The 69,368-nt window shown below is 54.3% G+C and overlaps 2 protein-coding genes across 4 annotated transcripts; one reads left to right on the plus strand and one right to left on the minus strand.

The window, feature by feature from the left end:
• The first annotated feature begins 2,112 nt into the window (after positions 1-2,112).
• Positions 2,113-30,311, plus strand: BCL9L (BCL9 like). Of its 3 annotated transcripts, XM_039229344.1 has the most exons (10): positions 2,113-2,792; positions 9,129-9,186; positions 17,697-17,798; positions 19,041-19,426; positions 20,131-20,250; positions 23,019-23,229; positions 23,398-23,482; positions 23,566-25,849; positions 26,248-26,529; positions 26,964-30,311. In XM_039229344.1, exons 3-10 carry the CDS (start codon positions 17,773-17,775, stop codon positions 28,055-28,057), a joined length of 4,488 nt encoding a protein of 1,495 aa, XP_039085275.1. In that variant the 5' UTR covers positions 2,113-2,792; positions 9,129-9,186; positions 17,697-17,772; the 3' UTR covers positions 28,058-30,311. The 3 variants fall into 3 exon arrangements, with proteins under 3 accessions (XP_039085275.1, XP_039085274.1, XP_039085276.1); XM_039229343.1 differs by lacking the exon at positions 9,129-9,186; XM_039229345.1 differs by lacking the exons at positions 9,129-9,186; positions 17,697-17,798.
• Positions 30,312-30,681: 370 nt separating this feature from the next.
• On the minus strand, positions 30,682-43,257 carry CXCR5 (C-X-C motif chemokine receptor 5). The gene is made up of 2 exons (XM_039229371.1): positions 43,125-43,257; positions 30,682-32,866 (listed from the first exon to the last, which is right to left on the minus strand). Exons 1-2 carry the CDS (start codon positions 43,179-43,181, stop codon positions 31,799-31,801), a joined length of 1,125 nt encoding a protein of 374 aa, XP_039085302.1. The 5' UTR covers positions 43,182-43,257; the 3' UTR covers positions 30,682-31,798.
• Positions 43,258-69,368: the final 26,111 nt, after the last annotated feature.

Consider the following 69,368-nt stretch of genomic DNA (forward strand, 5'->3'; position numbering starts at 1 on the left):
CCTCGTGACACAGTGACACACAGATACACGGAAACACCCGGTGATTCCTCGACTTGGCCAGTAGAGGGAGCCGCTGGATTCCGGCACTGGGCCGCCGGCCCCTCTCCTCTCCTCGCTCACTCCAGGGTTCCACCCAGAACTCGTGGCTGCTCGGAGCTCAGCTCCGCATCCCGACCTGGAACCTACGCTGGGGAATGAGTCACAGCCCCACCCAGGGGAGCGCTCTCCATGGCTGCTCCACAGGACGTGCCGAATACGCTTGAACTTACCGTGTACCACGTTGAGCAGACCGCTTCCAACACAGCTCTCACTCACCCCGACTCACACTGTTTTCTGGACCTCCTGTGAACCGGGCATCGTGCCAAACAGGTCATAACAAGCCCGTGTGGTTTGTCATGTATGTAACGGGAGACTGATCCACCTAAACGGGGTGGGCCTTTCCTTCTAACAAGCAGACTGTTTGAGAAATGGCCCTTTTGCCATGTGGCTCATATATATCCACAGGATCCTGGAGAGAGGAGAGGAAATTAGCCCTACTTCCTAGGCTCTAGGATCTTTCACACCAGAGCTCAGTTCCTCTGGGCTTCTTATCCTTCAAGTGAAAATACCTACCTCATGAGGTTGCGATGATTCAATCCCTAACCCAGCTTGGTGTTTGGCACAGCGCTTAGTAGGCACTCGGGGAAGTTTTGTTGATTGGATCAAATCATGATCTAGAGATACTGTGCACGAAAATGATTTGTAAGCCGATGTGAGGCACACTCAGGGCTTATTATGTTATCTTTTTCTCAGGGCTTGTCCGCCATCTCCACCTGTGCTTCCTCAGACCTTGCCCAGGGCCTAGCTGCAGGCACTATCAATTCAAATTCCTAAGTGTTTAGGAAAGCCCTACTATGAACCGGGTGTTTGAGTGCTGTGAGCAGTATAGAGGCATAGGAAGCATAGTCTGGGCCTCCAGTCTTTTGGGGCAACCAAACATATATACAGGAGAAACAAAACATAAGTAGGCAGTCACTTGAGTGGCATAGATGTAGTAGGCAGTCAGGAGACAGGGCGGTTTGTAAGGGCTAGAGCCACCTGGGGACCATCTATTTGAAGGGGAGGGTGGAGAGGGCAGTGGAACCAAATATTAGGAGCCAACAGCTTGCTGGTCTTTTTTTCTGAACCAGTCCATGCTTGTTACTTGTTGGTATTAATTTTAGTAGGAGCAGTGGGATCCAGGGAAAGTGTCCTGGGGTAAGGAGACCCGAATTCCACTCCTGGGCTTCCCATGTTCTACCTGTCTAACCCTGAGGAGACCCTTAACCAATGCAAGGCTCAGTTTCCTCACCGGTATAATGGGGCCATAACCTCTCCCGGGCTTGTGGCAAACACTGAAATAATATTGGTGAAATGCTTTTTTAAAAAGTGCTTTACAATTTCTTTTTCGTTGCATCTATCCTCCTATAGGGTCTGTGTGTGTGTGTGTGTGAGTGTGTGCACGCGCAGCACTTTGAGATTAGGAGAGAGTTCTTTGCAAAGACAAAGATTTAACTTCCACAAACGTTTTCTTAGCATCCACTTTGTGCTAAGGACTGAGATGAAAAAATGCAGTCTATGTCCTCAAGGACCTCAAGATCTACTAGGAAAGAAAGATGAATAAAGAGATGCTCAGTGCATAATGAACGTGGGTGGGTACAGTGAAAAGGGGACCCAGTAGTGTGTGTGTGTGTGTGTGTGTGTGTGTGTGTGTGTGTGTGTGTTGGGGTTTGAGGGGAGTCCAGGCAACTCCCACTCCCTCCAATCAGTGTAGACAGGAGGGTAGGTTTGTCAAATCTCTCTCTTGCCTGGGATGTTGTTGGGGCGTCTCATGCCCAGTCCTCAGGAATGGGGAGGAGGAAAGGGTAGGAACCCCCTCCTCGCCCCCGGACCAACCTGCCTCCCGCCAGCCAGCCGGCCGGGCGCCTTACCGAGTCAGACCACTGGGAGGCTGGGGGAGCCGGGTTGGGCGAGGAGGCGAGCGAGATGGGGGAGCTCTTATTTTGACAGGGGCCTCTCCGGGCTCTGGTATGAAGGCAGAAGGAGGCAGCCAGAGAGCCCCGATGCTTATTCAGGCTGGGGAGAGGAGCCGAGTGGAGGGGCGAGCGAGGCTCCGGCAGCGCAGGGGAGCCGGGGGAAGCGGCGGCGCGCGGCGGAGCCAGTGGCCGGACATGCCCCGGACCCGGGGCCGCTGCACCACTGCCGCCGCCCGGAGCCAGCCGGACGGACGCCCGCACGCCTGGGTCCCCCGGCGCCGCGCCTCCCGGGGGCTGCGACCCGGACCCTCGGCGTCCGACCAACAATAAGCGCCCAGACAGCCCCCTCCCCGCCCCGCGCCCGCCGTCCCCGCGGGCCTCGGGGAAAGTGAAAGGAGGAGGCGAAGGAAGGGAGGAAGGAAGGAAGGAAGGAAGCAAGGAAGGAAGGAAGGAAGGAAGGGAGGAGAAGCAGGAGCCGGAGCCGTGAGGTTCGGGGCGGAGACCCCAGCCCCGAGCCCCGGGCCGGGCGGGTGCGCACGCTCTCCCGCCGCTGTCCGGCGCCCACGACCATGCTCGGCGGTTGGGAGGCAGGAACCCAGGCGCCCAGCGACCCCCGGCTACCCTCTCCCGGGCCGGGCTGGTATTGAGATCAAGGCGTCCAGCATCAAAAGATCACCGCCTGCCCGCCCCCCTCCGCACCTCCAACTGGCAAGCCGGAGGACCCAATCCAGTCACCGACCCTGACCTGGTCATGGTGTCAAGCTCCGGCCTGGCGTGAGGACCCCCGACCGGCGCGAGGTGAGGGGTGGGCTGGGGCCGAGGGCGAAAGTCATGCCTGGCAGGCAGAGGCGCGAGGAGGGAGATCCAGGTCGAACTGGGGAGGGGAACACAGTCTGATTGTCTGTTGCCCTCTGGCACGCACCCCCAGGCTGTTTGAGGGGCGGGGGACGCCCCCAGGGTTAGTGGTGGCTACTCTTGGGCCCCCAGTCCGGTTGGCAGCCCCAGAGCTCAGGGGGGAGGGCTTAGGGGCAGCCAGGGGACCCTGCCACCCTAGCGCAGAGAACAAGGCCGGCCTTGGGCCAGCTGGAGCAGCAACCCTGCCCTGGGGGCTTCTGGGAGATGTAGTCCCCCTCCCAGGCTCAGGAACCCCTTGAGTCTCAGCACCCCAGCACTCCTCCCCTGGCTAATGGGAGCCCCCGGAAGGAGGTGCATTGGGATTGGGGATTGCTGGGGTTACCCTCTGCCCCTAAGTAGTACCTAGCAGCAGCAGGGGCTGTGACTGGAGGAGTCTTCCCTGGCCAAGGATTCTCAGTGGTGTGGGCTTGGCTGGGGGTGGGGCAGTCACACAGTTCCTTGGAGGTGTCCCTGCCCTGCCTTGGTCCCGGGGAGACCTCGGGGGAGGAATATAGGGAAGAGAAGTGAGGCTTAGGGCTTCTGGCTTGTCTGGGGGTATGTCCGATCCCAGGGCTGCTGGAATTTGGTTTCAGGAGACACTAAGTCTACTCTCCCCTTCTCCCTCTTGGGAGCAGAGAAGGAGAGTGTCCCTCACAGCCTGGGAGTCTGGAGGGTGTCTCTCTGGCTCAGTGAAGCCAGGGTCTGCTTCTGTCTGTCTGTCCAGCCTCCTTCCTTCCGGGTTTTTCTGACACCCCTCCTCCCTCCTCTTTCAGTCTGTCTGCTGCTTGGGGTGTGTGTCTGTGTCTGGGTGTGTGTGTTGGGGGGGGGGGGCTCTGATGCCGAGAGAAAAAGTATTGCTCTGGGAGAGGTGAGCTGGGAATGTGCCTGAGCCAGGGAATAGGGGCTGGAGGCCCACTTGATCTTTGGCCTTGGTTTCCTGTTTTACCTAGAAAAGCTGTCTGCACATTCTATGTGCTGAATCCCACTGATGCCTCCAGGCCACTCTCTGAGTGAGACCTCCAGGGTGGGTGGGCGTTCACTGCCATGCTTCTCCCTACTCCTCAGCCTCTCCTGCAAGGAGCCACTTCGGTTGGGCCTGGCTTTTCTGCTGTGCCCCTAGCACCGTCTTGCCTTCTCTGGGTCAGGACCATGCTTTCATGGCCCCAGGGGAAGAACATGATCAGGCCCTGTCTTTCTGGTGTCATCTGTGAGGTGTCTGCTGATAGAAACCTCAGGACCCAGTGAGAATGGGCAAGGAAGGTGAGGGGCAAAGGAAGTCTGGTGAGGGAGGAAGGTGCTCCCTCTCCTAGGTGATCAAGCTCCTCGGCCTGGCCTTGGAGAACCCGGTCTGGTTCTGCCACTGCGCTCCAGAGGTTCTCTGCTTACCTGTGTTTCCTTGATTAGGGGAAGGGGAGCTTAATGTTTGCGAAGGAGCTGGCCAGGGGTGGAATAGCATAATCTTAGATCCAGAGTAACTCTTATGCTGGGGATAGCAGAGGCTCCATGACTGGAGATGGGTTCCAGAGGTCCATGTGGAGGTTCAGAAGGAGTCTCTGATTATTGGGGTTGAGGGTTAAGGCGGGAAGAGATTACGGAGTCCTGGAGAGGGGTTGGTGGGCCACAGAAATCTGGGACTAGCACAGCAGTGGTAATGTGCGACCCAGTGAACTTGCTGATTGAACCTATGCTGGGTGCCCATGCCTATCCAGGGAGCTCCCGCCCACCCCCCAGCGTCTGGGTACCTGGGTTAAGTGGGAGCCCTGGGCTGGGGACTCGAACTTCCATGAATGAGCAGGGCAGCAGCCTTCTGGGCTGAGGCCTAGTGGGTGGCAGTGTCGACTCAGCCAGGGCTGGAATGCCTGGCACCTGCTTTAGATTAAAGGAGATGCCTGCAAAGGGGGGATGCCTGCCTGGGGGGGAGTGGCTGGGATGGAGCTCCGTGGAGCCCAGGAGTGGGGTGGAAGCAAAGGACCAGCACTGTAGGTAGCTGCAGCTCTGGCGGGCGCGGAAGGAGCCAGAGGTCCCCCAGCTCTGCAGCCTCTCCTCCGGGGAGTCTGAGACAAGAGCCGGGGGCACCCCCACACCGCCTCTGGCGCCACAGGCTGACCTTCTGCCTCAGCGCCCAGGGGACGGGGCAGCTGCTGGGAGCCAGGGTGTCTGAGTGTCCGGTCTTCCCAGGACCGGGAAAAACCTGCAGGGAGGTGGGGAGGCACTTTGGGGTTCTTGTTGTCGTGATGCCATGCTATCTCTTCCTGGGGCTCCTTGGTTGCTGGGAGTGAGGTACCCCCAAGGGCCTGGGCACCCAGGGGTGATGGGGAAATGGCATCCCTTCCTTGTGCCGGGAGCCCTGGGCGCTGCCCCGGTGCTGACCCAGGGGGCGGGGGCAGAGGGGGATGGCACCGTGGGAAAGTGGGCAGCCGTGGGAGCCAAGTGGGTACAGGCTGGGTGCCGCGGGCAGGGAGCCTCTGCCAGGCCCGCTCTCCCTGGGGTGGGGCTGACTGTTCCAGGGACTGGCTCGACCTGTTGAGCGCCTGGCTCCCGCAGCTTGGTATCTGTGTCCCTGCCTGCCAGCTGCCCACCCATAGCGGCACAGTACGGGCTGCCCCCCGGGGGTCCGGGAGAAGGAGACCCTGAGCCCCAAGGGGCCGGGATGGGGCTGGTGGAGTCTAGGTTTCCCCAGGTCCTGTCCTTTATCTACTAGAGCTGGGGCTGTAGCCTGTTGCAGGGCTAGGAGCTGAGGGGCTCGGTGAAGGAGACCCCCATACTAGCGCTCTTGAGGTGCTGCCTGTCGCTTGGATGGGCGGCCCTAAAGGCAGCCTGGAGTTACAGCCTGGAATTTCCTCTGCCGGGTGCCAGGGCCAGGCCTCCAGAGCCCCACCCCCAGCCTGGCCTGACCTCCCCTCCCTGGGAGAGAACTGCCGACTTTCCCCAGAGGTTGGGGGAGGGGCAGGGAGGGCATTCTGCTGCCCTGGGAGGAGAGGGGTGACTTCCTGGGTGTGGGGGTATGTTGTACTGCCTCAGTCTCTCCGAAGCCTCCCCCTCCCCTGCCATGAAGAAGAGGGAAGAACCAGGAAGCTGTCTCTCACCCTGCTCTGAGTACAGGGAGTCCCGGATCCCAGGAAAGATGTCTGAGCCCTGCAGGCCCTAGCTGTTCCCCCACCTTCTCAGACCCCTTAGCTCTGGGCCCACCTTGGGGCTCTGCTAGCTGGTAGAGAAGGGCGCCAGGGTGCTACTCTGTAGGGGAGAAGGCGTTTACCACTGGCCGTAACTAGGGAAGCGGGCACAGGCGGCTTCCCTCTTCCTCTCCCTCCTCAGGGCAAGGGCGGCCTCCCCCGCTTTCTTACTTTTTCAGTCAGTGGCCAAAGCGGAGTCCTCTCCTTCTTTCCACCCCAGGCCCTTCGTGCTTGGCCCTGGACCACCTGCCCCTCCTAACCTTGGTGTCTCTTCTAGGCCCCCTACTCCCGGAGGAGGCTGGGATTCCCTCTGTCCAACCCCCTCCTCCAAAGCGCTGGTGGCCCTGCACTGGCCTGTCCTCCCCCCCCCCCCCCCCAGCCTCAACTGGGAATGGCCCTGAATCCAGCATTTCCAGCATTTCGAAACCAAGATTGTTTTGAAATCCCTGAGTACTTCTCCACCCCCCTCTGCCTCCCCTCCTCCCCACTAGCCCAGAACTTAGTCCTCTAATCTGACCTCACGCTGTGCACTGCCAGGGTACGTGTGTGAGTTGGAGTGCTAGCACTCAGCCACATATATACTACTCTGTGTGTGTGTCTGTATGTGCGCGTGCACGCCAGTGTGTGTGTGTGTGTGTGTGTGTGTCCCACTGTGGGTGTATCTTCCGTCAGCAGCTCTGTGCGACTGGCCCATGTCTTTTGTGATCCTTGAGATCTCATTCTCTATGAAGATGACAGCCTCCGGGTGCCTGGGTGGCTCAGTCGGTTAAGATGACAGCCTCTGTGGGTCTTGAGCCAGTCCTAGGGAGTTTGGGGTTCTTTCTAGGAGGTATCTGGGATGTGTATCTGTGGTAGTTGTGCCCGGGTCTTGGCTGCACCTATGGGGAGTATCTGTGAGGAATGGGTATGCCTGGGGTCGTGTCTCTTTGATGAGTGTACTACGTGTGTGTATGTGTGTGTGCGTGTGCACGTGTGCTCTGCTTCTGTTCTCGCTTCTTTCCTCCTCCCTTTGAACATGTCTGGGGTGTGTCGTCACAGGTCTCTCCTCAGTGACCTGGGACATGGAGTCCTCTGTCCCTTGACAGGGAGGTTTCCTGGAGTGGGGCCAAGGCCCTGGCAGTTCCGTGGTCCTTGGAGAGAAAGTGGCGGAGTGGGGAGACTTCGGGATAAACTGTCCCCAGGGCTGGGCTCTCTTCCTCTGCCCCTCGCGGATGCCCAGCATCTTGAGGGATCCCCAGACTACCAGTCCCCCCTCTTCTTGGCCTCATGATACAGCGGTGGCTGTCACGGGGAGGTCCGGTGCGCTAAAGGAAAGGGCTAGGAAAGGGAATTACCGCTCTGCCTCAGTCACTTGCTTCCCCCCCAGATGAGGATCATCCAGCCCCATCAGACCTGCGAACTCGGTGACTAATTTAAGATTCAGGAAAGTTGACTTCTCTAGCCAGGGGCAGACAGCAAAACAACAGAAGACGTCTGTGTTTCCCACCATTTGGGGGCGGGGGGGCTGGAATCCTAAGGGTGTGATGTTTTACCCCAGAAATATGAGGCATTTGGGGTGGGGCCAGCTGCCACTGGAGCCTGGGAAGTCCTTTCTGATGTTGAATCTTATCCTTCTTTTCTGCAGTTAGACAGTGCTGTGTGTGCGTGCGTATGTGTGTGCGCGTGTGTCAGAGGGGCTTTCTTTTTTGGCCAAAGCAAGGGTGGTGATAGCAGAGTTATGTTGTTATGTTAGCCTGGGATTCAGGCACTGGAAACCCTGATATCTCGCTATGACTCAGTGTCCCATCCTGGCATCTCAAGCTACAATTGAATGCTTCCCTCCAGAAGCAGTTGGGTCAAATCCGTGAGGAAGAAGAGGGCCAGGGCAGGCGCTGTTTATAGGAGTCAAGGGCCTGAGGAGAGAGCAGCGGGAGGTACGCAGAAGGCTAAGCTGTCCCTTCCCCCCACCCCCGTGGCCTCTGCTCCCAGGACACAGTGGGAGGAAGGGAGGGGTAGAGGCACAGGTTGGTACAGTGCTCAGTGACCCAGCAAGGGGAGGGCTTTGGCAAGGAATTTTCAGTTTGTTTCTCAATCTCTGTCTCTGAGACACGCACACACACGTCACTGCAGACACCTTCAGGAGATGAGCCTAGAGAAGTCACCCAGGTGGTGTGTAGGGCAGGGTGCTACGAGACGGGGCTGTGTGGGACCAGCTTCATTCTGGCGGAAACCCCCCACTTGCCTCCTTGAACTGGAGGTTGAGCTGCACTGGAAGTCTCCTACCCAACTCCCTTGCCCTGGGCCCGGGAACAACACAGGCTGGACAGGGTTAAGTCTGGTTGGCAGGGACACCCCCCTGCCCCCGGTGCAGAGAGAGAGAGGGAGGGGTGGTTAGCAGCTTGCTCTAGTTGGCGTCTCTCCCAGAATTCTTCGGAAAAGAACTCCCCTTTGACCCCCAGTACAAACTGAGCCCAGCCACCAGCCTCCCTCCCGCCTGCCTGTGGGAGTTTCACCCAGCCCCCCTCCTGCCGAACTGCTAAGCCTGATTCTCTCACCCTGGGCCCTCCCAGCCAGGCCGGTGGGGCCTTTGCATCTTCAGGGGACAAGGAGTGTAGCTACAGAGGCCACACAGGGACTCAGGAGAGGCACCCTTCTTTTCCCTGACAGACGATAGCTCTGGGGGACGGCGGGCACTGAAAGCCAGGGTCCTCAGGTCTCCCCATCCACCCCTTCCCCCAGAACCTCAGGCCAGGTCATGGGAGTCATCGGCCCCTCCTCTCTCTCTCTCTCTCTCTCTCTCTCAGGCATCTTCCAGTGCCTTCTCCTTTCCTGCTTCCAGGATAGGGAGGGGGAGCGGTGTGGTGCAGCAGCTGGGCCAGGCCTGGCTCCCAGCCAATCCACAGAAGTCCTGGAGTGGGGGGGGGGGGGTGGTGTCCGAGTCTCTCGGAGACTTCCTGGAGCTGCAGGCTGTGTGTCTGTGTGTACACGTTTATGTGGTGTGCGTGCTGGGGGAGGGGCTGGGGTTTATGGGAGGAGCAGGGGCCGAGATCGCCGCTTGGGGCTTCTGGCTCCGACCCTCTCTCCACAGGGAGCCCCCTTCCCAGACCACACCCTTGAGCCTGAGCCCGGCCCACATTGCTCCTGAGGTGAGAGTTCCCGTGCCTGCGCCTTGCCCTCCGCAGCCTCCTCGCCGCTCTCTCTCGTATCTGCCAGAGTCTCCCGCTTGGCTTTTTGTCTGGGGCGCCCTCCTCCTGGCCGTCTGCCCCCACTTCTCCTTTCCGTCTCTTGCACCCATTGGAGGGGAGCTGCCAGCCTTACTGCCTGGAACCTGGGGTGGGGAGGTGAGCCAGGAAGGGTTAAAGCGCTGCTCCGGCCGAGAGTCCCAGCCCTTTTCAGAGCTGGATCCTATCCCGGTGGGAGGTGGGGAGCTCCTGCCCAATCACCCCCAGAGGGCAAGGTACAGTTTCCTGGTCATCCCGAGTACTAGCCCCGCTCTGTCCCGGCTTTGGCCTCAGCTGGCTGAGTCAAAGCCAGGGTGGCTACCAGCCACCATAATGTGGTTTCTGCCCTGGCCTCTAGACACACACACACACACACACACACACACACACACACGCACGCACACGCACGCTGTCTCCCTACTACCACCCCCCTTCTTCCCTCCCCTCCTTCCTTACTTAGCAACAACTCCCTGAATTCACAACAAACACGCCTGTAGGCTCCTGGGCGCACTAGGGAAAGCTGGAGAAGGCTGATGACCGGGAGGAGGGCCTTCCCTCAGACTGTCCTCTGGAGGGAGGAGCTTCTAATCCCCCCCGCCCCCGCCCCCAGCTTCCCTGCTGGAGTCCACTACCCCTCAGGGATTGGGAAGACATGGTCCTGTTTCCAACTGGAGCACTGAAAAAAGGGGGGCGAAGCAGTGACAGGTGGGGCCGAGCAGGTGTGGGGGCAGGGTTTAGACTCCACCCCTCTCTACTGAGTCCCACTTGACCCTTGACCCCCACCTGGTGAGTGAGAGGGGCGGCAGACTCACCTCCAGCCATGGGGCCTCTCTCAGCTGGGGCCCTGTGCTGTTGTCATGGTAACTTGCCTGGCTCCCTTCCCACTATTAGGGACCAGGATGGGTGAGGAGTTAGCGGATTGGCGGTGGGTAGGACTGGCGGCCCTGGAGAACTTTACTCTCAAGGCACCTGTGCTGAAGGGGTGGGGGCTGCTGCCCTCTCTCTGATCTCGCCTGGGGCAAGGGGCAGGAACGGGCGGGGGGGGGGGGGGGGGGGGGGCTCTAGCCAGGACCTGGTGCACATCGGGGGTGGAGGGAGTTTGTGCGGAGTGAGTGAGGGGCACCCGTTCTCTCGTCAAAGCCGATCGGGGTGAATCTGTAGTGCAAAATGGTTATGAGCCCAATTGCCGGCATGTCCGGGTTCAAATCCTGATTCTTCCTAGTCTGGACCGTGTGCCTCAGGCAAGTTACTTAGCTTCCCTGTGGCTTAAAGGTGGGGATCCTGAAAGTACTTTCCTGTGGAGTTTCTGTGAGGAGTAAATTAGATCATGCACAGGAAGCATCGGGCAGCCTGCTGTTAGAGAGTAAGTGCTCAATAAATGTTAGAGTTGCCCCCCTTCATTAACCCAGCCCTTCCCCTCCCGCCCCTGCCAGTGAGGCTCTAGCAGGGAAGAACTGATGGCCAGTGGGAGGAGTGTGTGTGTGGGGGGGACAACCTTTCCAGCACTTCAGGCTCCTTGATTCCAATACCTGTCCAGACTCACTTTCTGGCTGCCTCAGTCTCCCTACTCTTGGAGCCCTGGGATATCTGGGTTGCAAGTTTGCCAAATAGCCAGAGGCCCAGAGAGGGGCCTGGGGGACTTAGGACATGTCCCTCCCTGTCCGCCAGCACTTCTCGGGCTGAGCTCTCCCTCCCCCGGGCTGCTTGGCTCAGATCAACTTTAGCACCCTCCCACCATCCCATCCGTGCTGCTCCGTCCTTCACCAGGCTGAAACGCTGCATTCTGTCCTTAAATGGCCTAACTGGTTGCCTCCCCTCCTTCCTGGCCTAAGGGGTCAGGGACCTTCCTTGGGGAGAACGGTGGCAGTGTGGAGCTGTGACGTGGATGGCCGCTGTTAGGCCTGCCGCAGGGTCCGGCGTCCCCTGGGTGCCCTGTACCCTGCCTGGACACTTTCCCCAAGTGTGGCAGAGCGGTGCCCAGGCCTGGGATATGTATAGAAGCCCAGACGGGCATGCCTGGCACACAGGCGGGCAGGGAGGAGGCATCCTGAAGCCCACCCCAGAGGTGGGGGTCATACTGGCATCCACAGTGGCCAGAGGACTCTTTTCCTGGGTTGCCTGAGTGTGGGCGGTGCTGGAAAGAGTCCTGCTTCAGTCCTGTGTGCCCCGGGACAGGGCGATGCTGAGGGCCCCTGGGTGCGCAGCGTCCTGTAGGCCTTGGGGTAGAAGTTGGATAGTGGAGGGGCTAGGCTCAGGGACATCTGAGTGGGGAGCCCAGGAGTAGGCCGCAGGCCTGGGGTGCCCACGACAAGGGGAGCTCTGCATACAGGTGGTTTGGATCTGCCAGGGAGCGAGTATTCAGATCTCAGGACGAAGTGGATGAAGATGTGGCTGGAGTGCCTAGGATGCCAGGGCTCCTGGGGCTGAGACCTGGGCTTGGCCAGCAGGTGCCTTGGCTGGCCTGGTACCAAGATGGCTCTGCTCCTCCCCTCCTTGTGGGACCAGAGAGGGCACCTCCCTTCTATGGGCCTGAAAGTAAGGGCTCAGAGTTGGCCTGGGCCATGCCTCACTGCTGGGCTGGCCATGCTGCCGATGCCCAGCCCCTGGGGCCTGTTCCTTGGGCAGGCTGGGGCTATTTTTGGGATCGGGCTGGGGCTCTGGGGCTGGTTTCAGATGTTCCAATGTGAACAGGAGAAAATGGGAACAGATGGCTGGAGGGTTCCAATCAGCGGGTCCTGCTGGGAGCAGGTTATTTTTAGGGCCTTGTTAACCCTTTGGGGGCCCGTGGAGCCACCCTGAGAGGGACAGCCCTCTCTAGTTGAGGAGAGGACAGGTCTTCTCCCTGGACCCCTGCTTTCCAGACCTGCCTGTGCCGATTGCTTTCCTTGCCCTCTCGCACCCTTCTGTCTTTAAGGATGTGCATGGCAGGAATGTAGGCCCCAACTCTGTCCGGCCCAAACCCTACAGGAGACTATCAAGGGGTCAGACAAGGAGAGGGATGCCTGGCTGGTGGGATGCAGGCCACCCCTGAAGGAACACTTTTCACTTGCCTCCTGAGGTTTTGAGACCCACACCGGAAGCTAAGAGAGTGGATAACCACTTTTGGGGGTCACATTCCGAGTTCAAGTGTATGTCAGTATATCTAGTGACGCCCAGTGGAGTGCTAGCTGAGGGAGCTGGCCTCTTCCAGAAGGGGAGAGGGAGAGCCAAGTCTTTTGTACTTGGTACCACTGATACGATGTCCATGGGCCCCATTCCCTTGGACGCTCCGAGGGCAAAGGCCCACCTTTACCAAATGCCCACATATCTGGGCGCCATGCAGGGGGTAAAGTCGGGGAAATCAGGGCCAAAGGCAGTTTCTTGAGGGCTGAGTGTGCCATATGCGTTCTGTTAGATATTTCCCTAATAGTCTCTCACCCTCTAAATGTATCCTCATTTTGCAGATGAGGAAAGGGGCTCAGAGGGACAAGTCCCATAGCTCAGAAAGGGCCGGATGTGACTGGCACCTTGCCTGCCTGGCTGCAAACCGTGTTCTCGTTGCCCTGCGTCACTCCCACTGCCTGCCAGTGTCCCGACCCCAGAAGGTGAGGCTGCCGGGGCAGGATCTCCTCAGGGAGCAGGTTTATGGAATGAGCGTGGGAAAGGAGGCCTGTGGGCAAGGGACCCTGCCGGTCACAGGTCTCACAATCCCCTAAGCCCTTCTGGCCTGAGGGTGCCAGGACTGACACCAGAAACCCCGTTTGGCCTTCCTGTCTTCCCTGCAGTAGGATCACAGGCATACATCCTGTCTCGTCGGCCCCCACCCCCACCCGTCCTGGCCCCCATGCCCCTGCTTCCTGTAGGGTCATGGCCGTCTGGATGTCAACGTGGGCAGAGCCCGAGGGCCCTCCAGGTGCTGCTGGTGCCAGGGGTCTGGGCCAGGCAGGCCGGGGGGTGGGGGGCGGGGGAGACAGCCGCGCCGCTGGCAGTACCTGGGGGAGAGAGCAGTGCGCGGCAGGCAGGCCCGACTGCCCCGCACTGGGTGAGGTCCCGCCCCGTGGTGGCTGGCTGGCTGTGCCAGCAAGTCTGCCCGCACTCCGGTCCTCCCACAATGGCCCCATTGTTCCTAGCCGCCAGGCAGTTTGGAGGAGGTTCCTAGGCCACCCCCCCCCCCCCCCCCCCAAACAAGGGCCAGATTAACCCCTTGGAGGACAGGCCAGGTGAGGGCCCTGCAGGGCAGATCGCTGCCCGTTCCTCCCTTCTGGGAATCAGAATCCAGGCTTTGGGAGGTCACCTCCCACCCACGTGTACCCAACAACAGGACAACTCCAGAGAACAGGGTCTCCCACTGGCCAGGGAGTAGCACCTAGACCCTCTCCCACCCCCACCGGGGTGCAGGTGCCAGGGGGCAGGAAGTGCCAGGGGTGGCAGGCGGAGACCAGATATATTTGGGCCGGTGGGGCTAATTCCAGCCACCACCGCCTGCCCTACTGGCTCCTGAGCTCCTTTCCTTCCTGTGAAACCAGAGCTGGGTTGGGCCTAGCTCAGGATTTCGGTGGATTTAAAGAGGCAGCACCGGCCCTTGCCAGCCTGGCTTCCTCTCCCCCTCCCCAGGTAGGGTCTGGGCTAGAGAGAAGACTGAAGAACTGCTTGCTCCTGCCTTGCCCTGGGCTAACCCCGGGCCCTTGCCCCAGTCGGGGTACCAGGCTCTTGGCAACTCCTCTCTCCCAGAGCTTTGGGCGGGTGGGGTGGGCGGGGGTGGGCTGTGGTTTCCTGTGTTGGCTGTTTGTGCCTGGCCCAGAGTGCCCGCTGCCTGCCTGGGCTTCCTGCCCTGTCTTGTTTCCTTGTGCCCCCCACCCTCCCTTCCCCCTCCCCCCTCCCCGAGGGAGGGAGCAGCTCGGGATTGGACTGCAGCCTTTGGGGGCACCCCACTGCCAAGGCGGGACTGTGTCCCAAGGCCTGGCCACATTGGCACTGGCTGAAGGAGCCAAGTGAGGTGACTTCAAGCTTGTCTAGGCAATGCCACTTGTTTGGCGGCCTCCAGAAGGGACCGTGGGCCCCAGCGTGGGCAGCATCCCCCAACCCCCAGAAGCATCCTGTTCAGGGCCCCCCAGACTACAGTAGTCTGGGACCAGGAGTTGCCATGTCCCTGGAGAATTGAGGTTGCCTGGCGTTACCCTGGGGCTGCAGGTGGGGTGAGGTGGTTTGTCCAGACAAAAATTGTTGATTTGCGTGGTCTCCTTTGGCAGGAGGTGGGGGGAGAGGGGGAGAGCTGCTAGGAACTAGGGCAAGTGTGAGGCCTCTGAGTCTGTGAGTCCCCATAGAGGGTCCCAGAGCAATACCTTAGTCCTTGAGCAGATTTCCTGCTGGGCTATGAATCCTTGACCTCCCCAGTTGGCTGAGTCACCACCTCAGGAAGAGGAAGTGACCTGGGTGGTAGGGGAGAGCTTCTAGGGACCCAGGAGTCCCGACACCCAGGAGGAAGGGGTGCCCGGACCTTATCTTGGGAGCTACATCTCCCTGATCCAGGGGACAATAATCCCACCCCTATTGCTCCAGCAGAGCCCTGTCCTTTCGGCCATCACAGAGGGCCCAGGCAGCCCATGTCCTCTCTGGAGGTGTCTGCCCACTGTATGGGGGAGCCTGGAGCCTCCAAGCCATTTTCTCACTGCCTCTCGGGTGGTTTTGAGCTAGGCAATGAGACCAGTGGGCTGGTTGACAAACCAAGCAGGGGGCTCCCAGTGTGGAGGCAGCTGGAAATAGGCAGGTTGCCAACTGGTGCGTGAATGCCTGTGCGGCACTTCTGTGTTGCGCATCCATCGAAGCCTCCTCGTCTTCTCCCCCAGCTGGGGTCAGGTCTGCTGGCTGCCCTCCCGGCCCCCATCTCCCCCAAGGAAGGCAACCAGCGAGAAACAGCTGATCTGAGGCTCTTTGTCTCAACAGCCTCCTGGGCTCTGTTCTCAGGGTGTGCTCCTGGCCATTCACTCAGGTGACTGAAGTCTGTGAGCACATGTCACCCCTCCCCATCTGCCCTCCAGGCCATTCCAAGAGCCCCGCACCTTTCCTTTCACTCATCCCAGGGGTTTCTGCTCTGGTGCTGGGAAGCCCCCTTCACTCGGTGGTGAAAAACTGCACCCTCCAGGAATTAGCCCTTCTACCCCCCATCCCCAGGCTTTCCAAGTCTCTTCTGGGCCAGTGGGTGTGTAGAGGATGAGGGGTCTCTGGGAGCTGGGACAGACTCCTGAGGGGGGTAGAAGGGGGGTGGTGAGAGATGGGAAAGTCCTGACTCATCTGTGCTTGACTCAGCTCGCCCTGCAGCCTGGTGGGAGCGAGGGGGTGGAGTCCGAGCAGTCTGAGCAGAAGACGGAGGGTCACTCCAAGATTCTTCTGAGGAGGGGCGCTGGCCTGGCTGGGGACACTGGAGAGAACTAATTTTCTAACAGCCCCTTCCCAAATTATTACAGGTCCCAACATTTGAAGCTGTAAACACAGGAGGCAGTGGGTGGCCCTGGCCCTGCCCCTCTGCCCCACAGGGGGCACACCCAGTAGCTGGCCTGTGGGAAGCCCACCAGTCTGGTACAGGCTCTAAGGGGAGGGGGGACGAGACCCTGCAGTGCAGAGAAACACCCCAGGAACAAGGTCTTGGAGCGCCCACATCCTGGTCACATGACCTAGACCTTCTTTCACCTCCCCCTCCCGCCCCCATCTCAGTTTCCTTAGGGTGAAATGGGGATAATGATATGGTCCCTGTTGGGTGGTAGGTAGTTTTGAGGATGAGGCCGTGGTGAAGGGGAGTGCTCGAGACTTGTCAGCCCCGGGCCTGTCCCTAAGTCCAGGTGCCCTCTCTAGGCCCCCTCTTAACTGTTCCTGCTCTGACCTGTTGCAGGAGACGGCTTCCCAGCCAGGCTCTGGACTTTGGAACCTTCTCCTGAGGAGCCTCTTCCCAGAGACAGAGCTAGAGCAGGGAAGGCCAATATGCCTGGGGCTAAGTTAGGGTTAGCCATCCACAGGATGGGGGGGGTAGAGAGGGGAGGGTGGCCCTCGCCTCCAGCTCCAGCAGCCAAGCGACAGTGTGCACCCCTGTCTGGCTGGGCCTATCACGGGGGGGTGGGGCGGGGGGGCTAAAGCTAGGCCCAAGACTCCTCCCCTCCCCCACTGGGGTTGGTGGGGTGGGGGAGGGCCGGGTAGGGGGCGGTTGGGTGGGGCTTCTGTGCTTGTGTAAGTCTGTTTGTTGGTGTATCTATGGCCCCGTGTATGTGTGTGTGTGTGTCCGTGAGCGCGTGATTCTTTGTCACTATCAGGCTCAATTTTCTATGGTTCCCTTGTGGCCGGCCTCAGTCTTTTCATCTGTTCAATGAATTGGCGCGCTCCCTCTCTTCGCGCTCTGCCCCGGGCCAGCCTGGGCGTCCGCGGGTGCCCCAGGCTGATTCCGTGCTCCTGCTTGGGCCAGCGCCTCCCTCGCCCTCCAGCACACCTCCGCGGGGTCGGCGTGGGTGCGCCTTTAGTTTCCTGGGCTCCGTGCGTGTCTTTGTCTCCCCTTCCACGTGTGTGCTGTGAGTGTGTGTGAGTCAGTTCGGGTGCTTGTGAGTCTCTGAGCCCCGGCCAGGCGGTGCCCAGCGCTAGGCTGAACCTCAGCCCGCCGCGCCGCACGCCCCCCGCCGCCCTTGGCCGTGTGTCCGTCCGTGCGGCGCGTGCGGGGCCTGGCGAGGCACGCTGCAGTCCTGTCCGCCTCCCGCTCCCTCGCTCGCTCGCTGGCTCTCTCGCTCGCTCTGCCTCTCCGCTCGGGCTCTGTCGGGCTCTGCCAGAAGGGGGTGGGGTGGGGTGCAGGGGCGGGGGGGGAGGGGAGGCTCCTGCATTCTTGCGGTCGGGGAGGAATCTGAGCCAGCGTTACTGGTCTCCAGAAGAGCCCAGCTGCAGCCCCGGGGCCCCGCCAGGCCTCTAGCTGCCCGCCCGGGCCTGCTGGAATGGGTACGGTCTAGGCCTCGAGCTGGGGGCGGGGCGGGGCCTTGCCCCCACCCCGGCCCCCTCCACGCCCCGAGCGCCCTGGGGGCGGGGCGTGAGGAGTTTCCCTACCCGGGGTGAGGGGCGTGCCCGGGAGCGGGAGTCCCCCAGGGGGCCGGAGCAGACCTCCCTGCAGGCAGCCCCGCACGGGCACCTTTGCAACCTATCCTTTTAGTGATTTCTGCCTTAGCGGCCGGGGGTGGGGGGTGGGGGGTGGGAGGTGGGGGGGGTGTGCTTGCTAGAGACTGCAAGCTTCCTGAGGGTAAGGTGCCGGAGGGATGGGGATTGGACCGGCCTCTAGGATAGAGACCCCACCTAGTAGCCCTCCTTTTCCATTCCCACCGCACCCCGTCTAGTTCCCTAGTCCCAGGGCTGTTGGGTCTTCCCGTCACCCCTTCCCTTCTTATACCCCCTCCCCAAGTCACAAGTTTTCTCTTTGGGGCTTGTTGCTGCAGTCCGTGCTCCAGTACCGAGTACCTGGCTGGGCCCTGGGCACGCACAGGGGCCGTAGCCCCACTGTGTGTGGGAGCCATGAGGATCCTGGCTAACAAGACAAGGTGTGTGGGTGTCGTGGAGGGCGGGAAGTGTGTGTGTGGAGTGCGGGGAAGGGAAGGGCCCAGTGGTCAGGGGGCTGAGCTGTGCTGGCTTGGAAGGTGAGCCCTCTGGCTCACTTGGCTTCCAGGCCACCGTGGGCTAAAGGGAGGTCAGAATGGGAAGGCCCACCCTAAGCAGGAGCCCACAGCCTTAGTGTCTGGGCCCAGGGGACAGGGGTGAATGGCAGTCAACTATGCCTGCTGCTCCAGCCCCTTCCAACCCTTGCCTCCTAAAAAAACGGGTTTGAGCAGACCCCCCGCCCTCCCCACTGTCGGGTCCATTGGCGCCCTCTGGCCTCAGTCTGGTTGGGGGTGGGAGCTGGAGGGAGGGGCGGTGCCTGCCTCCCTCCTCTTCCCCAGGAGAAGCCGGCAGACAGGGCCAGGCGGCAGCAGCAGGACAGCAGAGCTGAAATAAATCTGAGCTGGTGTGGAATGAGGGGGGATAAATATCCTCTCCCGTGATGTGATCTTTCCAGCGGCTATTAATAGGTCTCCGGGGAGGGGGAGGCGGTGGGGGGAGCGGGCTGGAGCTTAAAGGGCCCGCAGCCTAGGCTGCAGGAATCCTTGGCTTCCAGCTTTACTCCATTCTGCTTAACACGCCACTCCCCTCCCCCTTTCCTCCTGCTCCCGCCTGCCTGCCAGGCCTGCCGGTGGACCCCCTTCAGGCTTCCCCCTCCTGCTCTGGGGAGCTGTCTGGACCAGTGGGCACCACTCTCCAGTGTGCTTTTCCCCTCTTCCCCAGGGGAAGGGGGCTGGGGCATGAGCAATGACCCTCAGGTCCCGTGCCCCCTCCCTGCTGATGTAGGGGGCACCTGAAAGTTGAGGTTTAGGACCTTGGAAGGAGTCTGAAAACAGCAAACCCTGAAAGAGAGGCTGTTTAGGTGTTGGTCAGGTGCTAGTGGAGGGGACTTGCCACGGAGGCTTGCAGTCTGATGGATGCCGGGGATGGGGGCGGATTCTGCCACTTGAATTGTGGAGTCTGAGACGTGGAGGGGGTTGCCATCTCTTCACTCCCCAAGGTGGAGACAGACATCAGCCCATGTCTGAGGAGCCATGGAGGGAGATCGGGAATAGCTGGCGGTCTTTAAGATGCTACTCAGTCCCCACCTCCACTGCCACTAGGAGAGGCAGGATGGGGCAATTGAAGTCAGGCATGCCAGGCCCCTAGCAAGATTAACTTTTCGCGTTTCTCCCACCTTCTCCCAGGTTACCCCACCCCAGGAGGAGAGAAGCTCCAGGGAGCCCGCCGCTCTCTCCACGCGGCCACTGCCCCCCAGCCCCAGCCAAGCCAATGCACCCAGAAAATAAGTTGACCAATCATGGCAAGACAGGGAATGGCGGGGCCCAATCCCAGCACCAGAATGTGAACCAAGGACCCACCTGCAACCTGGGCTCGAAGGGCGTGGGGGCGGGGAGCCATGGGGCCAAGGCCAACCAGATCTCACCTAGCAACTCAAGTCTGAAGAACCCCCAGGCAGGGGTGCCCCCTTTCAGCTCGCTCAAGGGCAAGGTGAAGAGGGAGCGGAGCGTGTCTGTGGACTCTGGAGAGCAGCGAGAGGCTGGGACCCCGTCCCTGGATCCAGAGGCCAAAGGTATCCCATTTCTCGGTCCCCGAGACCCCAGCATGTTCTATAGTCCAAGGGCCAAGCTGGCCGCCCTCTTTGCCTGCTCCGTGTCCCTTGCTTCTCTCCAGCATTTATGCAGGGTCACCTTTCTATTACCCCCATCATACCCACCAGCTGGGTCGTTCTCTCAGGAGTGGGGTTGGCCAAGGTGGAGATTTCTCATCCTTAGGTGCCACCCATGGAGCGGCCACCCAGTGTGATGGGGCTTCCGGTCAGCCTCATTCCTCTTCTACTTTCCCACCAGAGCCTCTAGAGGGGGAGAGGGAGGTGCTCTGGGGTGAGGAGCAGACCCACACACCTCCTAGGAACCTCCTAGCATCCCAGCTGGTGGTAGCCTTTGAGCAGGCTCTGGGGCCTGGAAGAGTAGCAACGCCTTCCCCCTCCCTCACCACCCCCCCCAGCCCTAATTAGAACCAGTTGTGGTTGGGGATTATGCTGTGCTTGGTGCTGGGTGGGGGAAGGGAGACAGGCAGCAGGGCTGGAGAGAGAAATCAGAAACAAATGGCAGTGTAGTGGGGGCCGAGGGCTGGCAAAGTGCCCACCATGGCCTGGGCAGTGCCCTCTTGCGGTGGGGCATCTGGGAGAATGGGCCTGTGGAGACCCTGGGTGTAGGAGGACAGGGCCTCTGGGCATTCATTCTGACCCCTGCCTGCTCTGTCCTGCCCGGGCAGAGGTGGCACCCCGGAGTAAGCGGCGTTGCGTGCTGGAGCGGAAGCAGCCGTACAGTGGGGACGAATGGTGCTCAGGACCGGACAGCGAGGAGGACGACAAGCCCATTGGGGCCACCCACAGTGAGTGCCCATTGACCCCAGGATGCTGTGGGCCATTGTGCCCCCGGGGGATGGCTGCCCCAGGAAGCCTCCCTCTCCTCACCTAGGGCTTTAGAGGACTGACTCTGGCAAGGAGCAGGGGTCAGGGATGTTTCCCATCCCACCAGTCACTCTGTCCCTCCCTGTGCTCTGACAGCTTACCCCCTGCCTTCCAGGTGCTCAGTGGCCCCCTCTTCCTAGGGACAGAGGTAGCGTGGGGTGGCTGCTCCTGGCCACACCAACTAGACCTTCTCCCATGAATTCCTGGCCTCTGCTGCCACCTACTGGTCAGTGGAGGGAGGGTGGTGAGGGTCCTGCTTCCCTGGGAGCCAGACAGTTGGCTCTGCTTACACTCTCGCTAAGCCTGGGTGTGAGTTGACAGTGGCTGTGTCTCTGGCACCCTTCCCCAACCTCTAATTGACTCCTGGCAAATGCCTAGAGTGCATCACCAGGACGAGGAGTGGGTGTGGGTGGACGCCCCTTCCTCTCGTTATTTTATTGATTGGTGTGTATTTGGGCCTTGCTTGTGTAACGGGGAGAACCGGATGCTCTCCTGCCCTTGGGAAGCCCATACACGTGCATTTGGTGGGCTTCCTCAAAGCTTACACCTGTTCGAGGGGTGAAACAACTTAATACAGAAGAAATTAACCAGAGAATGTTAAGCTGTGAACTACTCGAGGGCTGGGACCCTAGAGAGAGGGAAGGAAAAAAATGTGCTGGCTACTTTGCTACTTTGTTTTAATGAATCCTTACAACAGCCCTGTGAAGTAGGTGTTCATAGGATGCCTATTGCAGAGGAGGAAACAGACCCGCAGTTGTTTGTGGAATGAACGGACCATGTCCCTGGAGGTGGTGCCTGGGATCAAATATGGAAGCCTCTGCACCTGGCTGGGACTTTAAGAGTCATCTGGTCCCAAGTGGCCCCCAGGCGGTCCAAGAGCCTCACTGAACCCATCAGGGATAGGTGGGGGTGGTCACTGCCTCCCTGGACCCTCAGCCTCCCATCACACGAGTTCACTTTTATAACATTAGACTGGCAGGATATAGAAACAGGGAAATACAAAGGAGAAACTGCTAACTTCCTGTATCCAACACTAAACAACCACTGGTACTGTTTCAGTTGTGCGGTCAGTAGATTCTCAAAGAGTTCTTAGTTTGGGGGCAGCCTGATGTAGAGGCGAGTCCACAGACTGCCGTCAGACCACTTTGGTTTATACTCTGGGTCTCCCATTTATTATTTGTGTAAATTTGAGAAAGAGCCTCAGTTGTCGCATCTATAAAAAAATATTTACCTCGTAGGATTGGTATGAAGAGTAAATAAATAGATCTACATAACACTTAGAACACTGTTAGCTTTTGTTATTGTTATTATTGTACTAGAAAGTTCCTCACTGGAATAAAGCCCGCCTCCCTCCCCTGACTTGCACCTGGGAGGCCTAGTTCTGTATACTGAGTATGTACCTTCCTCTTCCCCAGGTCAGCCCTGCACATTGAGGTCAGCAATTAAGCCCCCGGGGTCCCCAAGCTTTTGGCTCTGTTGTTCTATGTAACATTTGTTTTTCTTTCTTTTTTCCATGTTTGTTTATGTATTTTGAGAGAGAGCATGGAGGAGCAGGTTAGGAGCAGAGAGAGAGAAAGTAAATCCCAAGCAGGCTCCACTGTCAGCACAGAGCCTGACACAGGGCTTGATCTCTTGAACCATGAGATCATGACCTGAGTCCAAATCAAGAGTCGGATGCGTAACCAACTGAGCCACCCAGGTGCCCCTAAAATTTGTTTTTCTTGGCATGGGGAAGGGTCTGCTGACTTACCTAGTCCCATTAATGACTGTGTGTAGTTATTTTTTTTTAGGCTAGGACTTAGAATCAACTTTTTGACCGTAGAACAAACTTCAGTCCATACTCAGGGCGGTCCATCTACGCTGGGAGTGCTTCCACCTGCCAGTCTTTCCTGTGTTTTCTGAGTGTTTTTTTTTCTAGTTCGTGACATAGTTCCTGTAAAAACAGACTTCTTTGACCTGCCCCTGTGCTGAGTGGGAGTTAGTATTTCCACTGTATCAGTAAAATAGCTGAGGCTTAACGGGACAGACTTGTTCATAAGATCATAACATCTGTTAATGGTGGGTTCGCATGTAAAACCATTCATCGTTTGAATCATCAATCTGTACAGCCTCTTGGCCTCCCTGCCCCCCACTGTCAGAGCTCATGCGCACTTGCGCACGTGCGCGCACACACACACACACACATACACATATACACACCCCACCTGGGCTCAGAGAAAGGCTTTGCAGTCCCTGCCCGGGTTCAAACCTTGGCTCTGCACCAACGGGCTGTGTCCCCTTGGGTGAGCAATGTCGTCCTTCCAAAGTCGTTTCCTCTTCTCTAAAGTAGGGTATGTGACACCTTCTTCCCAGGGACGTTGTGGTTAGATGGAGTCACATCTGTAAGTATCCTGCAGAATACCAGGCCCACGGGGGTCTGTTTGTGCGGGTCACGTTTTCCTTCCCCCTCGTCTCCGTATGCTCCCCACAGTTTACCCGTCTTGGTCAAAGACTGGTGTAGGGCAAGTAAGCGTAGAAACCAGACCCGCACTGCCAGAGTGTGACAACAAGTGGCCCCTGCCGGCACGAGCTGTAGAACAGTGAGCCCGTCTGTCCCTGGGCATCTCTGGGATGGGGTGGTGGGCAGTGCCAGCTGGCTCTCCTTTCTAAATCTGGGCTGCTTACCCTGTTTCTCTCCTCTCTCACGCAGACAGTAATGTAGCAGACCCAGCCATGGCGGCCCCACAGCTGGGTCCCGGCCAAGCCACCCAACTGCCCCTCAGCGAGAGCAGCGCTCCAGGGCCCCCCCACGGGCCCCCGCCGGGCCTCCGGCCTGATGCCCCTGGGGGCGGGGGTGGAGGTGTCCCCGGAAAGCCTCCCTCGCAGTACGTGTACGTCTTCACCACCCACCTGGCCAACACGTAAGTGCCTCGGGCGGGCCAAGCCTGCTCCCTCTCCCCAGCGCCCCGCAGCCCGGGGCCCTGAGTGTGTGTCTGCAGGGAGCCAGGCTTAGGTTGGGTTGGCGGAGGGCAAGGGCTCCCTCCCGCCCCCCTGTCTCTGAGCTCTCTGTGCCTGACCCTTCCGTGCAGGGCTGCTGAGGCGGTGCTCCAGGGCCGGGCCGACTCCATCCTTACCTACCACCAGCAGAACGTGCCCCGGGCCAAGCTGGACCAGGTGAGTGCGGCGCCTCTGTGAACAGTAGGAGGGGCCGGTGCATCCCCTTAGCTGTCTCACGCTCTGCCTCTGTCCTCCTGCAGGCCCCGAAAGTGCCACCTACCCCAGAACCGCTACCCTTAAGCACGCCGTCAGCAGGCACGCCGCAGCCCCAGCCGCTGCCACCGCCGCCGCCCCCCGCCCCTGGCAGTGCACCGCCCGCTCTGCCTTCAGAGGGTCCCCCTGAGGACACCGGCCAGGACCTGACACCCAACTCGGTGGGAGCCGCCAGCACGGGCGGCGGCACCGGGGGCACCCACCCTAACACCCCTACAGCCGCCACCGCCAGCAACCCGCTGCCTCCCGGAGGAGACCCCGGCAGTGCCCCCGGCCCCGCCCTGCTGGGGGAGGCCGCCCCCTCGGGAAATGGGCAGCGGAGCCTGGTGGGCTCTGAAGGCCTGTCCAAGGAGCAGCTGGAACATCGGGAGCGCTCCCTCCAGACCCTTCGAGACATCGAGCGGCTGTTGCTCCGCAGCGGGGAGACCGAGCCCTTCCTCAAGGGGCCCCCAGGAGGAGCCGGGGAGGGGGGCCCACCAGCAGCAGCCCCTCCTGCCCCCCAGCAGCCCCCCGCGGCCCCTCCCGGTGGGCTGAAGAAGTACGAGGAGCCTTTACAGTCCATGATTTCACAGACGCAGAGCCTAGGGGGCCCCCCGCTGGAGCATGAAGTGCCTGGGCACCCCCCGGGCAGCGACATGGGGCAGCAGATGAACATGATGATGCAGAGGCTGGGTCAGGACAGCCTGACGCCCGAGCAGGTGGCCTGGCGCAAGCTGCAGGAGGAATACTATGAGGAGAAGCGGCGGAAGGAGGAGCAGATTGGGCTGCACGGGGGCCGCCCTTTGCAGGACATGATGGGCATGGGGGGCATGATGGTGAGGGGGCCACCGCCTCCCTACCACAGCAAGCCTGGGGACCAGTGGCCACCAGGAATGGGTGCCCAGCTGCGGGGGCCCATGGACGTCCAAGATCCCATGCAGCTCCGGGGCGGACCGCCCTTTCCCGGCCCCCGTTTCCCAGGCAACCAGATGCAACGGGTGCCTGGGTTTGGAGGCATGCAGGGTATGCCCATGGAGGTGCCCATGAATGCCATGCAGAGGCCTGTGAGGCCGGGTATGGGCTGGACCGAAGACTTGCCCCCCATGGGGGGGCCCAGCAATTTTGCCCAGAATGCTGTGCCCTACCCAGGTGGGCAGGGCGAAGCAGAGCGATTCATGACCCCTCGGGTTCGGGAGGAGCTCCTGCGGCACCAGCTGCTGGAGAAGCGGTCGATGGGTATGCAGCGCCCCCTGGGCATGGCAGGCAGCGCCATGGGGCAGGGCATGGAGATGGAGCGGATGATGCAGGCGCATCGGCAGATGGATCCAGCCATATTCCCTGGGCAGATGGCTGGTGGCGAGGGTCTGGCGGGCACCCCCATGGGCATGGAGTTTGGTGGAGGCCGGGGCCTCTTGAGTCCCCCCATGGGGCAGTCTGGGCTGAGAGAGGTGGACCCTCCCATGGGGCCAGGCAACCTCAACATGAACATGAATGTGAACATGAACATGAACATGAACTTGAATGTCCAGATGACCCCACAGCAGCAGATGCTGATGTCGCAGAAGATGCGGGGCCCGGGGGACATGATGGGGCCGCAGGGCCTCAGTCCCGAGGAGATGGCCCGGGTGCGGGCCCAGAACAGCAGTGGCATGATGGGTGGCCCGCAGAAGATGCTTATGCCCTCGCAGTTTCCCAACCAGGGCCAGCAGGGATTCTCTGGGGGCCAGGGGCCCTACCAAGCCATGCCCCAGGACATGGGCAATACTCAAGACATGTTCAGTCCTGACCAGAGCTCAATGCCCATGGCCAACGTGGGCACCACCCGGCTGAGCCACATGCCTCTGCCCCCTGCGTCCAATCCTCCTGGGTCAGTGCATGCGGCCTCCAGTCGGGGGCTGGGCAGACGGCCTTCAGACCTCACCATCAGTATTAATCAGATGGGCTCCCCAGGCATGGGGCACCTGAAGTCGCCCACCCTTAGCCAGGTGCACTCACCCCTAGTCACCTCACCCTCTGCCAACCTCAAATCACCCCAGACTCCCTCACAGATGGTGCCCTTGCCTTCAGCCAACCCACCAGGACCTCTCAAGTCACCCCAGGTCCTCAGCTCCTCTCTCAGTGTCCGTTCGCCCACTGGCTCGCCCAGCAGGCTCAAGTCTCCCTCCATGGCGGTGCCTTCTCCCGGCTGGGTTGCCTCGCCCAAGACAGCCATGCCCAGCCCTGGGGTCCCCCAGAACAAGCAGCCGCCTCTCAACATGAATTCTTCCACCACCCTGGGCAACATGGAACAGGGTAAGTCTGCCCACCCAAGCAAGGGAGCACTGGACTCTGGCACTGGGCACCTCCCGGGGCGGGGGAGGGGATGGCTCTGCTTAGGGGGCAGACGTCACCAGCTGGGCGTGAGCTTCCGCAAGGGAGCGCCCGTGTTGATCTCCTGGGTGTTTTGGCGAGTTCCTACGTGGGCTCTCCCCACTGTCTGGGCCTCTGAGGCTGCAGGAATTGCTTGACGACGACGGGTGGGCTGTAGCGGGGATCCCCGTTAAGGTGTTGAGCAGAGCATCAGAACGGAAGTGTGCTTGGAGGAGTCAGGGAATTTGGGAGCTGGCCTTTCCTCACCCACAATGGGAGCAGCCGAATTTGTCTTGCCCTCCCAAGTCACTCCCGTTCTTTCTGTCTCCCCACTTCTGTAGGTGCCCTCCCGCCTAGCGGCCCCCGGAGCGGCTCCTCAGCGCCTCCCGCCAACCCTCCCAGTGGCCTCATGAACCCCAGCCTGCCATTCACTTCCTCCCCAGACCCCACGCCTTCCCAGAACCCCCTGTCACTGATGATGTCCCAGATGTCCAAGTACGCCATGCCCAGCTCCACCCCGCTCTACCACAACGCCATCAAGACGATTGCCACCTCTGACGATGAGCTGCTGCCCGACCGACCCCTGCTCCCCCCTCCACCACCGCCGCAGGGCTCTGGGCCAGGTGCGGGGCGGGAAAGGGGCCACAGGGAGAAGGGCCGGAGTGGGCACCGGGCATGGGAGGAGATGCCGTGGCCAGCAGTCGCCCCTGTGGTTGTGCGGGCTATCATGTGCTTCTAGTGGGCCCTGGGAACGGGGGTGTGGTGTCCCGGGTCAGGTTCCCACTCGTCGTCATGTGGCAAAGCCACGCCCAGAGCACTCCAGCTGTCCCTCCAATGTCCAATGATGTGCCCATGGCAAACTGGACCAGAACTTGGGTCTCTTGGCTTCTAACTTAAATGCGTCAAGTCCATGCCCTTGCAGCCAGGACAGGCCCATGGTGGAGGCCCTCACCCGTCCTGGCATGAGCCTGGCTGGGGAGTGGGGAAGGACTGAGTTCTGTACCCTCCCACGGCCGGGGGCACACAGCTCCTGACCCCCTTTTCTCTCTCCCCACAGGGATCAGCAATAACCAGCCCAACCAGATGCACCTGAACTCGGCTGCTGCCCAGAGCCCCATGGGCATGAACCTGCCAGGCCAGCAGCCCCTGTCCCACGAGCCCCCGCCTACTATGTTGCCCTCCCCTACCCCTCTGGGGTCCAACATTCCATTGCACCCCAGTGCGCAGGGGACAGGAGGGCCCCCTCAAAACTCGATGATGCTGCCTCCGGGGGGCCCAGACTCCCTGAATGCCCCCTGCGGCCCTGTGCCCAGCTCCTCCCAGATGATGCCCTTCCCCCCTCGGCTGCAGCAGCCCCACGGTGCCATGGCCCCCAGTGGGGGTGGGGGCGGGGGGCCTGGCCTGCAGCAGCACTACCCTTCAGGCATGCCCCTGCCCCCAGAGGACCTGCCTAGCCAGCCGCCCGGCCCCATGGCCCCTCAGCAGCACCTGATGGGCAAAGGCATGGCTGGGCGCATGGGCGACGCCTACCCGCCGGGCGTGCTCCCTGGGGTGGCATCCGTGCTGAACGACCCCGAGCTGAGCGAGGTGATCCGGCCCACCCCGACGGGGATCCCTGAGTTCGACTTGTCGAGGATCATCCCCTCTGAGAAGCCAAGCAGCACCCTCCAGTACTTCCCCAAGAGCGAGAACCAGCCCCCCAAGGCCCAGCCCCCCAATCTGCATCTCATGAACCTGCAGAACATGATGGCGGAGCAGACCCCCTCACGGCCCCCCAACCTCCCGGGCCAGCAGGGCGTCCAGCGGGGGCTCAACATGTCCATGTGCCACCCCGGACAGATGTCCTTGCTGGGCAGGACAGGTGTGCCCCCACAGCAGGGCATGGTGCCCCACGGTCTGCACCAGGGGGTCATGTCGCCTCCACAAGGCCTCATGACCCAGCAGAATTTCATGCTGATGAAGCAACGGGGCGTGGGGGGAGAGGTCTACAGCCAGCCCCCCCACATGCTGTCCCCGCAGGGCTCCCTCATGGGCCCCCCGCCCCAGCAGAACCTCATGGTGTCCCACCCCCTGCGACAGCGCAGTGTGTCTCTGGACAGCCAGATGGGCTACCTCCCGGCGCCGGGCAGCATGGCCAATCTGCCCTTCTAGCAGTCCCTGCGCGGGCCGGAGCTGGGGCGCTACCGCAAATTCGATAACCTTAAAGTTTCTTCCCCTCCAGTGTTGGGATGGCCTGGGTCTAGGGGTGGGGTGGAGGGGGTGGGCGGGGCTTGTGTGGGGCGGGGCACTTGTGGAAACCAGATGTGCTGGCAGCTTAAGGGGAAGTGGCAGAGCCGGGTGGGGGGTTTTGGATTGGGGTTCCATTTCGGCCACCAGGACTGCCCCTCGCCCGTACCCCCCAGTCCTATGGAGCCTCTCCCTTCCCTCTTTCTCTGCACCCGCCCTCTTCAGCTGTGCTTTCCGAGTCCTGTGTCTCGAATCTGTTGGGGAGAGGGAAGGGGGAGAGGCCTCCCCAACTCTGTCCCTTTTCTTTCTGCCGCTGTCTCCTTGCCTGGAACTTCTCTCTCCTCTTGGTTTCTCTGCTCCCACCTGTTTTTCCTTCTGTCTTTTCCTGCCTCATTCCCTTTCCCTGCTGATGTGGCTGACCCCCCCCCCCCCACCCCGCAGGCGGCTGGCCCGGTGGGCAGGTGCCAGCCGCAGCTGTAAATAGAGCGCTGCGCTTTTGTGCCGGTTTGTGTGTGTGCTGTATTTCTGTGTTTTGATAGGAGTCACAAAAAAAGAAAAAAAGATAAAAGAAATCCTTCCTCTCCCCCCACCCCCCTTCTTCAAATTCTTGCCCCTTCCATTCTCCTGGACTCAGGACCATGCAGTCTGACACAGGTAGCCAGTGTCTGCCTTGTCTCTGGGTCTGTAAGGATACCATTCCGGTCCCTTCCCCTCCAGTGGTGAAATGACAGATACCCCGCACCTAAACTGAAGTCAGACCACCGAGGCTTCCTCCTGGAGAGCCCCATCCGGGCTGAGGCCTCCCAGAGCGGCAGTCTGTCTGCTGCCGCGTGATTCAGGAGAATGTGCGCATGGGCATGTGTGTTCGCCCCACGCAGGTGACACGGGGCCCTGGCTTCCCAGCTATGGGTGGCTGGTGTCCCCTGCTGCTACACCTTAGCCAGAACTTGAAGTCCTTCGTGCCCAGCCTGGGCTGAAGGAAACAAGGAAGGGGTGGGGGCTGTGTGGCCCACGTGGTCCTGGTCCCCTGTCGCGGGAGCCCTGGGCCAGGTAACCCCCCAGGCCCCGTCTCTGCCAGGAACTGCCACCTACTTCTTATCACCAAAGGCTGAAGGAAAAGAGTTTGGCTGGGTAGATCTCTCTCTCCAGCCTCCACCCTTTGAGCATGGATTAGAGAACGTGCTGGAGAAGCAGGGGGCGTCCTCTCGCCTCCTCTCTGCCTGCCCACCCCCCAGCCAGGTCCCCCTGCCCCGGGCTCAGGGCTCTGTGCCCGCCCAGGCGCAGCCACTGCCTCCCCCTCCGCCCCCTCCACCCCTGCTCTTTCCCAAAACTCCCCACCTGTCTCTGGTCAGAGCTGAAGCCATACAGACTCAGTGTTTTGCCCCCTTGGCCCCAGGAGTAAAACACTTCTCCTTTTCTCACTTCCTTTCCTGCCTAGTGAGGTGGCACGACAGTTCCCTGGCCTTCTGTGCCCCGCCTCCAGGGCCGGGGGCCATAGCTAGACAAGGTGTCTTGTGCCGTGGCCCGTCCCCAGCCTTCCTGATCTGCAGGGTCTGGTCTAGCATTGGCAGCTGTGATACAAAGGGAATTCACCCCACCTCTCCCAGTCTGGTGCTGTCCTCAGTCCACGTCGGCCAGGTCAAGCGCTTCCTCCGGGGCTGGCTGGCTGCAGGCTCCTGCCTCCAGCGCCTGCCCGGGCCCCCAGGGCCAGGGCCCTGGCATCTGTGTTTGGGGGCCACCTGCCTTCCATCTTGCCAGGCACTTTGCCCACCCTGCCTCAACCCGGGCCCTGTGCCCACGAACCCCCCCCACTGCTGACCCAAGACTCCCCAAACTGACTCTAAGTGTTTCCTGCCCAGAGGAGAGAGGGGTCAGACCGCACAGGGCCTAATGCCCTCCCCGTTCTCTTCTCCCATCTCCGCCACCAGACTAGCTTTCCAAGGTGAACTCCACAGGCCAGCCTACTTCCCTCCATCCATGGCCATACCCCCAGCCATTTTGTACCATTATATAAATATATATATAAATATAAATATATAAATACAATATGTGAAGACATCTTCTTGGTTTTTATTTTGAAACAATTTTTAGGCTTGTTTCGGGGGTCTCTGTGCTGCCTGTACTGTATTGACCTGTTTTATAGGTGCCTTTTTATTAAAAAGAGAAAATTAAAACTCCAGCTTCTTGTCTTTTTGCTTCTGTGTCTGGCTTCTCGACTGCCCAGCTTACTGTTGGATGCTGGGAGAGAGAAAGTTCCATGGTAAACATACAGCCGCTACCCCCCCCCCCCCCAAGTCACAAGCTCTGATTTCCACCATGGAGGCCTCCCAGGGAGCTTGGCCGGATGCCTTGAGTGGGACCAGGCAACGCAGACGTGCCCTCAGCAAGTGCAGGGGCCCGGACATCCCACCCTAGTGAGCCCAGAGGCTGCGGAGGAGGGGGGAGAGCCCTCTCTGGGCAGGCAGGCACGGAGAACCATCCTCTGGTTCCGTCTGAGTAGTATCCTCTCAGGGGCAGGGCCTGGCTTCCTGAGGCTCGGGGACTTCCCCCTGCCTAGATGAAGGGGATGCCTCGCGCCTCTTGCTGAGGCCCGGAGAGACAGGCAAGCTCTGGGTTTGGCCTGCAGGCAGGGGGCTGGATGTGATGACCACATTCAGTCTGTGATCCCTCTCGGGGTAGGGGGGTCTCCATCTCCGTTCTGACTCTCGGCGCAGTGCTCCCTTCTTGTGATGGGGATCCCTCTGCTGTGTAGCTTGCAGAAAGGGGGTGGGAAGAAACAGTTGGCCTCCTACCTTATCAGTGCTCACACCTACCAGGACCCTGGACCCGGCTGCCCTTAGCCCTCTCTACACCGGGCAGAGGAGACAGTGGGCTTTGGTTTTTACTGAGGAAGGAGAATCTTTTCTTATAGTGGCTTCTCTTGCTGGCTGGGCCTTATTTCTTCCGTGTGACATGGGCTGGCTGGTCTCTGAGGGCACCTGGAGTCTGCCTTCAGTCTGCAGACCTCCCAGAGCCCAGTGACGTGGGGCTGGCCCAGCGCCATTTTGGTCAGGGCCAGAAGCAGCTTCCGGGATTGAGTCGGTCTGAGTTTCCTGCTTGGTCAAGATGCTGCCGGGCTGGTGGCCTGGCAGAAAGTCTGTGTTTGTTAGTGACCGAGACATTAAGGCCACACTCTTTCGCCAGGTGGCCTTTCCTCAGCCTTGATCTCCATCCATTGCCCAGTGCTCGGCCTCCGGCTTCCTTCGGCAGGTGGGGCGAGAGGAGAGGTGGGTGGTGGTGCAGGTCGGTGGTCCATAAGCTGATGCGGTGCATTCTGTGAGGGGACCGACTCCCCCAGTGGGCCAGGGCAGAAGTAAAAGTTGTTTCTTGAGCTTCCAATGGTTGAGATGAAGCTAGGTGTGTGGGGTCATCCCAGCCCCAGGGGATACAGCTGGGCACAGGTATCCTTCACTTTTGTCTTTGGGCTGCCCGCCCCCCTGGCCTGCAGCCCAGGCCTGGGGCCAGAAGAAGAGATGGCAGGAATGACCTGGAAAGGGGTTGGTTCATCCAGCTGCCCCCGTGTGAGGACACTGGCCACAGCAAGCTCTTAGGATCCCAGGTCCTGTTGGAGGAGGCGTCAGGAACAGCGCATCCGCCAAGGAAAGCACAAACAAAGGGCCCCGGGACCTAGAAGGTGGTGAGGGAGGTAGCATTCTCTGACTCAGAGAGGCTGCTCTTGCGCCAACTAGGGAAGAACTGGCAAAGGGAGGCAGGGCCGGCACAGCCCAGCTTGGTCAGAAGGCGCGACAGGTCACTACGGAACTTCACCCCTGCGAACGTGTAGAGCATAGGATTGAGACAGCAGTGGGCCAGGCCCAGGAACTCGCTCATGGTGATGGCCACGGAGAGGTAGCCGTTCAGCTCACAGCCATTGCTCAAGGTCTTCAGCCTTGCCAAGGTGTCCAGGAAGATGACGATGTGGTAGGGTGACCAACAGAGGAAGAAGACACTCGTCACCAGGATGGCCACCCTGACTGCCTTCTGCCTCTGGGGGCGCCGCTGGGCCTGGCACAGCCTGTGCACCACTCCTACATAGCACCAGGCCATCACCAGCATGGGCAGCAGGAACCCTCCGATGTGGTAGAGGAAGCGGGAGGTGAACCAGGCGTTGGTTTCCGCTCGGTTCTCCTGAGAGAAGGTGCAGCGTGGCAGAGAGTCGTTGTGATGGGGTTGGCTCACTTTGGCGAAGATCATCTCTGGCAAGGCGAAGAAGAAGCCCGCCAGCCAGATGGTGGCACAGGTGATGTGGATGGAGAGGAGGCGGCGGTGGCGATAGGCATGGACGGCGTGGACGATGGCCAGGTAGCGGTCCACGGCGATGCAGGCCAGGAGCAGGCTGCTGCAGTAGAAGTTGATCTTGTGCAGCGCAATCACAATTTTGCAGAGGGAAGTGCCCAGGCGCCAGCCCACGGAGCCCTCGATCACGGCGAAAGGCAGGATGAAGACGAGGAGGAGGTCGGCCACGGCCAGGTGGAACAGGAAGGTCTCGGTGGAGCTGCGTGTCTGCCGGTGCCGCTCCAGGATCACCAGCACCAGGATGTTGCCCATCATACCCAGGAGGAAGATGAGGCCGTAGGCCACTGGCATGAACACGGCCTTGAAGGAGGTCAGGAGGGGCCCCTCCACTGTGGAGCAGACATGATTTTCCACCATGGGGCTCTCCGTGCTGTCGCTGTAGTTGCCTAGTTCCTTGTACTGCGAGAGCAAAGAGACAGCAGGGTGGGGAATGAGGACCCATCGTTCCCCTCCCAGGGGGACCCTGAGTCCCCTGTAGATTTCTCCTGTCCTCCCCACCCCCACGCTACTTTTGTTCCCGGATGCCCAATACAGCCCGCCAACCAGCCCGATCTGCCCTCGTGTGTCCATGAACAGATCACTTTGCCCTTTCCAGCAGAAGTTTTCTTTTTTTTTTTATGTTTTTTTTTTTTTTCTAGGAGAGAGAGAGACAGAGACAGCATGAGCAGGGGAGGGTCAGAGAGAGAGGGAGTCACAGACTCTGAAACAGGCTCCAGGCTCTGAGCTGGCAGTCAGCACAGAGCCCGACGCGGGGCTCGAACCCACGAACCGCGAGACCATGACCTAAGCGAAAGTCGGATGCTTAACCGACTAAGCCACCCAGGCGCCCCCCAGTAGAAGTTTTCGACTGTAAAAAGGACCCATTCTGGGGTGCCTGGGTGGCTCAGTCGGTTAAGCGGCCATGATCTTGCGGTTGGTGAGTTCGAGCCCCGTGTCGGGCTCTGGGCTACCAGCTCAGAGCCTGGAGCTGCTTCAGATTCTGTGCCTCCCTCTCTCTCTGCCCCACTCCCCCCTCATGCTCTGCCTCATTCTCTCAAAAAAAAAATTAATAAAAGGTTTAAAAAAAAAGGACTCATTCCTTACAGGGTAGCGACGAAGATGGGAGGAGACGCATGGTGTATACGGCAGGGAGAGGCCTCACAAACGCTGAAGGGCTGTGCACCTGTTAGTCACTTTGTGTTTAAGTGCCCTCAGATATGGAGGGCTGCCGGCTCATGGCTTGGAACCAGAACTTCAGTTTTGGAAACGGGTCTGGTTGGGGCAAGGAGACGTCTGTTCCAATTCCCAGCAGGGCAGTGGGCACTAAAACCTAGGACCCAGCTGAGGGGGTAGCTGCTGGTGCGGCCTGCTGGCTTCCTCTTGTCTCCCTGCTCCTGAATGTCTTCATTATAACAGATTGTAGTGCTAGCCTCCTGTTTTGTTTAATCCGCACAAGCTCGGGTATGTGATATTACTGTCTTTTTTCTAATGTTTATTTATTTTTGAAAGAGAGAGACGGACAGAGTGTGAGCAGGGGAGGGGCAGAGAGAGAGGGAGACAGAATCCGAAGCAGGCTCCAGGCTCTGAGCTGTCAGCACAGAGCCCGACGCGGGGTTCGAACTCATAAACTGCGATATCATGACCTGAGCTGAAGTCAGACGCTTAACCGACTGAGCCGCCCAGGCGGCCCTATGAGATTCCTATCTTTGCGTTTGAACCCACGTTGATCTCCCTCCAGAGCGGATTCTTCCACCTCTACACAGCGCTGCCTGGCCTTCCTTCCCCGCCACTTCCCATCACAAACGAGCTTCCTCCTCTGCTTCCTTCTCTGCTCAGAAGGGAGGAAGGGGTGGTGCTGTTCCAAGAGAGGGTGATGTGCCCACTTGGTCTCTGAAAGCTCCTCCTCCTCCCCCACCTCCCCGTCCTTCTCCCCCCCACCTCCCTGCCTTCTCCTCCTCCCTCCTCCTCCCTGCCCCTCCCCACCAGCGCTCAGGTTGTTTACCCAGCTAACCACAAAGGAAGACACGGTGTCTGTTTTCATACCTTTCACTGGCAGCTGTCCCCCCCCCACCCCGTGCACCTGCTTCTCCTCACTTCCCAGGCCTGTTCTCCACCCCCCCCACCAGACCCCTCCCCATGGTTTCAAAAGCAATTATAACCAACGTATGTGGGTTGAAAAAGACACGTCTATAAATGATGAGCCCCAGGGAGGGAGAAGACAGGAAAGGGCACTCTGCACAGAAGCCCTAGCTCGTCTCACGCTGCCCTTCTTCCAGGAGCGTGAGGGTCTTGCACAAGCAGGAGATCGTTGCACTGCCTCCCAGAGGCCCCCGTTGTGGCTCACACACTCACTCTCAGTGGGCAGACCCGGTTCCCCAGCCTGTGTCTTTTCTCCTGGACCCTGGGGACAGTGGGTCGGGGGGAAGGGAGTGGGGGGGTACGTTGGAGCGATGGCAGAGACTTCTGCCTCCCCCCACCCCAGCATCCCTCCGTCACAGCCTCAGTCCCGCCTTTCTTCACCCTACTGCCCAGGACTACTGTGTCTCCGCGGTCCCATTCCAGCAACATCTCCACCCTTGTCCATCTGCTAAACACAGAGGGATTTTTCCAACCCGCAGATCCCATCAGTGTCCTGCTTAAAGTCCTTCATTGGTCCCCCGTTACCTGTAAGCAGGGGTTTTCTTTTCGTCTTCTGCCCGCCCCCCCCCCCATGCCAGTTTCACATTTAATAGCAAAGCCAATTATAAGGAGAAGTCACGTTTGTGATACAGTTACTCAATAGAAGATCGGCGTAAGCCGGTCTCCGTGCATTCACACAGCAGAAGGCGATGTAGTTCTCAAAAAGAAATGAGGTTAACGGCGTGTTCTCGTAGGGAAAGGTGTTTGACACACACTGTCACAGTTCAGAACCCACCGCAGGGCACTCCGCACAGCGTGATCCCATCCAGGGACTGTCCTTGCAGGGCTTCCTGGGGCTGGAGGAGGGGAGGGAGGGGGAGGCTCAGCTCCTCTCCTTGCCTTCAAACCAGACTTCTCCACTCTTGTCTCATATGGTGAGGGCTTGACATGCCTACAAAATGTATATGCCTCTGACTTTTCAAACCTCATCTTCTATTTTATCCCTTCAGGCACCCTGTTTTCCAGGTTCATCATTCCACTGGCCGCCCGCCCCCAACACATTGCTGTCTCCAAAACTTTGCTCCAACTCTGCCTTTTGGGGGGTGGCCCTTTCTCCCCACAGTTGCCTGTCTAATTAATGCCTTTGCTTCCTCCAAGGTCCCACTCAGCCCCACCTTCCTACTTACCTCCTTCCTAGCTTAGAACTACATTCTCTTCTTACATTCTCTGTACCTTTTTTTTTTAAAAATGTTTACTTTTATTTATTTTGAGGGGGAGGAGGAGCAGAGAGAGAGAAAGAGAGAGAGAGAGAGAGAGAATCTCAAGCAGGCTCTGCAATGTCAGCACAGAGCCTGCCATGGGGCTTGATCCCATGATCCCACGATCCTGCTGTGAGATCATGACCTGAGCCAAATCAAGAGTCGGACGCTTGGCCGACTGAGCCACCCAGGTGCCCCTCTCTGCTTTGACTGCCGCACCCAGCAAGGGCAGGAGCATTTCCTCACTAGATGGGGAGGTCCTGAAGGCATGTCCCCCTTACAAGGCCGTGTGTTTCACACATGACAGGCATGCAACATGTGTGTGGTGAACCGTGTGTGATGGCGGGGGGCCCTTGTATTCCAAGATTTTAGGCAAGTTCTTCTCTGTGCCTTTGCGGAGGCCCAGACACTTCTTTTCATGCTTCCTCAGTCCCTGCCTCCTCCCAGTACCCTTCACAGCCTAGAGCCCGTCTTGGGTTCCATCTCCATATTGGGAGCTATTTCCAATATGGTCATTGAATACAACCATTTGACTCCTACTGGAACTCAACGGGAGGTAAGTGGGGAAACAGTGAGGTGAGGAGTCTTCATGCAGAGCAAAGCAATTCAGACCAGAAGTGAAGAGATGCGGGGCCCGGGGCCGTCAGTGGGGCTGGGCTCCATCCACCGTTGGCGGGAGCCGGGCCGTCTCACTGCCCTGTGGGTACAACCAGCCTACCTGACCCGGGAGGCCCTTTATGAGAACTCAGGTCCTTACCCTCTAAAGCATCCAGACTGACTGGCTTATTGCTTATTTGACGTCAGCACTGTGGGCTGTGTCCCCAGGACCCCAGAACCCCCATCTGCTGAGAGCCTGGGTTTAGAGGAGGGTTGAGGGGAACTACCTCTTCATCCTTGCCAAGAGGTATTTGTTTGGAAAAGTGCTCAGGCAGGAAGGGCAACGTGGGAGGAGGGGTTTGAGGGGTGCTTTGAGTTGTTAGTGCATCTCGGCAGGAGGTGTCAAACAGACATTTTTGGGGCTCAGAAGTGGCACATGTGAAAGCCACTTCCCACACCTAGGGGATCGATCAGTCACCCCAGCCCTCCCCAAACCATGGAGAGAGGTACTGAGGCGAGGTTGTCTCTGGCCTGGTGGGAAGTTGAGGAACCATGAACCCTAAATACCTTGGGGAGTGGGGTGCAAAAGGGACCCCTCAAAGACTCACACCCTGAGGGGGCTCAGCGCCGGCAGTCTGGCCCAGGGCTTCCTCATTCTTTGACATCACAAGCTGCAGGTACCCAGGGCCCCCATGCACACACGTACTCTGACAGCAGCCTGCACGCCGTATAGACATAGCCACGTGGCCAGGCCAGGCCACGACAGCATGTGGCCAAGGCAGGTACCCCGCAAATAGTCCACACAGAAGCCAAGGGCTCATGCCCCAGAGGAAGCAAAGAGACATTGTGAGCAGGATAGAGCTGAGCACTGAGCCAGGAATCTAAGTAGAAATTTCTTGGAGCACTGCGGATAGGCCAGGAGGAGCTAGAACATTCTGTGTTCTGGTGTTGAGAGGATGGACAGGGCAGGGGGTGTGGGCGGGGCAGGTGCCTCAGGGCTCTGCACCGGCCAGGCCAGCGGCCAGGCCAGCGTGAGGATCGGCAAACATTTGCTGATTGGATGCTGTGTGAGCAGGTAGGGCAGGGGCTGGCTGGGGCCCTCCTCCGGGGTCTGTCCTGGACCTTCTCCCCTTTGACACTCTCCACGCTCTTAGATGACATGGCTGGGGGACCCTTCCAGACAACGCAGACTCCGCTACCTGGAACGAGGGGCCCAAGCTGGCCAGATGGAATCGACAGTGGAAAACATAGAGATCAAGCCTCGGGTTTAAGATTTCAGCTGTCTGGGGGCAAGTGAGGGACGGCCTGGCTTACCGACAGTTGATGAGAAAAAGGCCTGAGAGTCTGTTGATTGCTGGCCTAAGATGAGTCAACAGGGTGACGTGGCTGCCAGAAAGGCTCCTGTCACCTTCCTTAGGTGAACAGAAACCCATAGGAGGGCAGCTGACACCATGCCAGTTTGTTTGCTTTGGACAAGGGTGACCAGTTTGCTGAGGGGTCTGGAAATCCCCACCCTGGGAGGAGGTTTTCTGGTATCGGGGTGCAGAGTCTTGGCATGAGAAGACTGGAGTCCAGGAAAGCCGTCTTATGCGAGGACTAGAAGAAACACCATAGGCAGGAGGCCAGGACGGGCTTACTGTCTGAGGCTCCCGAGGGCAGACGGGGAGGGATGGGCAGGCGCTGGGTGGGGGGTGGGGGGTGTTTCAATCAAAGGAGAAAGAAACCTCTCGCAGGCAGAACTCTCCCACAGTGGGTTGGGGCTGCTTCGGGAGGATGAAGAATATCTGGGCTCAAGTATTCGGGAAGAGATTCCTGCCCTGGATGGGAGACTGGGCTCTGCCATCAAATGCCCCCCACTCACAGCTCCCCGATGCTCGGGTGCCCTGGCTGTCAGGCTCTGCCCAGGGATGAGCTGGTTCTCAGCACCATCTTCATCTAGCTCAGCACCTGTGAGGGAGTTCGCCTCTCCGGTGTGTCTGTCCTGTGGCCAGAGGAAGTCCCAGGCTGACCTTGGCGCCCAGCCCCCAGGAGAGAGCAGAGCTGCGAGTGCTGTGGCTCGTCGGGGCAGAACTCTGGGAGTCCAGGGGCCCGAGTCCTCCCGGCTGCAGGACGCGTCTGCACACAGATGCAGGCCGTCGCTCTGGCCCGAGGGAGCACATGCAGGCTCCATCTCCTTTTATGTCCTTGTCCGGATATTCCCGACCAAGAGTCAAGGGCTGTGAATGAGGCCAGCCGGGCATCTCTCCTTCCAGCCTTCCGTGGCTTGAGGATTGAGACGGGGCTAAGGGTGTGAATGGGGGTCTGTGTCCCCGCCCCCACTCTTCCTTTTGAGGGTCCATACGTGCAAAAGACCACCTGAGACCCTGGCTTGCCACTTGTAGGAAGAAGAGATGTGGGGCCTGATTTGCCCCCCACCCGCCTCCCCACCCTTCAGAAGTGAATCTGCCAGGCTCCTCTTTCCTCTGTACCCAGGGTTTTGGCCATTAGGAACATGGTACTGCCCCGGATGTGGTTCTGGGGAGAGACTTTAAGCTACTTCTATCTTTTTGTTTTTTAATGTTTATTTACTTATTGAGACAGAGAGAGAGAGTGCACGAGCAGGAAAGAGGCAGAGAGAGGAGAGAGAGAGAGAGAGAGAGAGAGAGAGAATACCAAGCAGGCTCCACACTGTCAGTGCAGAGACTGACACGGGGCTCAAATCCATACACTGCGAGATGGTGGCCTAAGCTGAAACCAAGAATCGGATGCTTAGCCAGCTGAGCCCACCCAGGAGCCCCAAAGCTGCTTCTACCTTTGCACTAAATCTTTAAGTTTAAGGGGAGGTCCTCATGGGGCACCCAAAAGTCAATTTGCACTTTGGGGACAGTCACCCAGCCTGAGGGACAGGTAGACATGTATTCCAGGTGTATATTACAGTAGCCATCTCCTGGGTCAGCACCCACTTGAAGTGTTTTGTCCGGTCATTCCTGAAAGACTACTCGTTCTTGTCTCCTGATTCCCAGTCCCTAATCTGTTTTTTTTTTTTTTTTTAACGCCGTTCTGCCTGCGGGGTGGGATCTGTATCCTAAAGGAAGGCAAGGGCTCCTGGTGGAGGCTGTGGTCTGTATACCTGAGCCCAGATTCACCCCAACACTGACCCCTCCCCAGGCTGGACCTGGGTCTCTCCTTCATCTCTGATGTCTCAGGTCACCTCCAGTCAGGGCCCCCTCCACTGGGATTCCGCTGGGACTTTTGCCCTATTTGGGGTGGGGGAACCGCCCCTCCCCCAAGGCATAGGCTGAGACAGCCTGAGATGGTTTTGGTTCCTCTTCCTTATATCTTCTTGATGAAATGAGGTGATGCACGTGGACAGGCTTTGTAGCCTGTGATGCTCTGCCCACAGTGAAATGGTTTTGGGGGACCATCGCCAACGAGAGGAGAGGGGAGTCCAGGTCCTGGGATTGGACCAGATTCGTCCTGCTCTTGAACAGCTTCCCCTCCTGGCTGGTGTGCGGTGGGGCCAGACGTGAGGTTTGTGCCCAGCGCCTGTAGGTCCCCCGGCCCAGGCACCAGGACTGTCAGGAGGAGGCTCCGCACTCAGATCAAGGTTCCTGTGGACAGCGACTTTTCCAGCGCTGCCTCGGTCTGCCTTCCTTGCAGGATGGGTCCCTGGCACGCCCACCCCAGGGACCTGGCTCCTCGTACTTTAGTTAGCCATGTAGATTTTTTTGTGTGGGTCTTCCATTCATGGGGATTAGCAGCTCATCTTTTAAAAATGGACATTTTAAGTGGCTGGAGTTGATCTCAGAATTCCAGAGGTGGAAGGGAGTACAGGCTGACCAATGCCTGTCTATGGCCAAGGGCCCTTAGTTCTTAACCTGACATTGGAGTATAAAAGCCAATGTTCTAGGAAAGTGAACCAGCACTCGGTTTGGACAAGGACAGGAAGGAGACGAGGAGGTAAAAAGAATAGAAGCCAGACTCACTTCAGAGAGAAATGGTGGGCCAGGCCCTTCAATGCGTCACAAATCAATACATACTTATTGAGATCCCTGTACAGGTGACTCTCCCCTCCCCCAACAAATAAATAAATCAGTACTTATTGAGAAACTACTATGTGCCACACTGTTCTGTTACTCTGCCATCCCAGGACCTCTGTGCTGTCAGACACCATTGAGTTACAACTTTGCGCAGCGCCTGGGTGGCCCAGTCAGTTAAGCCTCTGGCTTTGACTCAGGTCATAATCTCACCGTATGTGAGCTCATGCCCCATGTCAGGCTCTGTGCTGACAGCTCAGAGCCTGGAGCCTGTTGTAGATTCTGTGTCTTCCTCTCTCTCTCTCTGCCCTTCCCACGCACTCTCTCTCTTTCTCTCCCTCTCTCTCAAAAATAAATAAATGTTTAAAAAAAAACTTGGGGCACTTGGGTGGCTCAGTCGGTTAAGCGTCTAACTTTGGCTCAGGTCATGATCACACAGTTCATGGGTTCGAGCCCCGCATCAGACTCTGTGCTGACAACTAGCTCAGAGCCTGGAGCCTGCTTCAGATTCTGTGTCTCCCTCTCTCTCTGACCCTCCCCTGCTCACGCTGTCTCTCTCTCTCTCTCTCTCTCTCAGAAATAAATAAAACATTAAAAAAAAAAAACCTTTGCAAGGCCCTGCTGTGAGTGGGTGGGGGTGGAGAGAAAGGGTCTGTGCACCTGAGGGAGAGGCCCCTAGAGAGAGAGTGTCTACAGAGTGAGTGAAAGGCAGGACGAAGCAGTGGCTGAGGAAGAGTTCCAGAACGTGGATGGGCCCAGAGCTCCCGTGCTCCTGACTAGACCTTGATTGGGGAGGGGGCTGGGCATCCGAACAATACCCCTTGTTTGACGTGTGACACACAGCAAGTAGCCAGGTCTCTCTTCCTGGGCTGGAAGTCTTTAAGATATGGGACATGCCCTGTCGTCCCCTGCCCTCTGCCACCACCTGTCTCTAGTAGGTCACACAGGGAGTGGGGCATGTCGTAGGGGAAGCTCTTGAGGTTTCTCAGAAGCCAGGAGCGGCCAGATCTTGGGTTGGTTACTATGTGTCCAACTGGGTCAGGGTTCGTGGTCAGCTCAAAGCTGTGGGCAGAGGAAAACATCCACTAACCTACTCAGGTGAGGCCAGGGGCCAGGACTGGGGGCCAGGGTGGGAGCGCGGGGCGTTGTTGGGGCGTTGTGGGGTTTTAGCCTGATTTAGGGTATTGCCCAGACTCTGTCATTTCTCTCGGGGGCAACTTCATGGGCATGTGACCCGTGCAGTCACGCCGGGCTCTGTACTTAGAAGAGCTCCACGCTTGGTTGGGTGCTCTGTTGCTGCTATCTTGAAATTCTCAATACTTTTTGAACAAGGGGCCCTGCATTTTCATTTTGTATTGGGTCCCCCAGACCAGGCAATAGGTCGGACTAGACTGATGGCTCTGGCTCTGCTTTTATCTGATTGGGTTTGAGGGATCAGACTTGGGGTAACTAGCTCTTCCCCTCACGTTCTCCGCATGTTCTACTTAAAGTTCTGAGCTCTGGGATCTGGACAAGTAAGGGGCGGGCTTTTCCAAGCATGTCTGGGAACATGGTTGGTAGAGGTCCAGCACGGGCTCCGGCCGGTGGAAGTGGAGGATGTTGGAGAACATTCTGGGGTGGGTGTAGGGTCAGGAAAGCAAGTGGGCATGGGAAAAAGGATTTGGATCTTTTCTGATCCAGCCCAGAGTGCAACTCAAAGAGAAGTCTTTTCCCTAGAAGTGCCATTGACCATCAGGGGAAAGGAGGAAAGAAGTTCCCCAAAGTCCTCATAAGGAGCCCTCTCCCGCCAACGAACAGGAGCTCCAAGGTCTGTGGTTGAGCCCTTCCCGACACACCTCTTTTGGGAGCCCAGTGGCAGCCAAGCCAGTTGAACAGGAGGGATTTGGGTGCATAGCAGCGTGTGATTCTGGGGGTCATTTCCTTAGCTCATCCGAGAACACCTCATCCGAGGACACCTCATCTCTAGAGATTCCAGTTTTCTGACGGGGACCACAACATGCTTTAAAACATTTCTAGGATCAACACAGAGTTCTCCCACCAATTTCATACCCCCGTGCCCCCCGACTCTGACCCAAGGTGGTCCCCTCCCTTGCTGACCACCTGGTCTCCCAGTTCCCTGGTTTAGCACATAATTACTATCTCAGAGCTTCCAGTGAGTGGGGTTTTTGTCTTCGTGGGTAGACCGTAAGCTATTTGAGGCCCGGAACCAAACCCTCAGCTTCTCCGTTCAACACAGAATCTAGTGCCCCGTTGATATATTCAGATAGCAAGAGATGAGTAAGTATACTGGCGCGAGGCCAGGTTCCTGACAGTAAGAACCCTTCCAAAGCACTTTCCCATCTAGGCTCTATTCCAGCCCTAAAAGATAAGAAGAGGATCTTCTTCTAAAGAATGGAGAGGCAAAGTGACTTGTTCCAGGTCACACAGCAAGCCAGGGAGGGGACAGGACCAGAACCCACGCTTCTGATCCCCTCAGAAGGATGTCAATTTAAAGCAACAGCTCTGCGTATCTGCTTCCTCCATGGAATGGGAAACACAGTCTTAAAAGGCAGGTGCCGTTGGGCCTGTCTAGATTCTACTGATCCACAGTGGGAGGGGACTCCGCAGCCATTCCCTCTTCCCTGAGTCCCAGGCACAGGAAATTGAGAATTCCAAGTAGGGCCGGGGCGACTGTCTGTCTCTACTCACCATCTCCTCCAGGTTGTAGTTGATAAGGTCCACGTCCAGGGTTAAGGGGTAGTTCATGCTTGTAGCCGTATGTCACCAGACTGATCACTGGCTGATGTTGAGAGGCGCTCTGCCTGGTGCCTATAGAGTGGTGGCAGCCGTCAGCTGCAAATTTAAACAAATGAGTTGCGTACGGTCTCTGGGGCTGTGTAGGACCCGCTGTCTGCCTCACAACTCGTCGCTTTTTTTTTTTTTTTTCCACTGGGTCTTTTTTTTTTTGAAGAAAAAGGGAAAATCCCCATAGCATCAGTGCTAGTCAAGCATTTCAGCTTCTTTCCTGGCAATAGTTCTCTCAATGGGGTTTGTGACTGATTTAAAGGCCTCCCCTCGCCTCTCCGCCCCAAGCCTCCCAATAAGGGAGTTGTACCTTATAATGAAAACCACCGCACCAGTCCGTGGGGCAACCAGGGAAACTCCATGTAGAAAGGGAACAGGAGGAGAGCCCTTCCAGGACCTTCTCTCCAAGTCACCTCCAAGCCTTCACCTTTCTCGCCACTAGGGTGACCAATCATCCGGTTTGCCACCGACCGAAAGTCCCTCGACCTGGGAAACCCCTCACTCCCAGGCAAATGGGGACACTTGGTCATCCAGCTTGCTACCATCCTTTTGACCGGACAGGGGCAAAACCTCTTCCCTTTCCAGTTCAAGTTCAGGAGAGAAAGGCTAGAAATGTTCAAAGGGAACAACGTTAAAACATTACTGGAAGACAAAAATAAAATCACCCGAATTACCAGCACAAAAACATAAACAGTCACCGAGTCGTCTTCTGACTCAAAAGAATGATGTTCCAGCTACCACTTACCTTGGTTGGCTCCTAATGATTAACAGCAGACACTACCCAGCTGGTGTAGAGTTTTCCACAGGAAGATCCTGAGGCTCAGAATGGGAGAGGTTCATCCCCAGGACCCACAACTAACTAGCAGCAGAGCGGGGACCCGAACCCAGGTTTCCTCACTGCACATTCAGAGTTTTCTGTACTACACCAGGCTGCCCCTCTCACAGGCTCATGTGACTCTCTCCTTTCCCTCAACTCTGTCCTGTCTGAGGACCCCTTCCTTTAAGCAGCCCCTTTGTAGGCATTGATCAATTTCCCCTCCAGTCTGATCTTTGTGCCCTTTCTTCCAGGAGGCGGCATTTCCTTTCCTGGTCCACAATGACTTAAAAACAGTGACTGTGCACACGAGTGACATGCTGCTTCTTTGCTCTTGTCGTCATCTTCCCTTCCAGCCAAATTATCCTTCTCTGGGACCCCACCCTCTCTAGTGCCTCCTTTCATCTTTTCCTCCATAGTCACCCGCCCTGTTTCTCTGCTATTGCCTCGGGTGTAACCCTCGCTGCGCCCCCAACAGGCACAGCTTTCTTGGATTTCAACAGCTTGAGGAATTCCGGGCTTCTGTGTGTGCTGTTGGGGCCTGTCTTTTCCCTCTTCATTCACTCACCACCTTCAGCAGCTGCTTTCAAGGAGGAAAAGGGGCGCCTGAGGACAAGGGGTGGGAGTTCCTCTTTTGTATTTCCAGTCCTAAAACGCTCAGAAGGAAGCTGCCCCAATGTTTCCTGTCCGCGCTTGCTAAGCGTTCCCCATTCTTCCAGCCCCACCCCCCAACATTCCTGCCCCTCCGAACCACTGATACATTCAACTTAGTTTTTGCGACTCTAAGGACATTGATTAGGAAAGAATATAGCATACAGACTCATATGGGAACTGGAAGGAAATTTGGAAGATAAATCAGTCCCTTCTCATCCCCCCTCCCCTGCCCCCAGCAAATGCAAGACTTTTTTCCCCTTTTTCTTTCTTTCTTTTTTTTTAATTTTTGAGAGAGACACAGAGTATGAACAGGGGAAGGGCAGAGAGAGAGAGAGAGAGAGAGAGAGACAGAATCTGAAGCAGACTCCAGGCTCCGAGCTGTTGGCGCAGAGCCTAACGCAAGACTCGAACCCACAGACTGTGAGATCATGACCTAAGCTGAAGTCGGACGCCCAACAGACTGAACTACCTGGGTGTCCCAGCAAATGCAAGATTCTTGTTACTACATCCTCATCACATGGTCACCCGGTATTGGACAAACATCACTAAGAGTGAGAAACTTGTTCCTTTCGGGAGATGTGTTTTAAGGTAGGATGATTGGATCATTACAAGCATATCCCTCGTGCTGAGTCAGTGTGTCTCCCTGTAACGCATCCCAGAAGTCCTGGCGCTGCCTCTGTTCTGATTGCCTAATAGGTGCCTTCTGAAGACGGATCCCACATCTGCATTATTCCTCTTCTTCAAAATACACATTCTGCGTGTTTTCAGTCATTCTTCAAAGGACGGAATCTCTGAGTCCCTCATCAGCCTCTGGGTGATTTCTGGTTATCGGTCCACATATTATCTGACTAGGACAAAATATACAAAGATAAGAGTTTCTTTGTTCAAGACTCCGTACATATTAAAATGGGCTTTCCTATAGGCTCCGCCTCCCGTTGACAACACGCCTAACTTCATTTTGACGGTTCTCCCGCATCTCAGCCCCTGGTGAAGGGCAACTTTTCACCTGATTCAGTCACCTGACGATGTGTTAACAACTTCGATAAGCATGACATTCTTTGGTCTATCCATCCAGGTGGATAGATACGGGCAGGACAACATCACAGAGCTCTGCTTCCTGTGTCAGAGACCCATTGTTCTCAAAGGCCAGGGAAGACTTCATGGAAGAAGTAGGACATGAGCTGGACACTGAAGGTTTAGATAGACTGATGACCTGATGTGACCAGAGGGTGCATGATTAGGGGACACGGGAGATGATGAGGATGGCATGAAAAAACATGTGGGGGTGTGGTCATGGTGGTGGTGACGATGATGACGACGATGATGATGAAGGGCAGCAGGAAGAGGAAGGGGGTCAGAGTGTGCCTGGGACAAGATAGGAATTGCTCTTGGGGCCTTCTCCTCTCCTACTCTTCTCACAGTTGCCCATTTCCCATGATGCACTGCAGGCCCAGAAGAGGAGTTTGTGAGGAGGCTCAGGACTTCTCCTAAGGTGCAGCAGCAGGCTATGTTAGTAGTTTCAGCTATGATGGTGTGGGGCGGCGAGGTGTCTACTAGCTTCTCAATGGCTGACCTGGGTTTTATGGACAGAGGGAGCTGTGACTGCCCCCCAAACTCCTTTCTGGTCCTTTGACTTCCTGATGCTCCTTGCACCATGGACCCATTCAGATGTTCCTTCCTGTCACTCCAGATTTTGGGATGTACTGTAGGTCCCCAGAGCTCACTTGTCCCAGCCACTGGCTGTTGGTGGTCAACTCAATTTGCCCTAAATGGATAAATACCACTTGACCGTGAATTCTAACATTGCCTTAGAAGGTTCAGAGACTAGCTGCCTCTGGCTAAAAAGATGATCTAATGACCTTTAAACCCGTCAAGTCAGACTAGCCCCACACTCCCCAAACCCCCAAAAGAGAGGGCAATGCCTAGGTTGTGATCCCTTGACTTTAAAGATGAGATAGAAGGGCTTCTACCAATGTGTAATAATCAGATGGCTGGGCGGGAGTGGGAGGGAAAGCTTCCAGATCATGCAGCCCAGATTTTCTTTCAACGTGCAACTTGTTTATATTTCTACTATGTAGTTTCCCAATCCTCACGCCATTGGTGGCCTCCCCAAGGCTGAATTGTTTTCCAGGCTTCTCATCAAAATGACCTCTCTGGTTCTGCCAAGAGCGGGCTCGGGTCTGCTTTCGGTGGTGGCTGCTTAGCACCAGTTAGTGCAGGTGAATTTTTCTCAGTTATTTTGCTTCACAGCTCATGGATCAGGTTAAATCTCTATTTATTTCAGATACCAGATACAATCACTTGTCTTAGAGTTCACTTCCCACAGTCCACAGAAAAATTAAGCTGTTCTGCAGAGGGTGGGGTCTAGGGAATGGGTTGGGGGTTTCCCCTATTCTTTCACTGACCTGAAACGCTCTCTTCTCCTGATCTGGACAGAGATCTTGTAGATTTCTTTCTCTGAGTTTTCCCCAACTGGTCAGAACAGAGGTCCCGAGGTCCCCCTGCTAGTAAGTGGGCCTCAGGGAGCAATGGACATCTCTCTACGCGCCAAAAGAGAACAGCAATGACATTTGCCTAGCAGTTACCCATGTACAAAGCTCTGCAGTTTCGACATTTAATTTCACTTTATATTTAACTTCATTTCATGTTTAATCCTATTTAATCCTCAAAACACCTTGTGTGTGAGGTATTGGCAACATCCCTGACCATATTTTGGGACAGGGGTGGGGGATCAAGAAACAGAGGCTCAGGTCCTCGCTCATGATTACAGGGAGAGTAATTGGCAGAGGGAGGGTAGGAATCAGCTCTGCGGACCCCAGACCTGAGGATCTCTCCCCCAGAGCACACAGCTTTCTCTCAGAGACTGTTTTGCAAAGGAAAAGTAGGTGCTTATCTGGCTATCCAAGGAGAAAACTCGGCCTACTCCCTTTACGGGCTGTTCATCAGATATTTACTATGTGCCTTGAGCTGTGCTAAATCCACACCATCCTCTGAAGCCTCATAAGGTGTTAGGGTATTTCTATCACATTATCACACATGTGGAAATTGAACTTGAGGCAACAGTAGGAAGTAGTTGTGAGTGTTAACAGCTCACTCAGCCACCAGGACCCAAAAGCACAATACAAATCAACACAGGAAGTGGGTGGTAAAGGTTCTCAGTGGCGGCACCCACGCATAGCTCCTCTCTCATTAGGTAACAGGTAGGAGTCCTGCGGGGAGGAAATGGGTTGCAGGTGCTGGTAGGCACATCAAGGTTACCTCAAGGTTATAGGGGCCATGAGTGTGCTTGAGAACCTTGGCCTGCGGGTGGGCTGTGTGGCCAGGGTTAGAGAGTGAGTCAGGTGCTTGGTCAGGTGTTTGCATACTGACTACGTACGAGCTGAACCTCTGCCAGAGGGGAAATGTGAAGATCAAGGGTGGCAGGATTCAGCCTCTGCCCCGGGAGCGCTTTGTCTAACAGAGAAGGCAGAACAGATACACGTACGCAAGCTTGCACACTCACACACACGTGCAACCTGAGAACATTTGCAAAGCCGTATAGATGAACGTACTGTATCCATGAGCCCGGTGCGAGGAGAAGTGTGGAAGGCGGCTGAGTAAGAAGGGCAAACCCACCGTTCCCACCCACGTCAGTGCAGCGCAGGAATGTGCCACAGAAACTGTGGAAACAACACTGGATTTTACATCAAAAGGCCCAAACTGGAGACCCAGCGCTTCTGTTTTCCAGCAAGGCTGCTTGGGGATCAGACCCTGCATAGCTATTCTCAGACACACCAAACAGAGAATGCCAAACGGCGTCCTCAGGAAAAGGGTTCTCAAATGTTATGCCTCAGAACCACCTGGAAGGTTTGTTAAACACAGATTGCTGGGCCTCGCTCAGGGTTTCTAATTCTAGAGGTCTGGGGTGGGGCCCGAGAAGTCTCAATTCTAACAAGTGTCCAGGCGAGGCTGAGGTCACCAGCCTGGGAACCCATTTGGAGAACTACTTGCTAGGCTACACAAGATTGGTCCACAGAGATGGCTTGCCCTGACACGGCTGGTCTACCAGGCCAGGGCCCCCAACCCACCCTTGCACCGCTCTCAGCCTCTTCGCCAAGAGGCTGCCACAGCTGAGGCCTCTCTAGAACAATGGATAACGCCTCACGCCCTCACACAGCTGGGTCCACAACCCACAGCTGCCTTCCCCTGGAGCACCCAGGCTCCCCAGGGCCCAAAATGGCGCCACCGAGATTTAGATCACGCTGCCTGGCTGGCTCCCACCTCTGGCGCTTCTCGGCTTGGTCTCAGCCTCCGCTCTATCTGGCGGTGCTTACGCTCCGCTAGGTAACCTTCAGCGTGCCGTGTGACCCAGTCACTTTGACCATGGCCCCAGGTAAGAAATATGTTTTACCTCACAACCTGGCTGGCAAAGGTACCCTGATGCACCCACCAATAATATTTATTCCTAGTATGTGTGTGATATATTTATCTTGTTTCCTCTTCTTTTCTTTCTCTCTCTGTTTCTTTCTTTAAACCAAATTGCTTTCATGGATCCACAAATAAGTCATGATCTCAGGTATATGAATTACTAAGAAAACTTCTCGGAGCCTACATTTCCTAATCTCTACACTCGTAAGATGCTCGCACTGCCAATCTTGCTACTGTTTGTCTTGAGTAATATCATGTATGCAAAAGTTTCTTCCAACTAGAAATCCTCCATAGGTACAAAGTGCTATTAGACACACACGTTTTTTATTTTATTTTTTATTGTTATATTTTATTTTATTTTTTAATGTTTTATTTATTTCTGAGAGAGAGAGAGACAGCGTGAGCAGGGGATGGTCAGAGAGAGAGAGGGAGACACAGAATCGGAAACAGGCTCTAGGCTCTGAGCTGGCTGTCAGCACAGAGCCGGATACAGGGCTCGAACCCATGAACTGCAAGATCATGACCTGAGCCAAAGTCGGAGGCTTAACTGACTGAGCCATCCAGACGCCCCAATTATTATATTTTTCAAAAATATGTAATTTATTGTCAAGTTAGCTAACATACAGTGTACACAGTGTGAGCTTGTCTTTGGGAGTAGATTCCCATGATTCATCGCTTCCATACAACACCCAGTGCTCATCCCCATAAGTGCCCTCCTCAATGCCCGTCACCCATTTTCCCTTCTCCCCTGCCCCCCATCACCCCTCAGTTTGTTCTCTGTATTTAAGAGTCTCTTATGGTTTGCCTCCCTCTCTGTTTGAAACTATATTTTCCCCTTCCCTTCCCCCATGGTCTTCTGTTAAGTGTCTTAAGTTCTACATATGCACACACATGCTTTTTCAAAGAGGCTTGGAAAGGAAGGACCTTTAGGCAGAACTCTGAGGGAAGGGAAAAGGGAAGGCCTCAGGCCCAGCAGAGGCCTGACGGCGACCTGAGCGCGTGCTGAGGAGAGCATGGCGGGCACTCGTCTGGACTGGAGCAGAGGAGGACCTGGGGAAAGGACCCGAGGCAAGGACAGTGGGTGCTGAGAGGCACAGAGAGCCTGTCTGGGCATTTGGGCTGTAGCGGAGCCGTTGGGAAACAGAGCAGAGCCTTCAGCAACAGAACTTCACAGTGAAGCGGGAATTTAAGGAGGTTTGCTCATTTCGAACTTCCGTGTGCCCGTGGGCCTACTGTGTGCCCAGGTTTCGCAGTGAACAAGACGGTCTCTTCTAGTAGATGTTTCTAGTGAGGATGGATGGGTGGAGAGGTCCTCAAGTAACTTATCTGCAAAATTATTCCTTCAGCCTCCATTGCGTTCTGAGCACTGCACTGCATGCTGGGAAAGCAACAAGAAACCAAAGCAAACATGACTTGTGCCCTGTTGTAGTTTGTGCCCTGGAGGGGAGGGAGGCAGGCTTATGTGCTTAATAATAATGATAACTCACAATAATAAAAATCTGAAAGTGCCGTGATAAGAAAGAATAGTGGGGGGTGGGGGCAGCACCTGGGTGGCTCAGTCGGTTAAGCCTCTGACTTTGGCTCAGGTCATGATCTCGCAGTGTGTGAGTTCGAGCCCCGTGTCAGGCTTGTAGCCTGCTTCGGATTCTGTGTCTCCCTCTCTGTCCGCCCCTCCCCAGCTCGTGCTCTGTCTCTCTCTCTCTATCAAAAATAAACATTAAAAATTTTAAGAAAAGAGAAAGAATGGGGTGCCTTGAGAGTATGATAATGTGAATTCAATCTTCATAGCCCAATAACCACCATCGTCCTACTCCCAGATTAATTTACAGTTTATGAAGTCCGTTCTCATTCTTTGTGTCAGGAGAGCCTCATCTGAAGCCTGGGGAGAGAGACCACCAGGATTTCCCAGTTTTTTTTATTTATAAGGAAACCAGGCCTTGGCCGATCTCCTGAGCTGCTTCAGTCTATCCAATTAGGATGGAAGTTCAGTCAGTTCTTCTGACTCCAGACCCTGTGCTCTGTCCTCCAAGGACAACAAATGAACCGGCCCCCAGCGGGCTGCTTAGCTCGCGGGTTGTACACGAGATGTCAAGCAAAATGGCAAAAAGTTCACCTTCCCCACGTCCACGTCCTCAGAGCCCCTTAGAGGGAAGAGCTGTGGGCAGCTCGGGGGCTGGGTGGGTTGGATGCCTGGCCCTGGATGACCCAGGGTGGGGTCCACAGGACGGAGCAGCCTTGGCAGGCAAAGGCAGGAAGCGGCTGAAGCAGGATCGTGAAGTGACATTTGTCAAAGGCATCCACACCCATCGGTGGCAGTGAAAGTGTACCAGGCCCAAGGCGGAGGTGATGGGCCAACGAAACTCACCGCCGCATTCACCTCTGCAATTGGGGACACGGTGAGGCCGGCCCACCTGCCGTATCAGCACCTTGATCACGGAGCTCATCAGAGAGAGGTTTCCAAATGACTCGGCCCCGGCCCCGCTGCCCCAGGAAGGAAGCTTTCTGGGCTGCAGTGTGGGGGCCGTTGGGCGTGGGCCAGGCACTTGAAAGGGAGTAAATGATGATACAGCAGTGAGAGACAGGGCTGCTGACGGTGCGGGGCTGGCTCTGGGGAGGCAGAGAGAGCGTACCCGCCTGCCAAAGGGGGACATTGGAAAATCACATCAGCGACTCCCTGCTAGTAAAGAAACAAGGGCCAGACGCTGTAGCTCGGCATTTGAGGCCCCTGTAACATGGCCTTTTTGTTTTTCAGGTAATAAATATTTATAGAATGTTCGCCGCGGGTTTCCAAACTTAACTGCCCTGCCCGCGAGTTCCTTCTTAGGTGTAATTTACTCCAACCTTGGGCTTTCCTCTGGTGTCCCCGGCTCCCTGGCACCTTTCCTTAAGGTGTTTCCTGAACTTCAGCAGGTCCCCCCCACGCGGCGGCAGCGCCGGATCAAACCTAAACACCCTCGAGGCCCGTCACGGTGCCTCTTCCTCCTCAAGATTCCCCTGACGCCAAGGAATCATTTCCTCCCTAGAACTGAATCTAGCACTTTCCCTGTATTTCTTACTTTTACCTTGCATTGTGGTTATTTATGCACTATGCTCTAGTAGGCGGAGAACTTTGAGACAAGGTCATTTATAATTCATTCTTTCCCCAAGAGCTTTGCGCCTAGGAGGTGCTCAGTAATTGTCTTTGACTGACTGAGGGAATGAGGCCGTGGGTCAGTGGGGAAGTGGTGGGAAGTCTGGGCCGGGCCCCGGTGGGGGGAGTCTGGCTCTCCCTGGTGGCTTTCTGTGGCTTGAGCATGCTGTACTTACCCTGGGACTGCCCGCAAGGTCAGGAGAAAGAACACAGGCTTTGAACCTCAGCTTTGGCTCTCAGCAGCTGGGCGACCTTGGGCAAGTGTGTCTTCTTCCTCATGGATACATTATGTAACACCTACCTTGAAATATTGTGAGCGTCGATATGTGATCAATACATGAAAACACCCACTACCTAGCGAGTGCTCCACAAAGTTTGCTGGCTATTCGAGTAACAGTAATTTTTTAGCTTTTTTTTTCTTTTTTTTAGGCTGGGGTGGGATTGGATGGGCATTTGCCTTAACCTTTGTAATAGGGACATCTGTGTACTTGTATGCCTTTCTACTAGATTATGACTTCGCACACTGTCAGGCCCATGGGGCAGAGACAGCGGCCCACAGAGGTGGTTCGTGACTGGGTGCACGAACGTGTGGATGATAGTAGAGTCAATAATCTCTGGAGATTAGAATCCTACTTCCAAGTAAGCAAGGTGTTGTGGAAACGAAATGAGCATAAGCTGTCACTGTTACCAATTTCAACCTCTGGCAGAGGAAATTCTAGTGCTCTGGACGGGTGATCCAGTCCCATGATGCTCCAGGGCCCCCAGCTGGGTGCTGAAGAAATGTCATTGAGCAAGAGTTAAGAGAGAGGCGATTGCCGTTTACCTGCTGGCTGACCCAGAAACCAGCTGGGACCTTCTGCCCTTGCAGGTCCGGGCTGGGGCGGAGAAAAGCCACAAGATTCTGAGGCTGACAAACCAGCCCAGTGTTTGGAAATTGGACACTGGCCCAGGCTGTATGGCTGCGGAGCTCACTGTCCTGGAGATTGGTCCAGGGGGCTGAGTCCTGGTCGGCCGCAAAGAGGGGACTCTTAGAGGTGGGTGGTGGGGAGAGAGTGGCTGGGGAAGTGCCTGGGGATAGGGAAGAAGGAGCCCCAAACTAGCTTACACAAAGTTCCACGCACCCAATTTTGCCTCTGAGGTGAGCGGAGCAGGGAGTTGTCTATCAGGCAGTTGGATATTCAGGCGTAGAGTTCAGAGGAAAGGAAGGAACTCAAGAGGTAAATTTGAAACAAATCAGATGATATTTATAGCCGGGGAAGAGCACAGACAGAGAAGAGACGGACTGTGAGGCCCAAGACGCACCAGGGCTCAGAGGTCAGGGAAAGGTACTCATCCATTCAACCCTCACAACAACCTTCTGAGGAAGTTACTTTTCTTGTCATCATCTCACAAGTGATGAAGTTGAGGCACCGAGAAGTTTAAATAACTCGTCCAAAGCGGCGTAGCTGGCAAGCAGCAGAACTGGGATTCGAACCAGCCAGTCTGGCTCCAAGTGTCATGTGCTTCACCTCTGGGTTCTGCGGGTCGGTCCTGTTAATGCCCACATTTTACAGGTGGGGAAACTGAGGCTGAGGTGATGTAATTTGCTAATATTGGTGGCAGAGCTGGACTATGAACTCTCTTGCGGACTCTCTGAGAGATCTCTGCTTTTTAAATCACTCTGCTGCGTGACCTGCACCACATTTTTAAAGATGGGGAGAAAGCCTCCACCTCTCTCAAATTACGGCCTTTGAACAACTGCCTTTCCTGCTCACTCACAGGACTTCTCTGGCCTGGCGCTATGCTTGGAGAAATGGGATGCCCGGTCTGGCTGCCAAGTCACCGTCAGCCTCTGTCATCCTCCCCCCTCCCTTCTCCTGGTCTGGAAAGCCCATGATTAGACATGGTTCCTGACTTCTAGAAGCTCAGGTCTCCAGGAAGTCCTGTGGAATGGTTCTGTGTGGCCATCGGCAAGCTGCTACACTTCAATAAAACGAGGAGATTGGGTCCGGATAGCGGTTCTCGAAGCTGGCTGTATTGGAATTGCCCACCTGGAGATTGGTTTTTTTTTGTTGTTTTTTTTAAATGTTTTCTATTTTATTTCTAGGAGAGAGAGAGAGAGACAACGTGAGCAGGGGAGGGTCAGAGAGAGAGGGAGTCACAGACTGAAACAGGCTCCAGGCTCTGAGCTGGCAGTCAGCACAGAGCCCGACGCGGGGCTCGAACCCACGAACCGTGAGATCATGACCTAAGCGAAAGTCGGACGCTTAACCGACTAAGTCACCCAGGCACCCCGAGATTGTTTGGATCCTGTCGCACCCACGACAGACCTATGGAGTCAGACTCTGGTGTGTATAGGGTGGTTCTGACACACACCTTGGTTAAGAAACCCTGGATAATGTGATCTTAAGGCCTCCTCCCGGGTCTAACGGATCTAACGTTCTGAGGTTCTGGACCCTCCCTCATGTCAGACCGCACCCCTTCGATGTCTCTCTGAAGACCCAGTACAAGGAGCACCATTGCACAGAAGGCAGAAAATATGACTTCTCATTCCAGCTGGACCCATAACTCAGCTCCAACAATTTGCTTCCTCCCCCTGGGCCTCAGTTTCCCTATCTGCCAGAACAATTTGTTGGGGGGGAGTTTGCTTACCCAGCAAGTGTTTGAGCATGTACTCAGGCTAAGATGTGCAGTGCACTGGGGCTGAGTCTAAATCATGTAGAAAGATAACATCACAGGGTGCCTGGGTGGCTCAGTTGGTTAAGCATGTGACTTTTGATTTCAGCTCAGGTCATGATCTCATAGTTCCTGAGATGGAGCCTGCTTGGGATTCTTTCTCTCTCCCTGTCCCGCTCGTGCTCATGCTCTGTTTCTCTCTCTCTCAAAATAAATAAATAAACTTTAAAAAAAAGAAAGGTAACATCACAAGGGTGAGGGTGGGAAGGGCATTACCGCCTAATTGACTGGATTTCCAGGCATGGATGCCAGAGGACTGTTTCAGCCACCAGCATGTGGTCCCCTCTCCCCAAACTCTGGCCCTGACCCCAGCCTATCTCCACAGTAACAAGGTTCAGGAAGGAAATGGTATGCAAAACTGGTCAAGTAAAAATCACTAGCTTTTCTGGATAATCACAATAACCAGTTCTGATTATTAGACTAAACCGTCTCATTCAGAATGGCACAAACACAGCCTTACTTCCCCAAGTACGGTCCCCAGCACGCCCTGGCAGCGCCCAAGAGCTTGTTGGAAATGCTCACCCCAAGCTGCTGAGTCTGCTGTTGAAGAAGAACCCCAGGTGACTGCCTGTACCTTAACATTTGAGAAGCGCTAAACGCAAAGAAATTGTCTCAGGAAACCCTTAATAAGAAATGTACGTGAGATCTGCACGAGAAGAAGCCCGTGACCCCCTCACGTGTACTGCGACAGCACAGAGCGTGTTCCCTGATGGGGCGACTTGGTGGTGTGAAGACATTGGTTCTTTCCAACATGGAACGTGTCAAGGTGATTTGTGAAGTTCATCTGAAGGAATTAATGGATAAGGATGTTTTGTTTAATTGTTTTGTTTTATTTTGTTTTAAAGAAAGTAAACATAATTAGATGGGATTTTCCCCTCTTAGCCAGAAATAGTGTTGAATAAGTCTTCAGGTCTGGAGGAAGTCTGAATGTGGCTCCACTACTTCCTGGACATGTCACTGTCACAGACTGAATTGGGTCCCCCCCAAATTTACATGCCAAAGCCTTCACCTTCCGTGTGACTGTATTTGGAAATAGATTCTCCCCATTTGCCGCATGACCGCAGAGGAAAGGCCATGTGAGAACACAGGCACGGAGACCAATCAGTCATCTACAAGCCAAGGATGGAGTTCTCACCAGAAACCAAACCCTTCCGGAACCTCAGAACCTTGATCTTGGACTTTCCAGCCTTCAGGACTGTGAGAAAAGATTTTTGATTGCTTAAGCCACACAGTCTGTGGAATTCGGTTATCTGTGGTGGCCAGAGTGGACTAATATAGTCACCTTGGGAAAGGTCCTCAGTTTCTGAGTTCAGTAGAGTGGGAAAAAGAATACCGTTTATAGCACCGTTATGAATGTTCAACGAAGGGTTGTATGTGTAAAGCACCCAGCACAGTGCGTGGCCCTTACGAGCTGTTCAATGAATGGCAAATACAATGATAACTGCCGTGGCCCCGAGACAGAAAGTCCTAGGGACACCAGTGGAATGGAATAGACAGCCTGGAAACCTACGTCACTGTTTTTTATAAAGCTCCAGGAGTCAGGAGAGGGACTGTGTTTTCATTCACCGTGTGTCATTCCTCGTGTCCACCATAGTAGGGCACATAGTCGAGGCTTACAAATACTTACTGGCTGCCTCAACTAGAATTTATTACATGCTAAAGAAGGACCCATAAGTCAGTGGTGAAAGAAAAGACGATGTGAAGGATAGTTTTGGAATAAAACAATTAGATTTTATCATTTCAGCCTATGAAGGGGCTTTCAAACGTTTTTGAACCACGACCCACAGTAAGAATTACGTGAGTTGTCTTAGCTCACTAAATATAATATGTCTTAGCTCGTAAATAGGAATTGACAATTAAAGCAAAAGTTCGTGAGACAGCTGTCATTTCAAAGCAAACGTTGATCCATCTTCGTTCTAGGCAAGTCTCTGGAAGGGATTTCTGGTTCAGCAAAATTAGAACGAGATCCTTTTCTGAAATAGAGCCGCCCGTGGGCCATGAACACCACTCCTCTGGTCAAAGCAAGTCAGCAGCCTATGTTGTAGGAAGAAAGGCATGTCTTCAGATTCTGTTTCCCTTTAAAAAAAATCTGATATCAGATATACTTTGTGAAATAATATTTAATGAGCAATTATGTGCCAGATACTAAGATAAGCACTTTACATGGATTATCTCATTCAGTCTTCCTATGATACATAATATTATAATTTTTTTTCTATAAATGGGGAAACCGAGGTTCAGAGAGTTTAACTTGTGCAGAGGTAGCACAATTAGCAAGTGGCAGCGCTGGAATTTGAACGTACCACAGACTCCAGAGCCTGTATCCACCTCTATCATCCTCTGGAATTCTTCCAAGTCATTAATGATCCCTAAACATGGAGAGCTCAGACTGGAAGGCCAGTCTCAAGATTGACTCCGACTGGGGACCCCTGGGTGGCTCAGTCGGTTAAGCGTCTGACTCTTGATCTTGGCTCACTCAGGTCATGATCTCACCATTTGTGAGATCAAGCCCCGTGTCAGCTCCATGCTGACAGCACAGAGCCTGCTTGGGATGCCCTCTCTCCCTCTCTCTCTGCCCCTCCCCTGCTTATGTGTGCACGTGTACTCTCGCTCTCTTAAAATAAATAAACTTAAAAAAAAAAAAGTAAACTTTTTAAACCACGTTGTTAGCAGAGCCTGAATGCTGCATGCTCTTGTCCACTCCCCTTGCGCTTTCTGAGAATCCAGGCGGGGCTCCCCCACCTCCCCTCCAAGTCAGTAACACTACCTGTCTGCCCCAGCTCAGTGGTTACGCTTCTACTGATGCTTCTTTTTTTTTTTAATTAATTAATTTATTTTAAGTAATCTCTCCACGCAACGTGGGGCTCGAACTCATGACCCTGAAATCAAGAGTTGCATGCTCCACCGACTAAGCCAGCCAGGTGCCCTGGCTTCTTAACGTTATGTTTGAGCTGTTGGTTCCTATTTAGCTTGTGGTTGACATAAACTGCCAGGTCTTTTTCATACAAACTGTTGTTGGGCGGGTTCTTCTCAGCCTGTGCTGCTAGTACTCAGGCCACCAATTAAAAACAAAGCAAGATGTTAATGGAGGTCATTCCACCTTTAATTCTGTCTGATCCTGTTCTGCAGAAATAATGTCAGCTTTTATTCTGTCACCCTTTGTAATAATCCCTTTCCCTTCCATCCTTGTAACATCTGCAAAGCTGATGAGCGTTAAATACTTTGTAGTTAATGAAAAATAACTACAAAAATTCATTAGTGGTTAAAGAAAATGTGAAAAAGAGCCAAACAGAGCCTTGTGTGGTTCTCAGAGTATGGTCTGGAAATCCTAGAGTCCCCAAGACTGTGAGATGAAAACTATTTTTTTTTTCAATTTTTAATGTTTATTTGAGAGACAGAGCATAAGCAGGGGAGGAGCAGAGAGAGGGAGACACAGAATCCGAAGCAGGCTCCAGGCTCTGAGCTGTCAGCACAGAGCCCGATGTGGGGCTCGAACCCATGAACTGCAAGATCATGATCTGAGCTGAAGTTGGACACTCAACCCACTGAGCCACCCAGGCGCCCCCATGAAAACTATTTTCAAAAGAATGCTAAACTGTCTCTTTCACTCTTGTTTTATCAGGTATGGACTATGGAGTTATCCAGAGGCTCCATGATATGTGATATTGCAATAGACGATGCAGAATCAGTTATGAGAATCTAGCTGTCTTCTACGAGCCAGATGTTAAAGGGATTTGCAAAAATAGAAAACAGAACCATGCTTTCCCCTACTCTTTTTTGCCTTTTGGAAAATAGTTATTTTTCATAAAAAGCTTCACATGCAATAGGTTTATTGTTGGTATTTTAAAAGCAGTAACTAAAGCATTTAACATTTTTTATTAATTTAAAATAAAAAAAATTTAAAGTTATTTATTAATTTTTTTTTTTTAGAGAGAGAGAGAGAACATAAACAGGAGAGGGGCAGAGAGAGGGAGAGAGAGAGAATCCCAAGCAGGCTCCACACTGTCAGTGCAGAGTCTGATGTGGGGCTCAAAATCATGAACCGTGAGATCATGAGCTGAGCAAAAATCAAGAGTCAGATACTTAACCAACTGAGCCACCCAGACGCCCATTAATTTTAATTTCTAATGCAATAAATGTTTAAAATTTTAAAAATGTTTTTTTAAGTTTATTTATTTGAGGAGAGAGAGCATGAGCAGGGAAGGGGCAGAAAGAGAGAGAGAGAGAGAGAGAGAGAGAGAGAATCCCAAGCAAGCTCCACACTGTCAGCACAGAGTCCGATGCAGTGCTCGATCTCACAAATCATTAGATCATGATCTGAGCTGAAATCAAGAGTTGAACGCTCAACTGCCTGAGCCACCCAGACACCCCTCTAATACAATAAGTATTAATAGAAATGACCTACATAAATAAAACTCCTTGAGGCTCCTCAACAATTTTTAAGAGTGTAGAGGGATCCGGAGATCACAAAGATATATTCTTCCAGGCTGATACCTAGCCCTATTCTATGAGTTGTCATAAATAATGTGAAAATCCTTTTCAGAATTTCCCTAGCACTTTTCTTCTAAGGCAGCGGCAACATAGCAGGGCAGAGACTAGAGACCGAAAAAACCAGGACTCTGTGGCTAAGTAGTTATGTGATCCTGGGTAAACCTATTCACTTCTCTAGAAGCCCGTTTCCACTGGTCTTTATTGTAAAAGGAAGAGCTTTATAGGATTGACTTCTAAGGTAAATATTCATTGTTTAACCACTAAAAGGTCTTTTACAAACCTGTTTTGGGGAGGAAGGAACGGGAGGAAGTTTCTCTTCATTTTACCAACAGGGAAGTTAAGGTCCAAAGATGTGAAGAGAAAGAAGTGCTCAAAGGACGTGCCCAGAGGCAGCACCAGATGTGGGAAACTGAAGTCAGGGTCCTCATCTTCTTTTTTTTTTTTTTTAATTTTTTTTTAATGTTTTATTTATTTCTAGGAGAGAGAGAGAGACAGCGTGAGCAGGGGAGGGTCAGAGAGAGAGGGAGTCACAGACTGAAACAGGCTCCAGGCTCTGAGCTGGCAGTCAGCACAGAGCCCGATGCGGGGCTCGAACCCACGAACTGCGAGATCATGCCCTAAGCAAAAGCCGGACGCTTAACTGACTAAGCCACCCAGGTGCCCCATAATCTTCATGACCATGATAGCCAGCCTCCGAGATGGCACCCAGTAATCTTTGCCTTCTGGGATCCATGGGGCCCTCCCCACATTCTAATAGCGCTGACCTGTGGGACCAATAGTGTATTCGGTCAGTATGTGGAAGGGATAGTGTGTGACTTTGAACTTACATCATAGAAGACATTGTCCATATTGCTCTTTCTTAGGTGGCTCTGGGGAGCGCCCACCCCAATGTTTTGAGGATATGCAAGCATCTCCGTGGAGAGCGGTATGTGTGGTGGAACTGAGGCGTCCTGCCCACGAGCAGCACCAACTCGCATTCAGGTAGGGTGCAAATGTGATCATAGGGTTTTGTAGACGAGGTTATGGCAGAGGCTGGAGAGTTGATAGAGCCCTGGGGTAAATCGATGAAGATGTATTGCTGGCCGGGCCAATTAAAAGAAAACTGTATCTAGTGTTTTCTAAAGGGCAAAGAGTAAAAAGCATGAGCCAGATCAATAGCAAACCAAGTGCCATGGGATGTGTGGATATGAACCCGGGAGAGTGGCTGTAAGTGGAGTCACCAAATTTTGGATAATCCATGTCATTGTCCAAGGCCCGTCAGACTTCTGACAAAGAGGTGGTTTGAGCAGGGTATGGTAGGAATCACCACCCCTTCATCTTTCTTTTTTTTTTTTTAAACTTTTTAAAGTTTATTCATTTGAGAGAGAGAGAGAGAGAGAGAGAGAGAGAATGAGTGGGGGAGGGGCAGAAAGAGAGAGGGAGACACAGAATATGAAGCAGGCTCCAGGCTCTGAGCTGTCAGCACAGAGCCCGACGTGGGGCTCAAATCCACAAACCACGAGGTCATGACTGGAGCCCAAGTGGGACGCTTAACTGACTGAGCCACCCAGGCGCCCCCACCCCTGAATCTTCCAAGAACTCATTGGAGGCATCGATCTTCCCAGTCCTTCCAGAAATGTGGTACTGGTTTTAGTTTACTATTTTAGTATATGGATATGGTTCTAGTGACTTGTACTTGGCCTTTTCCATCTATATAGTTTTTACTCCCTGGGTCAGAGGACTAATGTGGGGAGTCCATCAATTGTTCAGTATGTATAGTCAGATACCTACTGAGTATATCTAAGCTGCAATGCACACCCACCTGTACGTTCTGGAGCTGAGGAAATGACAATCGGATGGTTCTGGGAACCTCTGGGCTTGCTGAGAGATGGAGCCAAGCCAAAACTTTCAAACATCATTTAAACTTCCATAAGCCCCTACTCTGAGCGTGGACCACAGTGGCATTTTGAGTCTCCAGGGATTAGCATCGGTTCAGTGCCACGGTTCAGTAATCTCCCCCAAATCTGGTTGTCTTCACTGCCTGACGAACAGTCACCAGGCAACTGGGAGAAGGGGAAAGGGTAGGAGGAACCCTAACAGTGACTTTTTGGCAGTAGAGCAGGTGGTTGGGGTTTACGACCTGAGTCGAATCTAAGACTTGTGCATGGACTCTCACTCTACTGGCAGAAGTCAGAAGTTCACCACAAGTATAGATTTTCCACTGATTCAAACCACATGAAGACTTTCAGTAGGCTGCCGAGGCATTTCGGCCCTAGGGACGCCGTCAGCCCCCAGCCCATGCCGAAGCTCAGCAGACCAACCCACTCTGATGCCTGTTTTGGCCCTGCTGTCCTTTACAGCAGCCACACTGACTTGCTCTCAGTTACTAAATGCCTGCACTTGACTCCCAACACCCTGATATCCCATCATCTCCATTGGATCCATTCAGAGAGCCCATTTTGATGACTGCATTTCCCACGATCATGCTTTGCTTTCAGAAAAGAGCCACTTACAGAGCCCTTCAGGGATGCTGGTGTTCTCACTAACACATTTCTCTGCTGAAGGGAATGTCTTCTGGATCTCACCAAGAAATAGCATTAGCTGGCTTTACGTCATAAATCTACTCTCACACTCTGGATACCTTCCTTTTCCATATTGGATGTTCTTTTTAAAAAAACTTTTAAAAATGTTTTATTTCTGAGAGAGAGAGAGAGAGAGAGAGAGATGGCGTGAGCAGGAGAAGGTGTGTGTGAGAGAGAGAGAGCGTGAGCAGGGGAAGGTCAGAGAGAGAGGGAGACACAGAATCTGAAGCAGGCTTCAGGGTCTGAGCTAGCTGTCAGCACAGAACCCAATGCGGGGCTCGAATCCATGAACCCTGAGATCATGATCTGAGCCGAAGTCGGATATTTAACCGATTGAGCCACCAGGCGCCCCCCATATTGGATGTTCTGACATCTCAGCTTTATTCACTGCAAGCCCTCTGTGGGTTTAATAGCAAATGGTTAGAGTCATTCCCAACCAACCTGAACGAACACATTAAATTTAGAATCTCTGCTTAGTGCACCCATATTAATGCATTCAGTCCAATCCAAAGCTATATTCCCTTCATCCTGATCCCACACCTTTAGGATCTATTCTCATACATATTCCCTTGGTTTCTGTTGATGTAAATTGGCATTTGAAGGGTCTTGATTAAAGTTAAAGAGAATCATATGTGGTGCCTGGGTGGATCCAGTCAGTTTAACATCTGCCTCTTGATCTCAGCTCAGGTCTTGATCTCAGGGTCGTGAGTTTAAGCCCCATGGTGGGCTCTGAACTGGGCGTGAAGCCTATTTTTAAAAAAAGGTTGGAGGAGGGTGGTGCCTGGTTGGCTCAGTCAGTTAAACACCCGACTCTTGATTTCGGTTCAAGCTGTGATCTCACAGCTGTGAGATCAAGCCCCCGGTTGGACTCCGTGCTGAGTGTGGAGCCTGCTAAGGATTCTCTCTCTCCCTCTGTCTCTGCCCACTCCACTCTCAAAATAAAAAAATAAACACTAAAAAAGATTTTTTCAATGAAAAAGTTTTTTTAATGTTTATTTTTGAGAGAGAGAGACACACACACACAGAGTGTGAACAGGGGAAGAGCAGAGAGAGAGGGAGACACAGAATCTGAAGCAGGCTCCAGGCTCAGAGCTGTCAGCACAGAGCCCAACCACGGAGCTCAAGCCCACAAATTGTGAGATCATGACCTGAGCTGAATTTGGATGCTTAACGGGGACTGACCCACCCAGGCGCCCTAAAAATTTTTTTTTTTTTTTTTTTTAAAGGCAAAGAGAATTGTTGGAACCACTTGTGTAACTTTTCAGTAAGGCTGAAGTCATGTCAAAACAAAAAGTGAAACAACAAAGAAACTGACCAGCTCTTAATATTCTTGTGATGTGTGTAGTGTTTTCTTCTGGGCCACACTGCGGCCTGCTGTCACTTGAATCTGGTTAAATATCTAAAAGAGGTGGTAGTGTTATGTCTCCAGGAGGATCAGCAGTCCCCTGCAAGGCAACTACCTAGGGGCAGCCATTACAGCGTCTTCAGATAAGGGTAGGTTAACTATACTTTCACTGCTGTAGGAAGGTTAGCACAATGTAGAGATTAAGGTCTCCAGCTTCACCAGAATCTGTCCATCTGTCCCCTAAGGTTCAGGTTCTTATTCTTTCCAAGTAAATGTCTTACTGTTTAATTAAATGTCTATTTTTGAGAGAGAGAGAGAGCCCGAGCGAGCGCAAGCAGGGGAGGGCTAGAGAAAGGGAGACACAGAATCCGAAGCAGGCTCCAGGCTCTAAGCTGGCAACACAGAGCCCAACGTGGGGCTTGAACTCACCAACCGTGAGATCATAACCTGAGCCGAAGTCCGACGCTCAACCGCCTGAGCCACCCAGGCACCCCTAAATGTCTTATTTTTAACATGAGACTCTACCAGGTTATTCAATATTTATTGGAGTTCAGTTCTCCAAAAGTAGAAATTTAGAGTTTGGTTATGAGAAATCCTGACCCTAAGGCTACGAGAGAGAGGAGTTTGTTTTAGGGTAGTCAAAGAAGTGTTCTTGGTCCTTTTCCCAGATCTTAATCTGGGAATTTAAAGCCCTAAGCTCATTATTTTCTTTCTCCAAACTTTGCAGCATACTTAGAAGCAGCCAACAAGGCTCGTTATGCTACTATTTCTACTAACATGTTCTATGGCAGCAGATATTTGGTTACATAAAGGCTTGGCTTCTGTAAGCATTTATCACAGATGACTGCAGGTAAGAACTTAAGTGAATGTTTTGCCACTAAATGCCATGGAATACCAGTGTCTCCTTTACTGCTGCCAATCATCATTAATGCATTTAAATTTAATCAGAGGCACATGGGTGGCTCGGCCGGTTGGGCGTCTGACTTTGACTCAGGTCATGATCTCATAGTTCGTGGGTTTGAGCCCTGTATTGGGCTCTGCTCCGACAGCTCAGAGCTTGGAGCCTGCTTCAGATTCTATGTCTCCCTCTCTCTCTGTCCTGCTTGCACTGCCTGCCTCTCTCTCAAAAATAAATACACACTAAAAAAATTTTTTTTAATAAATTTAATCAGATTGGGGCATCTGGGTGGGTCAGTCCGTTAAGCGTCTGACTCAGGTCATGATCTCAAGTTTCATGGGATCAAGCCCTGTGTCTGGCTCTGCGCTGACAATTCGGAGCCTGCTTGGGATTCTCTCTCTCCCTGTCTCCCTCCCTCTGCTCCTCCCCTGCTTGCACTCTCTCTGTCTCTCTCTCAAAATAAATAAACAAACTTAAAATTAAAAAAAAATTAGCAGATCAGAGAACCAATTCCAGATTCCCACCTTGAAGATTCTGTTTCCCTGAGCCCACAGCCAGTACCAACGAACATATCGATCAGGGCAGCAGAGCCACTATGAATTACGGGATGAGGAGTTTCTCTCAGGAACACAGTTGTGGAAGGAGCTGGGGACATGAAGGACAAGCCGAGAAGTCAGGGAATTGGAACAGGAATCGCCCACAGGGGACGTCAGGCACCTCTCACTGACATGTGACCGTGACGAGAAAGCTCGTGGAGCCACCACCTTTTGCAGGCCCCCCCAGCAGCTATTCGGAGGTGGGCCTGGGGCCACTGGTGGTTAAGTGGGTCAGCCGCTTGGGAAGACTTTCTGTACACTAATCCGAGCAAAACAGGACAAACTCGAGCTCGCTAACACTTATGTTTGCAACTGTCACCCCATCTAACCACAATGACCTTCAGAAATAATACTTGCTGCTTCATTTCTGCCTTGCAAATCTCATGCACATTCCTCTTCTGACCTAGTCTAGCCTGAAACCGTCCAGGGGAGGAGCTTCTGGTACACAGAAGTCCAGGTTAACCAGGTTCTCCTAACACAAACCACCGTCACCATGTGCAGGGTGTGAGCCTGGCCGGGATCCTGGGTTGGAAGAGAAACATCCGTGAAAGATGTTTTGGGGAAATTGGGATGATTTTCTCTTCCCTTCCCTTCCCTTCCCTTCCCTTCCCTTCCCTTCCCTTCCCTTCCCTTCCCTTCCCTTCCCTTCCCTTTTAAATCTATTTATTTTGAGAGAGAGAGAAAGGGCCTGCATGTGCAGGAAGGGACAGAGAGTGGGAGAGAGAGAATCCCAAGCAGACTCCATGCTGTCGGCACTGGTCCAACACAGGGGCTTGATTTCACAAACCATGAGATCATGACCTGAGCGGAAATCAAGAGTCAGATGCTCAGCTGACCGAGCCACCCAGGCGCCCCTGGGATAATTTTTATATGGATTAGCTGTTAGATAATCAAAAGGAGTGAATGTTAATTTTTATGCTTGAAAACAGCATTATGGTTAAGAATGTCATTTTTAGAAGTTGGATACTTAAATATTTAGGGGTGAAGTTTCAGATGATTTAGCATTTACTTATCTGGTCGTTTTTACTTGTTCAGTGAATATGGCAAAATATTAAATCTAGGTGGTGGATCATTCAACTTTTCTGTTTGAAATGTTTAAGAATAAACTAATAGGGAAAATAAAAGACTGCTCTTGAATCTCACCTTCTCTAGAGGCTTTTCTTGCCTGCCTCTTCTCTCCTCCTACCAGTTACATTTTCCCTGTCGCTCCCCACGCACCCCCAGGTATGCCCCCCCTTTTTTAAATGCATCATTTTATTATACAGGTTACATAGCAACTCATTGCATGGATGTGCATTTATTTAACCACCACATTTTATCTGAATGAAGAGAAGTTCCTACATGAAACCAGTAATGTGAAAAAAAAAAAAGGATTTGATACATCCGGTGATCAAGGGAGGAAGAAGAGTTCAGCCTTGGGACACCTGGGTGGCTTAGTTGTTTAAGCGTCCGACTTTGGCTCCAGTCATGATCTTGCAGTTTGTTAGTTCAAGCCCTGCGTTGGGCTCTGTGCTGACAGCCTGCTTGGGATTCTGTGCCTCCCTCTCTCTGCCCCTGCGCCTCCCAACTTGTTCTCCTTCCCTCCCTACCCCTCTCAAAAATAAATAAATAAACAAAAAAAAAAAAAAAAGGAAGAAGAGCTCAGCCTTGAACTGTGGGTACAAGCCAGGATAAAATGGCAAGTGAGGGACTCTACCAGGGAAGGGACTTTACTTCTGGTCTATTTTAGGGAACAAAATAGAGAGCATAGAAAACAGTGATCCAAGAGTGAAACTGAATTGAGCCAACTGATAAATGTGAGACCTTCCCACTAGATTAACATAGTTGGAGAGCCCTGAAGCAGCCAGTTTGCACCCGGCCACAGCCACCAGGAACAAGTGAAAGCAGCATGTGTATGGGCCACATTGACCTTGGAGGAGAAAGTCCCACAGGTTTCCCAGTGACGAGAGAAAGTTACCCAAGCAAGTGCTGATGAAATCCTACCAGAAGGTGTTTCGAGGTCCATCACGGCTCATCCTTGGCACCACCACTGCTTTCGCTTTCCCTATCCGTTTCTCATACATGGAGACAAGCCTGCTTTGCCCCGTAGCTCTCGCTCCTTTCTGAGAGTTCTCACCCACCCTAACGATCTTATTTCCTTCTTAACTTCTCATACCCCCCACGTCAGACCTCCACTGTCAACAAAAAGATGATATTCTGCATAGAAACTGTTAAAATGGGCTGTACCATCTTGATGGTCTCTACCTATTCCAAAACACAGCGAGAACCTATCCACGCCCATTTATCGTCATGGCCATGTGCGAAGTGTGTGTTCGTGGCTATGCCGGCTGCTCCGGCCAAGTATTCTTGTAAGTAGAATAAAATAAATATAAATAAGTTTAGAGGCATAATTTGGTTTGCAGAAATCCAGTGAGTGGTGATTCAAGAAATAACACATTTTGTCGTCAAAGTGAAGTCCTTCAACTCTCAATTTCTGTCTGGGATCCTGTGCGGTGCCAGGACATTTGTCACATTATTTGACGACTACTCAATAACGTTCTTTGGTGCCTTTTTTTTTTTTTTTTTTTGCTTGTTGGTACTTTTTAAACGTTTGAATGTTCACTGTGGGTTATGGTCATTTGTAAATACATCCACAGAAGAAATAGCAAAGAGACGAGATGTGAATGCTGCAGAATACGCTGACACGAAATTAGAAACTGATCTAAAACCAGAATTTGCAAAAGTAATACCAATTTCAACACTAAAACGAAATTGTTATAAACGGAAGTGAGCTCGTATAGAGGAACATGTACCCTCATGTCTAACAAAAATGCTTTTAGATATGTTCTTAGCAATTCAAATCTTATCAATGCAAACATAAGCAATTTCTTTTCTGGGAAATCTGTCATTAATGTCATTAATGACATCTGTCATTAACAAAAATGATGACTGTTAGGGCAATTAATGCTTTGTGTGTTTAAAATTTTCATTTTAAGAATGCTACCCTTTATTTTTTTAAATAATTTTTTTAAGTTTATTTATTTATTATTGAGAGAGACAGGGCACGAGTCGGGGAGGGGCAGAGAGGGAGACACAGGATCCGAAGCAGGGTCCAGGCTCTGAGCTGTTTACACAGAGTCACATGGCGCTCGAACCCACAAACTGTGAGATCATGACCAGAGCCAAAGTCAGACACTTAACTGACTGAGCCACCCACGTGCCCCAGGAATGTTACCTTTTAAGTACTAAATATTTTTTACATAGCTTTTATTTGGCATTTATTTTGTGTTAATTTTTTAGGTTGTCTCTTAGTGTGTTTTATTGACAGATGACTATGTCAAGTACAGATCGTGTTTACATGTTGTTGAAATATATGATGATATTTTTTAAAAAGACTTTTAAATTTAAAAAAAGTTTTTTTTTTTTAATGTTTTATTTCTGAGAGAGAGAGGCAGCATGAGCAGGGGAGGGTCAGAGAGAGAGGGAGACACAGAATCTGAAATAGGCTCAAGGCTCTGAGCTAGCTGTCAGCACAGAGCCTGACAGGGGCTTGAACCCACGAACCGTGAGATCATGACTTGAGTCAAAGTCAGATGCTTAACCGACTGAGCCACCCAGGTGTCCCCAAAAAAGGACTTTAAAATTTTTATTATTTACTTATTTAATTATTTAAGGCTCCACAGCCAATGTGGGGCTTGAACTCTCAACTCCAAAATCAAGAAGCACATGCTCTACTAACTGAGCCAGCAAGATGCCCTGAAATACATAATCTTGTCACAATACGTTGGTTTACACTAATGATAAATGTGCATTTCTTACATTGCTTTTTTTTAAAGTTTATTTATCTTGAGAGAGAGAGAGAGAAAGAGCACTTAAGTCGGGGAGAGAGAGAAGCAGGAGAGAGAATCCTAAGCAGCCCCCATGCTCAGCACAGAGCAACATGTGGCCCAATCCTAGGATCCCAAGCCTGGGATCATGACTTGAATGGAAATCCAGAATCGTACACTCAGCTGACTGAGCCATCCAGGCACCCCTACATTGCTTTTTTAATTTTTCATTTATTTTAATTAATTTATTTTATAGGTGTTTATTTATTTTTAAGAGAGTGTAAGCTGGGAGGGCCAGAAAGAGAGGGGGAGAGAGGAGCTGAAGTGGATTTTGCACCGACAGCAGAGAGTCGGATGTGAGGTTACATCTCATGAACCGTGATATCATGACCTGAGCTAAAGTCAGATGCTTAACTGACTGAGCCACACAGGTGCCCCATACATTGTTTTTTTTATAGCAAACCTCTGAAACTTTTGGTATACACCTATCACAGAAAACTGGTGCACTGTTTATTATCATGCTCACTTATTATTTTTATTTTTTAAAGATTTTATTTTATTTTTTTAAGTAATCTCTACATCCAGCGTGGAGCTCAAACTCACAATCCTGAGATCACATGCTCTACAGACTGAGTCAGCCAGGAGCCTCAATCATTTACTGTTACTTAAAACATGCAAAGGGCCCCTGGGAGGCTCAGTCCAACTTCGACTCAGGTTAGAATCTCACAGTT

The sequence above is a fragment of the Hyaena hyaena genome, unplaced genomic scaffold (genome assembly GCF_003009895.1).
Source record: "Hyaena hyaena isolate Hyena2069 unplaced genomic scaffold, ASM300989v1 scaffold_37, whole genome shotgun sequence".
In the NCBI taxonomy this organism is placed as follows: Eukaryota; Metazoa; Chordata; class Mammalia; order Carnivora; family Hyaenidae; genus Hyaena; species Hyaena hyaena.

Excerpts from the sequence above, each read along its gene's own strand:
- BCL9L (XM_039229344.1), top strand. The coding sequence starts at position 17,773 with ATGAGGATCCTGGCTAACAAGACAAG. Across the intron at positions 17,799-19,040 it reads ATCCTGGCTAACAAGACAAG|GTTACCCCACCCCAGGAGGA; the intron begins GTGTGTGGGTGT and ends ACCTTCTCCCAG. Across the intron at positions 23,483-23,565 it reads CCCGGGCCAAGCTGGACCAG|GCCCCGAAAGTGCCACCTAC; the intron begins GTGAGTGCGGCG and ends GTCCTCCTGCAG.
- CXCR5 (XM_039229371.1), bottom strand. The coding sequence starts at position 43,181 with ATGAACTACCCCTTAACCCTGGACGTGGACCTTATCAACTACAACCTG. Across the intron at positions 32,867-43,124 it reads ACTACAACCTGGAGGAGATG|TACAAGGAACTAGGCAACTA; the intron begins GTGAGTAGAGAC and ends TTGCTCTCGCAG.